This window comes from Melanaphis sacchari, unplaced genomic scaffold (genome assembly GCF_002803265.2).
Source record: "Melanaphis sacchari strain LSU unplaced genomic scaffold, SCAv2.0 Contig0_pilon_pilon, whole genome shotgun sequence".
NCBI lineage: Eukaryota > Metazoa > Arthropoda > Insecta > Hemiptera > Aphididae > Melanaphis > Melanaphis sacchari.
This window is the reverse complement of record NW_020270366.1, coordinates 10,876,444-10,948,532: the sequence shown is the minus strand read 5'-3', so window position 1 is coordinate 10,948,532 and position 72,089 is coordinate 10,876,444. Positions and strand designations below refer to the sequence as shown.

The 72,089-nt window shown below is 25.9% G+C and overlaps 1 protein-coding gene across 1 annotated transcript; it reads right to left on the bottom strand.

The window, feature by feature from the left end:
• Positions 1 to 53,953: 53,953 nt before the first annotated feature.
• Positions 53,954 to 63,863, bottom strand: LOC112598691 (BTB/POZ domain-containing protein KCTD8). Its single transcript, XM_025345235.1, has 2 exons — positions 62,915 to 63,863; positions 53,954 to 54,283 (listed from the first exon to the last, which is right to left on the bottom strand). The coding sequence occupies exons 1-2, from the start codon at positions 63,406 to 63,408 to the stop codon at positions 54,094 to 54,096; spliced, it is 684 nt and encodes a 227-aa protein (XP_025201020.1). The 5' UTR covers positions 63,409 to 63,863; the 3' UTR covers positions 53,954 to 54,093.
• Between the last annotated feature and the right edge of the window lie 8,226 nt (positions 63,864 to 72,089).

Below are 72,089 nucleotides of genomic sequence, written 5' to 3'. Positions count from 1 at the left end.
AACTTAGTTATACAATGTTATCAATAATTGTATGTAATATTCAATAATAAGTTTATTTGATAATCTGGTTATTTCTAAATATAATTGAGTATTATGATTTATCATTTTCAAAGCAGTGTAATAATTTATAAAAAAAAAAAAAACTTCAATTTATATTTAAAAATTGGGCTTGTATCATTGATTTATTCATGACTTATGAGTTATGACGTTATGACTATAAAGCTTATAAGACTGTTTAAAAAACGATTATTCAAAGTATCAGTATCTATAAAAGAGCATGTTTCCGGGATGATATTAATGATCTTTAAATTTTTTTTTTTTATAGCTACTAGCAATTTAATTATAATATACAATGTAGATGCATAAAATACAAAACAAAATTTTAACGGTAACGTTATGAACTGTTTTTAATGAAAAATGCGTTTGAATCTCCCATAGCATGTTCCATATATACAACAAAAGCCATAAGTCAAATTATTGGTAATTAAATAATATATAAAAAAAAAAATTTCACCAAAAATTCACTGTCATAAGTAATTAACTCAGTAAAGTAATAAGCTTTAATTTTTATTTCATACCTTATGAAATAGCATTATACTATCGATTTATTATTTACATCTCATAGTAAATAAATTATTAGGAAAGTAAGTAAAACAATTTAAATTTGAATAGTTACCTGAGCGCAAGGAATATATGATATCAGGGAACAAACTAACGTGAAAAAGTGAATAAATTATAGCTACCCTTTCACCAGATAAAGACATGTCGTTAGAATTTAATAATTAGTAACTATGTGTTCAAAATTTAAATAACCCACAATATCGAATTTCATTATAATTTTAAGTATATGTTATTCTCTTTCTTCTGAGCTTATCGGTCCATTGAAGACCATTGCTGCCTTCAAGAGGTCTCGCCATCTATGTCTATTGTACATCAGCTCAAAAGTTATATTCTGGTACATCTCCTTCAGATCTCTGGTTATCACATCTATCCACCGAGTTCTTGGTCTTCCTGTGGGTCTTGTTTTGTTCATTTTTTCAACAAGTAATTTTTTTATTAGTAGTCCATCTGCTTTTGAAGTGTGTTCAAACCACTCTAGTCGTTTGTTATACATCATAATAATATTTGATAACAATGTTATTGTTCCTAACACTTATTAGGTATCATAAGTATTACTAGTATTAGTGGTGATGTATGAGTCCACAGGAACAAAAATTAGCTAAAATGTCGAAAGTTGTAGTGAGGAACTCAAAGATGTAGGATGTACGAGTACAATAATCGATGGTATTTTCCATCTATAGTAATGATGTTAAAAATTTAAAAAACGGTTAAAGGATAATATTAGGTAGTTATATAAACGAGTGAAACAAAGATTAAAGTTCTTTTAAGACAACTAAGTGCATAATATAACATAATATAGTGGATTAGATAAATTAATAGTGGAATATGTGTACACAGGTCAATTTATTATTTGAATACATGGGCGACTTCCATTGTACATAAATTTGAAGCATTTTATAGCCGTTGGTTACAGTGGAGCTAAATAGTATAAGTATATTCGTGTGATATTGTGATCATTTTTATACGCATGTTATATGCATTACGGAACCAAACAATGGACGATTTGTCGTTTCCTCGCGGGTTCACTGTCCCATGGGAGATGTAAATTTTTAATTTGGTCCATTTTAAAATAAATATGTAAATCGCGAAGTTAATTTTGAATCATTTTTGAGTGTTATTAGCGTCGTGTTTTCGCAATATACAAAAAATTAATTTAAATATCGTTTTTAGTACCGCGTATTATATTCCAGAAAATGGCATTACACTCACTGCGTTTTAGTTGTATACTCGTATACACATGTTATTTTAATTATTATATACAGAAAACGTTCTATGCTGTATACAGCACATATACAGCGCATAATATCATCATCACGCGATAACAATAATAATAATGTCGTTGTGAAATTGAATCTACCGTGTGAAATACTGCAATGGCGTTATTTCGACGTTGGTATATATTTATGATTTCACTATGGTATCTGCGTTGTTTAAACAAAAAGCTACGAGTCAATTGTCGAACAAATAAGATCAGTGTGTTATTATAAAAAATGTCCTGCTTATTTTCGTATTTTATTTTATCATTTTATATATGGGTTAAAAATTATTGAATATTAATACAAATAACATTAATGTAACAGAATAATAGAGTTCCACCCATAACATTGTGTGTTAAATCCATTTTTCAATTATTTTTTTACACGATTTATATACCAATATCTAATTATTTTCAACTAATATCTATTGTTGACTTAAATACTGGCTATATAATTTAACATTATAACATAATATAACACCTTAATATTAATTTTTTTGTATTTTTTTGACTATTTTATCCAATACTTTGTCCATAAAGTTAGATGCTTACCAATGTATTGACAGAAGAACAAGTCTTGTTAAAGTTAATTTTCAGTGTTTTATTATCAAGTAATGTTTTTTAAGCATATTAATGTCATAAAGGAACGCTCTACTGCTATTATAGAAACCGGTAGAGTGGTAAAAATTTCAATAGAAAACTTACCTATGTTTGAGTGAAAATTCACATCACATGCATCTATAATATCTATCATTTCAATGTTTTTTTCTAACTTTTTCCATTTTTCATATAATATAAAATATTTAGACATTATCACTTTTTCAGACACATGGTTTCTGTAAAATATGTTTATATTTTTAAGGTTTGATAAATTTTATTTAAAGCAAATCCTGATAATAGGATTTCAATAGACAAAAAAACACCATTGTTTTGTTTAAAACGATTATTCAGATTTAAAACTAGACTGTCTATTTATGATGAAAATAAAGATGCTCTTTAGTCTATACTTCACTATAGAGTTTATGGTATTTTTCCGGTTATAAATATATTTATTATACAAATATATTAATATTCGAAATTGGATCATTCTACAGTGGTTTATTTTTCAATTACAATACAATACAATATTTTTCAAACATTTTTTAACTCATAGGTATTTAATAATAAATTATTTTAATTTGACTTAAATTATAAAGTATTATGATTTTATATGTCGATACGAATAATATTCGGCTGAATTGGAAATTAATTTCCAGAAAAATTGTTTGTGCGTTCAACCCATTTTTTAAATATTCTATAATCTTTATTAAAAGTCAAATTTTATAATTATGATATAACGTATAAATTAAAATATATGTGCTATTTATAATATTATGTTTTTGGTAAAAATTTAAATGATATCGATTTAATAAACTGAAATCGGGTTATCGTAATTATTATGTATTTTGCTATTTGTTCCCTTTAGTTTTGTTCTTTATCGAGCATACTTTTCTTTTTTGTATTGTGCTTCATAATTTTACATGCATCTCTGACTGTATTTCTAATATTTTGTTAAAAATATTAAAAATATTAGAATGAGGGCTGTAAAAGCGTCGATTTAATCAAAAATTATTTGATTCACAACCGTATGTTATACGTAGGATGGTAACTACAAATTCAGACCAAATACGGGAGAAATATAGCATCAGCTGAGATATTAGTATCTAGTATATAATCGCAAAATAACTTTATTTGTTGAGCATTTGATTGTATGGTCATTCAATATTTTATAAAACATTCATCAACTTTTTAAAGTCTTAGAAATGGCAAACCAAAAAAATAAAATAATAATATTAATTTTTTCTATGTTTAAACTTTTGTTTGAGCTTAATAAACTAAGAACTTGAATGTTTTCCCACAGATCTTTTTCTAAATAGAAATGACACTATTTATTTCAATTTCAGGTCAAATATGCTTTGCAGCCATTTGTATAGCAATCTTGAAGTCTATAAATACTATATTAGGAAAAAATATTAATTATTAACATTGCACACATTTATTTACAATATGTTGAAATAAACGTGCCTATATTTTTGTTTATTTGTTAGGTAATAAAAAATATACAAGCAGATGATGACATTTTCTAACAAAACTATGAATGATAAAAAATTGATAAAAATATTTGGACAACTTCTATAAGTGCCATTGACAATTAATATTGTACTTATGCCGCATAAAACTTCTAGATTACTTTTTGTTGAAAATTCAATGATACTATAATAATTGTTAGGTATCATTAACTAATAAAAATGTTTCATTTTTATTAGTAATTAATATAATTTCTTTTATAACAGCATGCGTTTTTAGTTTTGTTTTTTGGTAAGTTGGGATGAACAGATAAACGCACATTTGTTATATTTAGTTTTATTAAAGAAGTATCATTTAAACTATTTATATCAGAGGTTATTAAGTCTCTGCGAATAAGATTCTTCGATATGGCGACATCGATATCTCTTCAACCGTTTTTCTTTTATAACTTTTTTAATGTCTTGTCTTGTTTGCAAGGTTTATTGTGATTGCGATCATTAAAGTTTCAGTATCAACACTATTATGAATTAAAAAAAAACACACTAGTATTTATTTTTAAAATAGATCTCTGTATTTCATTATTCGACATTTTGTGAAACTTAAACTTATGACTTTTTTAACAATCATACTTTTGTTTTTTTTGCCATCCTATTATTTCTATTTTAAAAAATTTAAGAAAAACATAATAACTGTAAAACTGTATAACTTTATTACAGACGTATATGTACGCGTGTATACGAGCGTATGTACGTATCTTAATTAGGCTAAATTAAAATTACGACGTTACGAAATCTTATTTTTGAAGAAAAGTGGCTACAGCCAGTGTAATAGATCCGTGGTAAGATTAAGTGGCTAAATACACACGCCATTACTGTCATTAATATTTATTTCTAATATTTGTTTATCTATCGATGTGTAGAGTTAATTGGTGTCTGGAATTGTATCGCTATACTCGTACGCTTCTGACCCGAACAGCTTGGTAGGTAAGTAGGTTTATAGTTGGGACTCAACTTACTTCCAACCTTTTTATACCAGGACTCAATATTATGCTTTCAAAACATACAAACAAATTTACGTGGATCTAATTTACCTACACCCAATTTAGAGGAGAACCTATGAATACACACTCACTTCTTTCCAGTCAATAGATATGTGTCTGTCTATATATTATTTATGATAAATTAACTATTAATTAAAAATACAGTTTTTATTGAAATTCTCAAAAATATATTCAGATTTAAAATATGAAATTCAAAATGTAGCTATGTTGTCAAATTACGTATAAATGTATAATTATTTTAACATTCGTTAAATGTTATGAAAATGTATTTTACTTATAGGTAAACCTTATAAAATATCGTAGTATAGAAACACAATTTCTGATTTATTTACTTGTTTGTAACTATTTTATTAAAGAGTTTCTTAGTAGTCAAAAGTACAAACACTACAGTGTTCCACGTTCCATTGATAGTCGTTCCTATCAACACTTTGTGACAAAAATAACGTAACTCTATCCTTTTTCCCATCTTACCCAAACACCGGAGAGGTGTGACTGAGGACCAATCCAATCGTATACACGAAGGGAATGATTGTGCCCTGTGACTTGCCTTGGACGACGACCTACTATTTTGAGTGACAGAGTGTAATTCGTTCTAACAAAGACTAATATCCATTATACGATCAATTTTACATTAGGTGTCAGTATTTTATCCTCATTCTCCACATAGCAGAAATTTTAACTTAACAACAACAGCCAACGACTGAGGTTATCGCAAATCCGTATCGCTATATAAATTCAAACTATCTTATAGGTAGCATACGAGTATATGCATTGTTATTATAGTGTTATCTAAATACTAAGGCGTCCGATAATATTCAAGTCGCACTTGCCTATAATTCAACCAAATTCACATTCTTCTCATTACTAATCTATTACTGTATAATAAATTATACAAAAGTCCGAATAAATATTCTTATATAATACAACATTTAGTACATTATACAAACATAATTACCGTATATAAAAGTTATTTGTTAACAATGGCCTATTATACATAAAATATATTATTTATAAGATAAAAGAAAACAAATAATTAAACTGTCTTTTATTATACTTAAAACTATTCATCATAAGAATTGTGTGTATAATATTAATTTAATACAATTAATTGTGTATTGTTATGAATATATTGTACTTTCAAAATTGTCACATCAAAATAATAACACAGCAGATCCTCAATGCATATGGTTTCTGTACTTAAAACTTAAACCTATGACTTTTTAATTTTTTTCGATTTGTAAAAATATTTAAATTGGCTCATGTTAATTTGTTTTTTAATATATACCCTATGTATTTTTTTTTTGTAAATATACCAAAAAAGGTTTAACAATATTTTATTTAAAACTAATTTACGGCTATGACGTACGATGAATTATTAGTTTATAGAATTTCGTTGTAGTACCTACACGCGGACGGAAACTTGTTCGGAAAGTTATCGGTGAAACATTATCTAATCAAATATATTAAATTAGGACAACCTCAAAATCTGATTGTAGTAAATATAATAGGCCACATTGTTTACGGTAATCGCTGTAATATACGAAACATGAAACAGTCATCCCAACCTTTTTCTTAACGTACGACTCTGTCATCGGATTTTATCGATCATTACACCGTTTGTTTAAAAATAAATAACTTAGTGAAAACATAGATGAAAATGTTATATGTAACAGCATGAGTTAATTTTTATACTGTTATTTAATATTGTCACACGATTGCGTTTGTTAAGATAACGAGTTGATTTGCAGTATTACAATTTCAACAACCGTGCCAGCTATGTGTTTCGTCACTGCAGTCTCTGATTAACTGATCCGTCCCTACTAGAACTATTTGACATATTTCAGCACCTATTTAGCCTATTAAATCTTTCGCTTTGCTTTGTATATCAAGATCCTGAAAATATTATTCTTGGGTTCTCGACTGTGTCAACGTGGAAGAGACACGTCGCTTCTGAATGACAAAATATCTACAGGTAAAAATATAAGGATGATGTTCGACCGAGGCGTATACATATCGTCATTCAGAGCTCAGGCGAAAATTAGAAAATGCAATGAAACTGATTAAAACAGTATTATATCGTATATAATAATATTCTATGAAAAAAATATACATCATGAACGAGAGGTTTGTAATTTATTTATTAATTATTATACTTGTATTAATAATCATTATATTACGTTATTTTTCGAAAAATTACTAGATATAATTTGATCAATAATTGATCCTAAACATTGTATTTTTTCACCATATTTTTAGATTATTTTACAATTACACGGATGTTAGGTTCTACGGTAATTCATTTTCAAATAATAAAATAACAAAATTGATTTCATTAAAAACTAGTTTTGAGTAAAATTGCGCATTGATTTGGTTTTCGTGATTGTCTTAAAAAAGTAGAAAAATACTGAGAATTTTCAGTAGGTAATAAGTTGAGTCAACTTATTCGTAATAACATCGAATATGAAGTTTGAATTAGTCTCTATTATTATTAAGGTATAAGCCATAATTAATAAATAACAAAATTATTAAATATAAAAATATTTAGTATTTAGATGCATATAATATACTTACAAGATATTATAGATAATAATGAATCGCTGTTTAAGAAGGTTTTAAGTATATAGTTATATATGTATAGTGTAAAAAATTAGGTTTGGTTAGTGACACAAATTTTAAGAAATTGTGTTTTAGTACGATGTTAACCTATAGGTTGTACGTATATTTAAATGTTTAACGATTAAAATTAAAATTAATGTTATTTTAGTTATTGACGTTTTATACATTATTTTAAACTCCATATTTGTTATTGCATTATATATTGATCTCAAGAATATAAAAATAAATTAATACTATATCATTTCTTAAAAAAATATTTGGATTACAGTTTTTAAAAAATATACAAATTAACTATATAACAAAATTAAATGTGATAAAAAATTGTAACAAAATAAGATAATTATGCAAAAAGGTAATTTAAGCTAAATTATTATTAAAAAACTGACTAAGAAAATGAGTATAGCCCACTTTCCAAAAATTTGCTCAGATTATATTTACTCAGAGCTATTGGTCATAAATTGAAAATTTCCTCTTTCAACCGCTTTAACCTCGCGCATACGACCTGATGATTGCTAGGTCAATGAGAGAATATTTTCTGAATCAAAGAAATTCTTCAAAGAAAAATGAAATAAAAAGACCAATATAGCGAATAGAACTGATTATATATTTCTATGCAATGACATTCAATAACTTAGTTCGATGGGGAACAAACAGTATAAGGTATCTCATACCGAATGCGAAATGAGGTAACTTTATAAATAATAAAACAAAAACTTTTTCCTACTAAACAAAATGTTTTCGTCTTATGTTTAATATGGAATTTTAATATTTTCTACAAAAAACAATACAATAGTTGAATAATAATAAAATAATAATAACCATATTATAAAAAAAATACCAAAGTTGCTTTAAAAAGAACACTACAATAACAATATTACGTATATAGGTTATATTATATAATTATACGTATAATTATGTATACACTTAAAAATCGATGCGTTTTTACTTCAAATTTTTTATTGGTATAAAATTAAATTATCAAAATATTTTTCATAAAAATAAGAACTCTTTTAATATTTTGAAATAATTTGCATAAACAAATAATAAAAATAGAAACTTTTTTTTTAAACAAAAATTTGCTTTAATAATGTACATTGACTACCAAATATACAAAATTAAAACCGAACGAAAAAATAAATCATACAAAAGAATAATTGAATAATAAAATAATAAAATAATAAAACACAAACTAGATATTCAGCTGAATAGTTGTGAAATACGAAATTTGTTACTTAATTAATATTCTAGAGTAGATTATCGTAGAAAAAAAACGCTATAGTCATTAAAATTACTATGCTATAATACATAATTTATAATAGTTACACCCGTGGTTCTCAACCTTTTTATGCTCACGGTGCATTTCTTAAAAGTTAAAACTATACAGTTTGACGGAACACTGTACTAATAAAATAGTAAGAAGCAAACGAAAAAAGGTATTTTTATTTTAATTATTATATCTTTTATTAATATATTATATAATTAAAAATTAATACCCAATAACACTATACGCATCACAAGTGTGCCGCGGAACACCGGTTGAGAAACACTGAGTTACACACTTAGTAATATCCATCACTCGTTTTTTGAAAATTTGCTATAAAAAATATCTCAGTTCTATAATCTATACCAATATATTATGTATTCTATTTTTCTGCGTAAAATAATGCGTTTAATATTGTGTGCTAAATAATTAGCGACTGACAGGTCACCGGAGCGTATAATACCACGAAATAGTGAAATATCCCGAATAGAGTATATAATCGTTCAGGGATTAAAATAGTAAATGTTAGAATATATATTTTGAAAATTTACTGAAAAATATTTGATAACTAACAATAATGTATCTCACTTACAAAACGACCGAATCAATATGGTCGCATTATTTTCGGAAGGTTTACACTTTTTTTTTTAAATTTATCAACAAATTCAGTTTTTAACCTTTAATTTATTTAAAATTTCAAACTTATTTTTATTTTTAAAGGTGGCCAACTTCACACTATGTCAAAATTACGCAACTATTGGAAGAACAGTTATGTTGCATTCATGCTATTGTTGCATTGCGTACACCGAAAGTATATCGTGGTGAAAATAAATTATCACTTCGGACACATTGGAATTTATAAAATACATAATTATTTTCAACTCCGCGTTGACTGCAGTTATCATGCATGAAAAAATTAATTTATTATGATTTATATCGTTACATTTTATTAAATATTAAGATAATTGATACCTATTAGTATTATTATCGGACGTACCTACTCTTTATTGGGGGAATTCGTCCATAAATTTTCCGCCCATTCAAACTAGGCATATATTATAATATTATGATCATAAATTCTGAGGTTTTTGAAAACCTCAGCGACCTACATGCAACCGTCATGATATTTTTATTTACATAGGTCACGATTACATTATTTTTGTAAAATAACTGACTTATATAATATAGAGTCACCGTTCGTTTGTAGAATATATTTTATCCATTGGTGAACTTTGCGTACCCAAAATGCGAATACCCTCGTATAATTGGATTTCGACTTTGTTGTATTTTTGTTAGCCTCCGATATTGTGAATATATACAGGATGATTCATTAATCATGCTTACTCTCTTTTTCTTCTTCAATTATTTAGTTATTAAAAATCTGATTTTTGGAATTTTTAAATATAATTTAAAACTACATATTATAAAATTCTTGAATTTCTTTGTGATACTGAAAGAGTGTCCTGAGGAGAAACAATCTTTTGTTTTTTAAATGAACTCTCTTTTTTATTTTTTACAAATTATTCCATAGATATTTTTTCTACAAATGTTGACGAATCAAAATGTTAGTAATTATTAGTCTATCAATATTTATAATTAATAAAAATTGCCCAAGTACTAAATACTTTAATTGATATTATATCGAGCATATATTTTTATTTTTTATAATTAAAAACCTACTCATTATAACTTTTAAATAAGTACATTAATAATAAAAAAAAAAAAATCGTTCATTAAATAATTTAAAACAAAAAAAGGGTTGTTATTTGAAAAATTAAAGTCTGTATCATCACAGATTACAGATTACTTTTTAAGTAATACATAAAATCTCAAGATTTGAAAATAAAGCATATTACATAAAAATGAAAAAAAAAACATAATTTGAATTAATTGATTATTAGATGAAAAATAATGGTGAACATGCTTGGTGAATCACACTGTATATATAAATACAAAATACTATTCGGTATTTCGACTGTGTTTTTGACATACTTTTTATAGTCATCTACACTGCAGGTGTTGAGATAATATTTCAAATGACAAAGTGAAAAACTTTAAAAAAAAAATACTATTAAAGTATTAAAATTTAGATCAGTAGGTACTCGATGACCAACTTTTGTGCTAGGGTGTGGCTTCATCTGCAACTTTAGTCTGGCGAATTTGTAGGGAAATTCGATTGACGTCATCTGTCCTTTGTTGACGAAAACTCGTCTCCGCCCGGTACTGATCACAATTTGAATATATTATATATTAGACGATGCTGATTCACGTGAAATCTAAAATCTAAATCTCTTACTAAGAAATTGTGTTATAAGACATTACAGTACTGCACGCTTGAATATTAATTACAATTTACAAGGCAGGAGAACTACCATACTTTATTTTTTCCACTTACAAACTCTCTCACGAAAAAAATTAGATAAAAGAACCATGAAGTAATAATTTATTTGAAAATCTCAACGTTCGATATTTCTGCACCATCAAATATGTTTAGTTTTTAAACATATACAGGATACACACATACGTAAGATATATGAATAATTAATGTAGACATTGTAATATCTTCGAGTAAAGTCAGATTTTAAAGTGTTGTCTTAACGGTCAAGCACAAGATGTTCTTCCTGTAATGTTTATATAGACTTGTTTCTTGAGTTTAATTATTTATAGATGATCGAGACCGATATACACATTTTTTACGGAAATATTGTCAGTTAATATTGTTATTCACCAAATTTTTTTTTTTTTTTTAGTATACACCATATTAACCATTAAAAATAAAAATTTTGTAAAAAGTGAAAAATAAAACATTTAAGATGTACGATTTTGTGTTTTATATACAAAATAAATTTAATGTTTGGTAATATTATTTCATTCAAGTTTATTTTTTTGTGCGTTATTATAATATCATCCATTTACTGATTTTTTTGCAGATAGTTTTACAGTATTGTTTTTCATAAATTGAGATTCTTTTTATATTTTTATCCCAAAAATGTTTAATGTTGATACCTTTAAAATACCTAGTGATTTGACAACGAATATTTTTTTTTTTTTTAATGTATTCATATTTTAACATTTTTATTAATTTGTCAATATTAATCTCAAAATATTATTTATCTAAAAAAATTATCATTATTATATTTATAGGAATAGTATCTCAAATTAAAGAAATATATTTTTTTTAATGACACTTAATTTTATGAAATGTGTTATTATAAGTGATTTTTAAGAGTAGTGTATTTTAATTTATTGTCATCTAATTTAAGGCACAATTCTTAAGAAATGACACTTAGGATATATCATAATAATTTATACCAATGGGAAGATTATGAAATCAAGGATGTTTAGTGATAACTAACTACTAAGGTTACATTACAATGATCAGCAACTAATGAACCGTCGCGTCCTGTTTGCATCTTTGACCACGAACACATTTTTTAGGGACCCTGATGGTCACGTAGTCATAAATTATGTGATATAATTTTTAAATTGCATTTTAAATTTTTATAAGTAAAATGTGTATTTGTTATTATTAATGACTTATTAATTATTTATGTTTGAAAAAAAGTCATTCAAAATTTATTGGATCTCGAAAAGTTAGTTTTAAAACGGACTCCCACAGAAAATAGTTGGCCTCTAGTGTATAAGATATCTATAACTTATATTTTTGAAAAATATAGAAGAAGTTTTTTATATTATTGATTTTATCCAAAAAGATTAATTGACTTTTTTTGAAGATTTTTTTACAATATATTTATAGCAACATACAATTAATTGTATTAAATTAATACTCGTATTATACGCGCAGTTTTTATAATGAATAATTTTAAGTATAATAACGGTTTAATTATTTATTTTCTTTTATCTTGTAAACAATATGTTTTATGTAAAATAGACTATTGTTAACAAATAACTTTATATATATATATATATATATATAAATTACGTGAATTGTGTTTGTATAACATACTAAATGTTGTATTACATAAGAATGTTTATTCGGACTTTTGTATAATTTATTATAGTATATTTGTAAGCCATATAAAATTCATGTTCACTACTGTTTTGTAACGTTGTAAAGATTTAAATATATTGTGAGTTATTATATTAAATTTTCTCTTTGGTATACTTTCCCAATTTTACAATTTTACTTTTAAATATATCGACAATTCGGGTAATAAATCAATGTGTATATGAATGTTTAACCATTTTGTGCTTAAATAACTATTGAAAGTTATAAAAAAAAAAAACGTTAATGTAAATCTGTATGGCTCGTGATACCCAAATAATATATAGGCGGTTGGTCAGGGCGGGGTTGTATGTCTCGCTGTACAAAAAACAAGAATAATAGTGTATAAACTTATAATTTATGATAAACAATGAACGCGCAATCTCAGACTTACGAATATACATCATTTAAAATCTAAAAAAATTGTATTTACATCATTCTAATATTATATAAACACTTTAAATCCAAATGAATGATTTTATATTTATATATTTTGAAAAAAAAAACAAAATTTATTATTCCTTCATTATTTTACTAATTTAGTATAAAAATAAAAGTATATATATTATTTATAAAACTATTGATAAATATTGCCTATTAATGTTTTCATCGATTTAAGATTGTAATGTTATAGCACATTTATGGGGAAATGAAAAAATTGGAGAATATAACTGATTGAAAATCAAATATATGATATAATATAGTACATAATACATTAAAATAGTACAAAACGAACGATTTAGCTTAGGACAAATAACGTAAAAGTTAACTTATGGAGAAAATAAAAATTGAAAAAAGTAGAAAATAAAAGATGAAATATTCTGCGCGTCCTTTATTTGTTTGATAGATTGTAGTATATGTTAAAAGTATTTTTTTTTTACCCGTAAATCAATATTTTCTTTCTTATTATTACATTTATAGTATATTTAAAGATATATATATATATATATATATATATATATATAAATCATAAAGTCTAACACAAATTTTGTTATAATTTATAAAACTAATTCTTTTGACCACACACACATACACACATATATGTATAATGTTTATGTATAAATATTAACATTTAAATCTCAATGCTTCAACTGCAGCAGTTACTTGTGTTCACCTTATGCTCTCTGGCACATATTCATTAACCCATAACTTAGTTAATATTTTTCTCCAATTTTTAAGAATTTATAAAGTATTAAAGCTACATTTTTAATTGTTATTGATCGTTTACATAATACTAGTATTAATAATGTTTTCTAATCTTAAGAAAAATTTGAACTATTTTCTAAGAATATTTATTTTCAGAAAATATTACGAAATATTTTGTAATCTATCGTCCACGATCTATATAATATTTTAAAAAGGTATAAAAATAGTATGATAAATATTTAAGGAGGCTAAATCAGTGACGAACGATCTTTTGGGCTCCGATGATAATGTAAATTTGAAATTCTATAATTGTTTAAGTATTAAGAGTAAATTTATTTTTCAGAGAAAATATATGTACATGATTCATGGTTAAACTAAAATAATAATTATTATAATTAAAAATAACAAAATAACACAATATTAATTATTGAGAAATGATAAAAAAAAAAAAAATCAAATGAAAATAGGTACCTATTTATTTAACAAAAACTATTATATGTTTAAGTAATAAATATTATTTAAATTTGGCATGATTATCAACTATGCATATCTATTTTATATATTTATATACATATAATTTATATTAAATATTCACTATAAATAATAAAACTATTTATAAATATTAATTTTCTTGTAGTTATTAAATTAAAATTACATTATTAGACATTAAATATAAATTATAATATTTTAAATAGAATTATTTAACTAAGTAAATTAACTTGTCTTGCTTCGGAATCAGAAAACTGATTAAGAATTTGTTCTATATCTAAATTATTAACTAATTTTTTTTCAACGTTAAATAAATTTATTTATTTATCTACCGTAAGTATACAAATATTCTTTTATAAAAAAAATAGTAATAATTAAAAATTAAAAAAAACTGTAATCTCATGTTTGCATATTATATGGTCAAAACAAAAATATCAATAACCAGTTAATAATATTTTCAAAATAAAATAAACTCTATGAATATTTGTTTATTTAAATTATTTATTAATCAATTATCCATTTTACATGAAATTTATAAATAACCTTGTAGCCTGTAAAGAGACCGCTTTACATGTAGCTATATAAAGTATAATATATTATACATATATAACTAAAATATATTATTAAAAATGTCACAGATTTCTCTTACATATTATATTTATATAAATACTATATTCTAATATCTAATCTGTGGGCTGTGTTTTTTTGATATTTATTAACAATATTTATCTAAAGCATGGATAATAAGTTATTACTCCCGCATGCCACAAAGCTGTATGATATCATTTTCTATCGAGCTGTTATTCGAAGAATACTTATACAAAATAGTATTTACTATTTACACATACTATTTTAAACTACAAAATATAGTAACAATTGTAGTAGTATACTTAATATTATAGTCTATGATACTTATTACCTATTATATTATTATTACTTCGATATGCGGAGTTCGCAGTGTCACACTGCAATATCATTATCCCATCATGTCATTAGCATCACCATTTACAGTTTTCAAAATTATAAATGATTACAGATTTTATTTGATTCTTTCGCTTTAAAAATACCCTCATAATTATTTACGCCTATGATACACTCCCTTTTATATAGGACCTCCATGTTAAGCCTTCGCCACCCGCTCCGGTTGTTACACTGCTAGTCTAAGTCCCCACAAGCTACTCAAAGCTTTATATTCGTACATTCATTCGCTTCTATAATAATTTTCCGATATAACGATAATTGATATTAAAATGGTTGGTAGGTATATAATAATAATAAAATTAATAATGTATATTATGTGTATACAACTGGGATCGCGTGCGCTGACAACCTAGTTTCCAATAATAAAACGTTGCTTCGTCTCTCTATACATCAATATGTAAATGCATATATTATAACAATAATATAATAACGTGCATCGTGGCTGCATAGCGTATTGTTCGACTCAGCCGTCACGATGCGTTATTAAATTAATACTTTTTTTTTATATATACTTTTAAATCCCGTGAGCTTAACACACATTTTATATAACTATACATTATGTATGTCGAAATTCTTATCGTAATATTTTATTATTATCATTATTACTATTATTATTATTAGCACCGCGTAAAACAAAGACGCTGTGTAATACGACCGTTGTGATAACCGTAATAGGACGGAGGGTAGTCGCTTTATTCTCCCTTTTTTTAAGTTGTATTTATTTATTATTATTATTTTTTGTCTCATATGTACTGCAAATGATGTGTCCTGCAAAGACATAAAAGAATGATCTCGGGGTCGTCGAGTTTTTCGATAGTACGTATACGGAGTGCTCAAAGTTTTACGCTCTATCAAATCTCTGTTGTGCAGCGTTCCCACCGGGACGTCATTAGCGCGAGCAATCGGGAAGGCTCGCGAGACTAAAAACAATGTGTTAGTAGCAGACAGTGTTAACTTGTCATACATTTTTTAAATTATAAAACCGCACATGTATATAACTATTGTTATATTATATTATTTTCGTATACGAAAAAATTGTGTTTTGTTTGTGTGTCACCACTCCTTGACTTTTCTCACATGCAGATAAGTCAACAATACAACTGCAAGATTACAAATAAATAGTAAATACGGGTTAAATCAATTCATTGATAGTGATTCTGTATATCATCAATCGAATCCTTCCGCTGATTATATATTTATAACATTTACCCGGGTTGGATGTTTTTTTAAAAATACGATTCGTGTTTTCCATAATACGTGTGCATTAATTATATACCCACTTCGAAACCAGACGTTCTCTTCTAACACCCTCCATACTAGCTAACTGAAATAACGTCGTTTCCAAAAAATCATATATATATATTTATTACCGTCGAGCACTTTATTTATTTTCTTTAATTACGCCCACAAACCGTCGGATAATAGAGTGGTATACCACAGCTGTAGACTACAGTAAACAGAAATATATGTATAACACAATATAACGATGCATAGAATTTGTTTTTACTTGATGGCTCTATATATTATGATAAATATATTTTAATATACTTGGTAATCTATTAGCATCTTGACATATAATTAAATCATTTTTTATTAAAAATTATAATTATATTTTATTACAAAATTTTGATCATATCAATACTGTAGTTATATTAATAGAAAATATTTTAATTGATGAAAAGTATATGTATATTACAATGACTGCTGATGCTTACATTTGGCCAATTTTATTTGCTTATCTCAACTTTAAAATATGCTTATTTATGAAAACAAACATTTATATGGTATTAATCAACAAAAAAAAAAATATTGTACCTAGTTATAAATATGGATTACCCAGTAGAATTTAATATTATTTCATGTAAAACAGAGCCTGTTTGATAATTAGGTGATAATATATTTCTATATGCATGTGAGAGATATACGTATACGCATGGGTATTAAAATGTCTACTACACACGCTTATAAAATTGCACCAGTGTGTAATAGGTAAACTCACACAAACATAAATATATACGATATACTGCCGACATACTATGCGAGCATGAAATATGCCTTTTGATTTGAATTATCGGTTTGTCACTGAGTTTTTATTAACCTCTAGGTGTCTTATTTTTATTTTTAATTACTTTATATTCCTATATATTACTGTAATACGGTACTCAGTAACTGTATAATTACAGTATTATCACTTATCATGATTAAAAATGATTTAGAAATAGACTTAAAAATCATGCAAATCTATTGATCAGGGACAAAACATTTAATAACTTCCTGGTAAGTCCACCTCATTGCTGCTTGAAAATAAATGGGTAAGAAAACATTTTATATTTATTAAAAATTCAATAAATTAAATCAATCCATATCCTCTAGAGTAGATGTTATCATTGAATAGATAATTTAATATAAATTTGAATTTAATACACATTGTATTAAATAAAAAACTTAGTAATTCAGATATTTTTTAGTTGTAAACTAATCAATATCGATTTAAACTTTAGATTTAATATAGTTTATATTTTATTTTAATTATATGTCATTCTTCATTATTTACTTGTACTAATGACATAACAATCAAGAGAAAACTAAAAAATACAAAAAATAAGGAGACACTACATACAGAATATGTATCTATCAATAATAATCGCAATAATCACATAGATTTAAATTAAATACTTGAAGTTTTAAAAAGTGATGAACCATAAACTTAAAAAATATGATATGGTAAAAATATTATATTATATAACACTAATATACTATTCATTTAATAAATTAAGTAATTAAAGATAAAAGTATCTAATAATATCTAAGAGAGATATTATGTGTTTATCTAATGCGAACATAAAGTCAATATAATATGGAATTTTAGGCAGCGAATACGAATATTCTCCTGTATAATTTTCAATCGGAAAGTCATTATTGGAAATATTTTAGGCTATTCAATGAAATATCTTAAATGCCGGCATTGTAGTGATTATAATTATTGGCGTTGTGTTATTTTATCGATCTGATTAAAGTATATTTCGAAATAGTAGTTCACATTCTCGTTAAATGTCTATAGGCTTGTATATAATATTATATGTATCGCCTATAATTGTAGTCTATTATGCAACTTTTACTTATATAATAGATGCGACCCCCAGCTATAGTTTTTTTTATCATTCATTTCCAGCAGTCATTCATTGCACAAAACTGGTGAGTATTTTAATTAAATTTTATATTTAAAGTCAAGAGCACATTAAATTTGATTAAAAGAGATTGTAATAGAGAATGGTGAATGCAAGACGTTGACTGATAGAACTGATATTTTACAAACTAAAAACTAAAATCAATTATTAATTGAATGATATATCTTATTAAAAATTTAAGTTTTACATAAAAATGAAAGTATTATTTCTTTCGAATTTCTTGGTATTCTTTCTGATATTTTTTTTTATTTTGATTAAGTCAAAGAAGTTTTCTTAACTTAAATAATAGTTTTTATAACATATTATCTCATATATATATATACAGTATATATTTTAATGTATTATATGCGTTCTATTTAACCGATTTATAGCTTCAATTTAGGTATATATGTATGATATATATATATATATATATATACATATATTATTAACGCATTATACGAGTCCACGATTTTTCTGTAAAAATTGCAATTTAAAATATTTAATGTATTATTTTGTGAAATTCTGTACATAAAATAAATATTATATTTTATAAATGGCAAAAATTCTATAAAAAATGTATTTTATTTTTATTATTTAGGTATATTATGTAATATTATATCTATTTTACGAATATTGTTATTTGAGTAGAACAGTTAAATTTATTTCCCATATTATTATATTATTTTTAGATGTTTATTGCTTGTTCAGCACTAAAATGTTAAAAGTGCACGTTTTCAAACGATACAGTCACTAAAGCTATATTTTATTAACATAACTTACATTATGGAAGTTGAATATTACATTGTAGTAGTGTGGAATTTTATTTGCTATAGAATGATAATTTTTTTAATTTCTATATAATGAATAAAAATACATGTTTATTAAGATATTGTTCTACCGTAATTACATATCTGATAGTTTTATTTAAATAGACTTGAATTAATTTTTTTAATAGTCATATATTGAAATGGTAAATTGGAAAATATTTATATCACCGTTTTTGTATTATGAAATATTATCTTCAATGCTTGTACTTGAAACATTTTCAAAACATCAAATAATACAAAAATATTTAGGTGTGTTGAGTAAGAGTATATTTGAATGTTAATGAAATGAGTCAAAGGCATATGTAGTTTTTTCACTTGATATTATATTGCATGACGTTCGAACAAATTGAGGAAAAGTTGTATTTTCATCATGTGACAATTTTATGTGCCAATAAGATAAACACTATATCAATTTACTCAACTTTATACTCATAAAATAATTTGTAAAGCAATTGCCAACATTATGGTTTAAGTAATGATAGCCCAAAACTCTATCTTAATCATCGTCCAATTTCACTCAGATCATTCTTAACTCACTAAATAAGACTACATTTTTAATTTTTTCTCAACATGCTTGATATATATAAAAAATGATAACCACGTAAAATTATAGAAGGACAACATCAATTTAGCATTATGTATAATTATCTAAAAATAAACTAAACCTTTTAGAACTTTTTCATAGACAATATTTTCTTTATTTGGTAAAAGAAAAAAACTAATGAAATAAAATGCTTTTGGCTTACTGTAACAAATTAAAAATTACAAAATTTTCTATTTTACCATTTTTCCATTTTTAGAAATTTGCATGAAAATTTAAATTTTTTTATAAAAATTAGTTCTTTACCACTTTCACTCAAATTAAATCACTTCCATTATTATATTATACTAAATTTATATTTTAAACGATTAATTTATCACAAAATATAATTACACGAATAACGAAACGATACTGGTAATTTGAAAACAAGTCGTGTAACTTCATATTTTAGTTTTTAGATAATATTCTTATTTTTGTTGATGGATATTTCGTTGTGACGACTAATTTATAATTTTACTACATGAAAAAAAAAAACGTTTGTGTACAAATAATATATGAAGTAGAACATATAACAATATCGATTTATTTTTCAATTTTTCAACTTAATTCAATTACAACATTTTTGAAGGTAGATACATCAATATCAATTATCGTCTAAAGTAATTCATGTATTACCTTTGCGAATTTCATAATTTTTGCTTACTTGCGATTTTTTGTGAAAATTACATTATATGTCAATACTCAATATATATATATATATATACATTATGTATATTTTATGAATATTATTATACCTTTACATTTTTCTACTCGTTTCTTTTATCAAAATATGACGGCTCCGTGTATAGGCAATATAACTACGTTATTTTATTAACGGTTATATGTAATATATCAATATTGCCATTAGACTAACGGACGAACCGAATAAATAATTATCATTATATCCAAGTTATCTCAGTCGTATATATAGACAGGGAGAAGTTATGATATGTCTTAATATAAAATAATATATTGTGTTCACGGGTATAATTTAAATATTATACGCTTACAATTTCACTCGTACAAATAATAGATTTTTTTTGAAATATAATATTATTCATCATAGTACAGAGATTATAGTTGCTTGTAAAATCGTTTATTTATGAATTCATATTAAATCGAGTGTATTTTAAGGTCTCGAGTCTAGAGTTATTATGTACATACTATTACTTGCATAACTACACAATAATAAGTTCCGAAATCACCATCTGGTGCTGTCTCAAGTATCGCATTTATACATACGTATAGGTATAAAGAAAAGATAGTAAATAGAATGGAATTGATTTGCCAAAACTCTTGTACGAGTATATATGCATTTCGCTGTAAAAATTAATATACAATCAGACTTTGCAACACGGCGTATGTTATTCATTATTCATCTACGCTCAGAAATAAGATTTTTGATACAAGTAAATGCAGATTGATCAAGAATATACAAAACAAGCCCCTTTTATTTTGTAACATCATTTACATAATAATTATCCAGTCGATGAAGTACTATATAATACAATAACATGTAGGCACTCAATGAGCCAACATATTTTATCATATGATAGGACATCATTTTATATACGAGAGTACGGAATAACAAGACTTAGCACATTTAATATAACTACACGAATTGCTAACGTATGGACGTATTTTTCATGTGCATGTTTTTTTTTTCTTCAAGAATATTATGTCGTCCAAAGTCCTAGTGTATAATATATTATAGTTTTATAAGCTACCAACTATAAGTAGACCACATCTAAAAAAAAAAGCCAAATCGTCAAAATCCATTCAATAGGTCCAATCCACTTGCGGAAATTCGTGATCTAGGTAATCCCTAGACTGCAGTCTGACTGTTAACTGCGTGATATATGCGCTCAGGCATCGTATCATAAGAATACATTACATTTTTTCTTTGTTTAAAAATGTGTGCGACTTTTATTTCATTTTATATCACGAGTTACTATTGTAATAACCAAAAAGCGTATTTTTGAAACTATTCATAATGTTTTACCACAAATATAATAAACAAATAATACTGTGTTAGATACATGTTTTTTTTTTATTATTATTATTATTATTATTATTACAGTGAGGCCATTGGATATGACACTGAGTACCTATAGAAAAAAATGTACGTTGGTAAAATATATTAAGTAGTTTAGACGTTCGATAAATTTAATTAAAACCATTGATTAATGTACTAAACCTTTAAGGGTCGTGACCGGTAAACTAATCAACTAAAAATAAACGGTTTGACTACCAAAAGTTTTTGGAAAAAACCATCTTAATCTATTTTTGAAGATAGTCACCTGTACTTGAATAACGTTAAATTTTTGCACGTGTTCACTGTCTATCTTACTGTATTATGTTTAGAATATTCATTAAACATGTATAAAAGTTATATATAAATAAAGAAATTGAAATGCCTTTTTCATTATTTTGACATTTTTGTTATTATTGTTATTATTATTATTATTATTATTGATAATTATCAACAAACCATGTAATTTTCATATTGCAATATAACAATAAAAGATAAAGATAATGTAGATTTATATTTTGTTGTTATTAAAATTACAATTATTTAGACATTTTAAAATAATTAAAATGTCTAATTTAAAATTGTATTTGAAATAATTGTACCAGAGGAAAATCATCGGCTATTGTCATATGATAGAACGTATACCGTTAGCCTTGAAAAAATTCATCTCTTTACTGTGAAGGTCTAACTTTTGTATTTTTTTAATTATAGGAAATTAACTTTTTTCAAAAAAATTAATCTATTGCTTATTTGTTATTAAATAAAAAAAAATTAAAATATAGCAACACAATATAAACTATAATTATGGTATTCTAAATCATATACCATTAGTACATCACAATTAACAACGGTATGAAAAAATGTTATTCTGTTTGACGCTATATATAAACTGATGAACGATTCTCAGAATCTTAAGTTAACCACGCTTATCCGTGTATTGCTTTGAAATAATGGAGGATATAAAAACAAAACTTTTAAGGTATTCCAAGTATTTTTCACTAGAATAATTAAATAAGAATAAGAACTGTAGAAAATACGGCATTATTATATAGTTATACTAGATTTACTTTCAACAATGCTAATTTTTGACAATTTTTTCACTTATTTTTTTAATTCAATTAAAATTATTTGTAAATTTCTGATTTGATAGAATATGTAAAAAGATAGCACGATAAAATAGTTTTAAAATTAAAAAAATTATTAAAATAAAAATTTGAACATTTTTGAATATATATATATCAGCAAATATGCAATAGATTTAGTTGAAAAAAAAATAGAATTACTAAAACTAAAAAAATTGAAAGACTTAGACTCTCCCTCTCTCTTAAAAGAACAATTTTTTTTTAAATTTCAGGTATACTATCAAATGACAATATTTTGACCGGAACACACGTATAAATGAAAATCGCATTATTCTGATTATTAGAAATAAATTTAACTTTATTACTATGATTTTTCCTCTAAAATATCTTTTATTAATGATTTCTGTATAATTATACAGTTGTTCAACTTATTTCCATAACTTAATAATTGTATTAGTTAACTATATTATTAATAGAAGTAAAAGAAAACATTGTAATATATCTAATAAATGAAGATGAACGATAACATATTTGTCGAAATACTTAAATTTTATTCAATCAAAATATTACTGTAATATTTCAGTTGTATTTACAATTTAAGGAAAAACAATTGTTTGTCAATAATACATTGAAAAAATACATCAGTTAAATAAAAATATCAGTCGGTAAATGTGAAACATGTTCTTTAAAATTGTATTATCCCACTACATAGTTACAAGTTACGAAGTTTAAAATTAAAAAAAAAAACTTTTAAAGAAGAAATTTGTGAAGAGGTGTTTAAGACTGAACAAATAAAAAATGATATTTATTTATTTCAAGAAAAATATTTTTGTATGGTATAACATCATAATATACCATTCTAATTTTTAGTATTTTTATACTTTTAAGCTTAAATCAAATAAATTTCTTGATTCTGATTTTTTTATGGCAATTGTAAAGAATGTTTTAAGATTTATATGATTACAAATCCCAAGCCTTATGATAATACAAACATTTAAAATATAATGGTAGGTACTTAATAATATTATATAATTTACACTTTTATTACCAAAATAATACATACACATACAATTTATATTATATCCATATAAAAAGTTTGAATAGACTTTATGAGTTTATTTTATATATTGTTTAGATAATTTACGTGTATAGTATATATACTTAACAAACTAAATAGGTCATTATTGATTGATTTATTTCGATATCTTGAATGATCGACAAGGGCATAAAAATATATAATATTGTAATGTTTACAATATTTTGAGATTTTGGTTATTTATAAATAAATAAACGTTTTATTATATCGTATATTACTAAAAAAAAAATACACAACACATCTAGAAAAATCTCTCACCGATAATTTTAAACTAAAATAATTAATAATAATAATCATTTCATTTCATTTCATTAACCGTATTAACGAGACAATTTCGTCAATGTAGTGGATTTTTAATTTTTTTTTTTTCAATGATAAAATTCCACTTTTAAATGAAAAACTACTCACAAAGGTTCGTTAAATCTGGTAAACTCTCAATATTCTCGTAACAGTGGTTTACCTTACGGTACTTCTACCGAACTTATATTAAATATTATATTATGTATTACACTTCTATTATGATTTCGAATTAGTAATCATCACGGGTGGTTTTATGGCACGCAGGCTTTTTGAATGTTCACACCTATATGTATTAAATATATGCTTACGTACGTATAATGTATATAATGTCATTATAATTTATGTACACTTATATCACTCTAAAGTCTAAATGCACTGTTCCTTGGTTTTCCGATCTTTGTCACCAACATCGCGTTTCTATAGTATCATAATATAATATTATAATTTATATATATATGTATATACAGCGGTCTGTCACTGTCTACATGCATATATAGTCATTAGTCAGGTATAATGTTATTATTGTTATCGCACTTCTACCACAACTGATGAGGAGGATACAAATATTGTTTTGCACGTGCAAATGTCACAGCCTAGCCGTCGATGTTATAATTTAAATCTTATATACCTACTGGCGATGGTGTTATAAACACAATTTGTAATGACAATACGCGCGTTAGATGATTAATGTGAGAATGCCACTATCGATGCAGTAGATTATTAATGACTACAGTTGCGTGTATCTTTATACAATATATATTTTATTTTATTTTTTTATATAAAATACTGATATTTTAGAGAAAAATTACAATATTTAATTTGTTGGACTGATTACAGTCTAAGCCCTCATAATATAAAATATAGGGTATGGTATAGATATAATTTGTAAAATATCTAATATTATCGAAGATGATTTAAGGTTATTTTACTACTTTAAATAGTGACCTTGATTTTAAATTTTATATTTTCCATTTCCATCAATATATTTCAATATGTGTAAATTAAATAGTTATCATTAAATAATCTGCTAAAAAAAAAATAATAAAAAAATAATCATAGCAATAAAAATATTAATAATTACAAAAACAACTGATAGAGAAAATTACTAGCGAAAAAAAATATTTTGAATATTTGATGTGTAGATTATGTTGTGTTACCCATTTCCCATTTTTAAAATAACAGCGTTTAATTAAATGATTAAGTACGTGTATTTTAATGTATTCGAACAACAGAAAAAAAAATTGTTCCGTTTTACTAGACCAAATGTTAATAGTTTATATAGTTTATAGTAGACCCTAGATCTTATCATAATTGTTATTAACATATAATTACTTGCAATCTTTCTAGTACAAACCAGCTACATTATATATTATAAGGAATACTAGTATATACGATATTATAATATCATGCTATATTCTATATATTATTCTATATAGTTAATAGAACTCCAACCCCCGTTGTTATTTTAATGAAATCGTAAATCAGAAGAAAATCACGACATTTAACCATATATTAATGTCAATATATATATATGATCATATACTATCATATACTCGATACTCGAGTAAGTTAAATATTGAGATCATGCAATTATACGACAATCTCAATAGATCGATGGGATTCAGAGTCGGGTAATGTCTGAGAACGATCTGACCATTTATATAATATTATTACACGATATTATTATTATTTAACCTCGCTAAATCAGCATTATTTGGTCTGAAACGAAATAAACGCCTGCTAATGCTTTATAACATTATCTCTTCTATATTTTACAAGTATAGAAGTCATTACTCGTAAACATGACCGTCGTATATACGATGTTATAATAACATTATACTCGGGATTTCGGTTTTAATCGAAAACCACAGGTACCGACATAATATATTATTATAATATTCGATGCACATGCGGCGAAGAAACCAAACTGTTTAATTCGTCTCACACTCGCGAGTATATATCTATATAATATAGTACTGCAGCTCCTCCACCTACGCATTCTGCACGCATATAATATATATTTATATATATATATATATATATATATATATATATAAGGGAGATTTAAGGATCCTATGAGAATTCCTGTCGGGAAAACGTATTTACGCGGCGGCGTTTTAGGGGTGCAGTTTGATCGCAAATTACCGTCGACGAACGCGCGAATTCCGGTGGCAAAAAGCGCTCCCGGTTAATGTCCCAGAATCGGATCGAATCGATATTATTCGTCGTGGTACGCGGCCGCTCGTATAATATATATTATATATATAAAAATCGCTACGGGTCCATTGTTCTTTGTTCCAATCCATCTACGCACACTACGCACGCAAAGAGTAGTGATTAGTGATTACGGCCAGATTTTTTTAAAGTCGAATTTATTAATTTTATATTATACTATAATTTCGTAGTCAGTTATTATTTTTATTTTACCAATTAATTTATCTAGCTATTTTGGTTTTTATTATATTGATTTTTCCTTTTTTTTCTACGTTTTATTTAATATTCTAGTACAATTAGTATATACATATCTAAGTTTAAGTATTTCATACTAATACTCAAATACAATTCTATCGATAAGAGGTTTTGCTCAGTGAAGGGTATGGCTTATACAAAATTATGTTAAGTTGAAAAAGAACAACAAGTGTAATCTTTTCTCGAGATAAATCATATAACATATACTTTTATACGCATCAAACTGTATGCGAATATACTTTTTCAATAGTTCACGGAGATGTATCATTATTGTTAAGCGAACGACCGCCATTTAAGACTGTAGTGTTATACTTAGAGTTTTCCACCGTGGTTCGAAATGATATTTGCGCTTTGCATATTGCAGTGTCCTCGAATCGTACCTATGCACTTCAAAAATCGAAACCATGTCGGATTTCGGTTTTAAGATTTAAAATCTCTACTCGGGGTTATGCTGTAATTGTAAAATTATGCGTCATGTCTGTAGAATTATAAACTAAAATAATGCATACAAATATATAATAAACAAATCTTTAAATATATTTAATAAATTCAGTTGTATGTCAAGCTATCGTAATAATATACTGTAGGGTACAAAATCATCGTAGGTCTCAACGGTGGATTGCATTAGTGGCGTAAGATTATATTCATGTGTTCGACGTAAACATAAAATTTGTTCAAATTAACGGACTATCATTATCGATATTAATAATGTGTACTATTAAGTCACACACCGACGCGTATAATGAACGAAAAACAAATACATTGGTATGTAGATACCTACATAAGTATATCTTTAGCAGTTCAGTGTGTAAAACGAAGTAAGTAAATATTATCAATAATAAATGCAGGGTAGGTTATTATGCATTCTTTATTATGCATACTATACGTATTTGTATTACTATAAATTGTATAATACAAATTAAAAACACAACGATTCAAATTCAAGTGAAAAATAACATTAATAATAAATTATGTGACATAGTATCGATTGTAACGTTCAATTTTATGAAACCATTTAATTTAATGCGTCATAATATGCGTTATTGTTTTATCCTCTTGCTCAAAATGTCCATGCAAATAGTGCTATCGACCATTAATCGTCGAATATTTACTATGTTGTGCACTATATTTGCGGTAGACATACGGGTCACTGTAAATTGTGTCCCATTTTTAATTTTTTGTGTAAATTGCGGCCCGGGTATATTTTATACATACATGAATTGCGGCTAGGGTATATTTTGTATATATGTCAACTGCGGCCGAGATATAATTGTATAAAATCAATTTATTTATTAAAGTTAATATTTTCTTTCCCATTTTTCAGACTTAGGACTGACAATATAATTATTATGGTATTGGTATGGTTAAAAATATTCGTTTTGCTGTTTTTTGTTTATAATTAAAAAATGTATTATTAACAATCACTAATAGAGTATTAGATAAAAATGGGTATCATTAAAAAATAGATTATTAAAAAAAAATTGTAATTAAGAAACTGGTAAAAATGTGCAAGATAATTTTCGTACTTAGTCTAACCAAGTAATTTTTTTTTTTTGCTTGCAATTCATACATTTTTTTATGTATAAATGTTTCTTTTCAGTCAATTTTTTGCTTTTTGTCCTCTGACTTCTCAATCTGATATCTACATCGTAGATTATTAGTTATTACAAATCTTTAAATTATACAGCCGATCGGAAATCGGTATATCCCAGGCCGAAATTTACGTATATCATAAAAATACACGGGACGCAATTTGCGTATGTTTTTAAAGTACATGGGCTGCAATTTACATAGTATATGGTTATGACCTTTTTTTTGGAAAACAATTTACGCACTCCGAGGCATACTTACATGGTCTCATAATGTGGATAACTCTTATTATTTAGAAAGAACACTGTGTTGTATCTATTACCTGAATAATTCGTTTTGTATACTCACATAAATCCAAAAACTGCACATATCTATTTATACAATATTGGGGCAATATTTTTTCAGCTAAAATGTACAATCCCTTTTTTACTAATACAATTTTCTTTAAAATTTAAAATTGTAACAATTTCACTTGACAATTTTTATATTTAACTCAGTATGATTATATCGGTAAATATAATTTCTAATTATCAAAATTATTCCATACAACTGAGTGAAAAAATATATCTTCATGAATATGTTAATTATTAAGAATACATTTTATTTTTAATAATTATACAGTATTTTTTAAACAAACTTATGTATAAAGGATTCAAATTAAAAAATAATCTGGATTTGACAAATTTTACTATTTTTTTTATTTTTATTATTTTTTTTATTATAGTCTTTAATGTAAGTTAATTTCGTTTTGAGTTGTTTTTTTAAATAAAGATAAAATAGATTTGTAATTTGTTTGATAAAACATCAAATTAATATTAAATATAAATATTGTCATGTCCAGTTGTTATATATTCGTAATTTTAAATTTTATAGAAAACTTACAGTTTTGGCCAAAAATGGAAGGGTACATTTTGGCCGAAAAGGGAGACGCCTCTTTATCAAATTATTATAAATAATTATGACATAATTTTTATATTTTGCTGATATGTACCTACTTCTCTTTGTAATTAAATTGTGTAAGCCACTATCACGAAAACACTCTAATTATATTTTTTAAATGTTTGTAAAATTAATATAATGGTATAAATGATAAAATATTAGCAGAACTATGTTATTAATATACAAATATACTCGAGCTATTTAGATATTAAAGTTTTAAAACAATTCACATAAAGAAACAATAGACAATTGTTTATCTATCTTAATGATTAAAATATATAGACTATAATATGTATACCAGACACCTGTAAAATGACATCAGTAGTTACTTATATGATATAATGGACCTATTCTTGTTCTAAGATGAGTTTTTATGTATAATATAACATAACTATTATCTTTCTATATCATTACAGATAGTATATAGGTTGATAAATGTGTAAACTGTCGTAATAAAAATTCCTGATTAAATTTCATTCTGTAACCAAAATAAAGATGAAAAATTGAACTCAAATGTTATATAAGTGAAAAAATTGTTAAAAGTATTCATAAATGTATGGTAATTAAAATTTAAGATGATTTTATTAATAAATTATTTATGTATCATTACATTCATATAAACTTTAACGATTGTCCATTTGGGTGTAAGATTGAGATAGTAATTATAGACATGACTTTTTTAAGATATTATGATATATATAATATATATATTTAAAATTATAATATGATATCTGAATATATATTAAAAATATTTATAAATAGTATAGTATTATGATATGAATTCGTCCGATTAATGATGGTAATTACCAAACACCGATTTTATGCTGTTGCGGCCGGTAAAGACAATTTATCAAAATAAAAATTTAATAGTAGTATTAATTTATAGAAACGAAAAATGCCAAAAAAACAAACAAATTACATTATAATATAATTTAATTGTGTAACATTAACTGATGCTTTTTGGCCGCACTATTGCTCCGGCCCAACGACGTCTCCTCCGGTGATAAATCATCGGACGGGAGCGCGAGAACTCTGCATAAACACCCTTAATTACTATTCTCTCACTTATTTACTTTTTTTCTTTACTTCACCATGGTTCTATATAAACATTGAGTATATACGATTTTAAATAAATTTATGTAAAATAAAAGAAAAAAAACTGTACAACAGAAAACCAATTAAACGCATTACTTGTATAACCTTATCGTCTAAGTCGTTTGCAAATCAGATTGTTCATTCACCACAATACAGATGCTATTTGGTCTGGTGGAACTTATGTACGTTCTACATTTTTACACTGTTAGTAATACAATATTCTTATGACATAAAAGTATAAGGTTAAATACACAGCCAATTTTTACGAATGACTTAGCTAAATATTATAGAATCGTTACAGTCCTGTTATACTTAAATTATCGATATGTTCGATACAATAATAAAGTTTTAAGTCTTAGGTACTAAAAAATCCTTTAACCTTTACATTTAAAGTATTAATATACATATATATACTAAGATACCATATTTGAATATGTTTATATATATAAGTGTATCAAATATATATTAAATTGAGGGTTTGCAGAACATACAGCAAACATGGTCTCTGTTGAAACTCATGTAATGCATTTTCACCAGAAACAATTAATATATAAAATAAAAATATATTGAATTTCATTGAAGATTAATGAACAAAATAAAAATTAATCGTGTATTTAATATATTAATAATGTTTAAAAGTTAATAGAAAACTTATAAGGAACGTTGTGTGTTATAATCTTTTTGGCTTATAAATAAAAATTCTATTAACATAAATCGAAAACACTTAGAAAAGTCAAAAACTTTAAGTATGTTTTAATGCATAAATAGAAAATAATATTTTTAAAATAATATAACGTTAAAAAATGATAATATAAATATTTAGTGAAAATTTCAAGTTTCGAAAGTTATTCATTTTTGAACAATAATTAAAAACAATATTAATTTTTACTAAGTATAATAAATGTTTTTCTGTGTTTATTTTTAATTTTTGTGATTGTTTAAAAAATTTAATTTTACTTTTAGCCATCAAAAATTAACAACTTCTTCTAATTTTTTATTACAAAAAATATTTAAGTTCTAAGCATTTTTATTGTTTTAAAATTGTGATGACTGACATAAAAAAAAAAATTACTTATCATTGTAAAATTAATACATTCTTTCGCTCAAAATCTAAAAATTCGATATTAAAGCACGTGTAATGACATTATAAGCTATTTATCGATTTAATAATATAACAAATCGTGCAAAGTTGTACCTAGAGAGGAAGATATAAGTTGAACCCTCCTCCTCTCTAATAATTTGTTTTGGGTACGGCTTTAGTATTAGTGTATTACGTATAGAAATAATATGAATAAAATAAATCTGATGTGTCATTTGGAAGAGACAATAAAATATTTTAACAATATTATATGGTACCTAATTTAAAATTGGGTTAACTATATATGTGTATTTTTTCTGCAATGGATAATGTAAAAATATCACAGTCATGGCTAGTAAGTGAATGTACTACCTATTGTACCATCTGTTATTTATTACAGTAGTAATTTGTAACAAGGTAAACACGTCAAAATCTAAAAGGCTTGCATTTTGCAAAGCATTACCTTTACATAAAATTTGGCCATAGCCTTAGGAATTAGAAATCATCTATATATTTTATAACAAACCAAAATATACGATCTTCATTAAATAATTAAACATTGTTATTTATATTCTCTCTCTCTTCTATATATTTATAAATAGAAATAATTATATCAACGAAATAAAATTAAAAAAGAACTACATAATAACCCTGAGATTAATATATTTATCACTCCTTGTCTAAAATATAGAATGTTATTTCATTAGCGAAAACAGTGAAAATTTAATACAGCGAAAAAATATTAAACTACAGGTTACAATCGAAATAATCTTAAAAGTGAAAAATTATATTTTTAAACAAACTTAAAAAAGTTGAGAATCAACCAAAAAAATATAAGTGCTTAGGTAACATTGATATATTAAAAAAACAACCACTTTAAACTATTATAATAAATTAAAATACTTAATCGACTAAAATTGTAAAGCTACAATATTTAAAAAAGATTCTAAACATGGCCAATCTCTCTCCTTAAATCTCTTCAATGAAAATTAAATCAAATCAAGTAAAAAAGAAAAGGCAATAATTTAACGGAAAAACTGTAAAAAATAATAAGTATCAAGCAAAATATTTATTTGAAAATCAACAATGAAAATATAGCAAATATACGACAAAATAAATTTAGAGCAAGATTGAAATTTACACCAAAATGACTCATCAAGAAACTCAAGGAGCTCGAATAAAATTGAAGAATTTTTATTAATAAATAATTTTGAGAATAATATAACAGCATTTTCAATAACAATTAACTATGAAAAAGCTCCAGATGCAACTTTTTCACTATTTGTTTGGACGCCGTGATATATGAAGTTAAAATACTAAAAATGTCTGTTTCTAACTTAACCTCATTTCACTCAGCGTTAAAAATTTTTTTACTCGATACATCTAAATATTTTTGTTTTTTTTTTTTTTTAAGTTTTGAAACATATTTAATTTTACATACATTCAAATTAATAATATTCAATAAGAAAATAAGATACAAAATAATCAATATAAAAAAAAGCATTAAAGATAATATTTCAAAGTATAAAAACGGCACTATCAATATGTTCTAATTTACGAAGTCAGTAAGTTATCATTATAATAAATAATAAAAAATATGAAATCATAAATATTATATAAGCTATTTTTTTTATTTTTTTTTCATAATTTATTACGATTTTATTTATTTACTATTTATTATACAGATATATTTTACATTATTTATACATTTTCACTTTTTATACCGCATTAAAATGAAATATCTAAAAATATTATATTGAATATTTTTTTATAATATTATCCAGGGTAATTGATGTACACCTTTTTAGCTTTTGATAAATTTACCAGTGCCAAAGATGTATATAGTTCAAGTAAAATAAAAAAAAATTAGCAATTGACGAACACTGATTTGAAAGTGGTTATTTTAAATAATAACTGATTTAGTACATTATATGATATGTGTTCACAAATAAATATTAAACATCATATAAAGGTATGTATATACCCCTGTACGTCACAATATTGTATAAACGAATAAATTGATTTTTCCTAGAACGTGAATATAAATATAATTTAAATAATAATAACACAAAAAATAATAAAAAAAGTTTTTCAATATCAACTTAGTGACAATACAAACTCTATATTATACTATCATATGACTACGGCGTTTTTCCAGTCACTAACTCTCTTCGCCGATAGTCATTAGTCTCCATTCACATCATTGATTTATTTCGTCCTGTTTTTTTTTTTTTTTTTTTTATTATTATTACTATATTTTTATTCGTTGTCATCGTCGTTTTTTTTGCTCTCTTAATAGTGGTTAGTAATAATCAATGAGTAGCTATATTATTAACTTTCAGCAGGTTTATCATTTTTACGACAATGACGAAAGTTACTCGTGAAAATAGACTATTTCCCGAGAAAATCTCTAACATCCAATATAAATACATATTACGGAATAAACCAATGTAGAATTGCACAGTGGTAAAATATAATGTATTCTTTTTTTCGATAATCAAATTCAAGTAAATTTATACGAAAGTAATAGACCAATAATATTGATTATGATGATTGCTCGTGATTGAAGTGATGGATACCATAATTTGACACGCTTTAAGACTCTATATAAGCGAATTATGGATGGTATTTCAGTTTTACTGCAATGATATGTTTTATTATATCCGTGATCGTTTTTGTGGTAATAATGATTCGATCAACTCATGATTTTAACTATTTTCAGTAGAAAATTGAACATATAGATTGTATACGTGAAAGGAATCATTTTTTGTTTTGCTCAAGTTTTGTTAAGGAAAACTCGCTAGAAAATCACAAAAACACTCCAATTTACGACACGTTTATTTTTAATAAAATCCATTTTTTTTTTTTATGTTATAATTTAAAATATATTTGATGCTTGTGACATCAAACTCCCGCCGATTATTTATAATAGCGATACTATATTAGGGTTAAATTTTGATTGAGCGTATTTGAGTGCTTACGTATATTTTGCAAAATTTGAATAAAAAAATATTTTTACCGTTATTATTATATAAAATATACTTAAAAACTTGCTAGATTTATAAAATAAATATAGTGTATACATATATAGGTTAGCAGTTACCACGTAGTATAGAGAGTTTTAGTAGATGTGTATTTATTCCAAACTTCGAACTTAACTGGAAAGGAAAATTTGTTTGGTTTTTAATTTTTTCAGTACATTGGAATTACTGGAAGTTGGTATCTGGTTATACAGATAGATTTAAACCATATAACGAAGCAATTACTATTTTTTTTTTGAGATCACATTGATGAGTTTTATTTTGATATATTTTTAACAGTTTAAATAATTATGGGTATAGTTAGCGCTCAACGCTAAAGACGTGTCAATTCATAATAAATTCACTTAATTACGATATCTATATACCGGTATAACTAAATGGACTGTAGTTATAAATATTATTATATAGGTACTATATTAATGTGTATATTATTTATAAAAATAGTGCATGACTTATTGGTAGGATTTCGTGTTCATCGGTAATTTATTAATAAACTGTATTTAAGCGAACGTGAAATACGCTTGGTTTCATGACAACTATTTTTTCTGATAACTAAAATTTTATTTGAAAAGTAATTAGATAATGGAATAAAATTAACAGCTGATCAATAAATTTTTTTAATAAGCTATGATTGTTAAGATTTAATGTATTCATTGGTGCAAGTTTCATAAACCATAACAACAATATCGATAATACAGCTGTAGAGAAATTTGACTGAACTAATAATTTTTTCTTTTAATTTACCATTTTTTTCATAGATTTTCAAATATTTTCAAAGTTTTAATATGCATGTAAAATTTAATTTTAAATTTCAAATAACGAAAATTATTTTAATTTAATAATGGAATAGAATATATTTCCAGAAAACATATTATAGAGACAATAGTGAACATAAAATATGTAATATCAGAAAAGAGGTTTATCGATTACAGCAATATTAAACTCTGCAGACAAATTGAACTGTGATGAGCAGACGTTTCTTGTCTCAATTTGCTATTAAATCCACTCTACTCCTATATAATATATGAACTTTGAAATATTTATAGCTTTTAAACCAATCGTACGATATAAGATTTTTAATGTGCACATACATTTACCATTTTAACACAATTATACCATATATCTGATAAGTATATAAAAACTATGAAATCGACAAAAAATAAACTAAGGGATATTAACAGTAGCGATATATATATATACTCTCAAAAAATTAATGCGATTGATATCGAATTCGAGTTAATACGGATATGCTCAAAATTCGTAAAATAGATGAAAAATGATGGACTATTGACCGTACATGAAACGCATTCATAATTATAAACAATAATATATCTTATTGTAGACATTTGAATACAAGTTATTTAAAAAAAAAAATTTAGAATTATTCTGCACGCCATGTATTATACATTTGCGATAGAATATGTCGGGAGTAAAAATTAAAGTTTATCAGAGTTTACCAAGATAGTCATATTATATTTAAATTATACAATAATTATAATTTAAGTTACACTAATCAACACTCATTAGTTAATAAAGGTAAATAACCATAGGTATTCATATTAATAATAAGTATAAATTAACAATAATTAAATAGCGAATGCAAGTATAGTAGTAATATTGTAGCCCAAAAATTAAGACACAAAGAAGTTATTGATTATTTAAAGTATAATCTTTAAAGGAAATTAATTAAACTAATTATAAATAAAAGCACATTAAATTTATTTTAATCGGCATAAAGGTTAAAACAATTTTTTTTAAAAATTTAAAATTTGCACAATCTTTAAATATTTTTTTCTTACAATAAACACAATTATGTTTAAATTGTAATAAGTTAAAATTAAATAAATTAGCTACATTTTAGAAACCAAGGACTTAAATGAAAACCCATTCAACGATAAAACTTTGTGACGAAGCGGAGGCTTAAAAAACGATTCAAAATTTATTTTTATATAACGGTACAGGGATTTTTTCAAAGTAAAATTTCATTTTTAAAAATACTGAATTAATATATTTAATAACAATTTAAGCTACTTACAACATAAATATCTTTAAAAAAAATGCTTGAAAACACCATCATTGAAACATAGTTCTATTTTCACTTTAAATCTTTACCATACATGTTATATAATAATAAATAAGTAGTATATATCAGTTAATTTTTTTTTTCAACATATTTAAAAATCAATTTGAATTAATTGCTTATTGATCGTATATAAAAAAAAAAAAAAAAAAAAAAAAAAAGAAGAAAAAAAAAAATAAATACCTTTTATACACTGTACATGCTCTAACGTTATATATTACTTGTTAGGAATTTTTGTGCAACCATATTCGTATCTAAACTTATCGATGTTATTTTGCAATTATCGAAGAATCCTAAATATTTCGTATCAATTAAATTTCTTTTCGGAATACATTTACGATAGTAATATTGTTCATTAAATTAGAATGGATTCCTATATACGTAGTTGGTTTAGCTTCTTGATAGTAAACGAACACAAATCGAATCATAAAAGACAATTCTCGAGCGCCAAACTCGATTCCTTTGTATTTCCATGTGCATTGTTGTGTATTCCATTTTATTATACTATGACAATAATTATATTAACTACGCTCTGTGAACCTTTAAGCCGATAGTACACAAATATAGTGAATATAATAATTTTGATTTGCGTTTAAGGGCGGTCGCAAAGATTGAAAGAAAAAAAACAATATGTATCTTATTTAAAATTCAAATATCACGCTGTTTAAGCTTATCAACCATGAATTTATTAAAATGTAACAAAATTTATTTTCAAAAAAATATACGGTGTATTTACGTATATGGTATTATATTTTACTATATTATAATTGTACATGCTATACATAGTGTATAAGCCATAGGATTTGAGTAAGTCGGGAGGGAAAACATATATTAAAAAATAAAAATGTGAAAATTGTATGCAATAAATATCCACAGACTGGCACCAAGAGATACCAAAATACTCAATTAGGCAGTGAAACTTTAAATTTGATTTCAACAATACCATGTCAAACATTTTTGACGTTTATCATATTAATCTACAACACACAACGTGCAAAACAATAATACATTGATATTAATGTATATCTTCATTTAATCGTTCAACTAGGTATTTTATAATCACTAATCTAACGAAAAAATAATCCACAGTTAATGAGAACCAACAGATCATTATGCTATTATGTACTGTATTCTACCAGATTCGCAAATTATTAGCTAAATATATTATATAACTCTATACTAATTATCAACTCAAATTCGTACTAAATATGATTTTCACCTAGATTTATGGTACTTTAATATAGAGTAATATATGTTACATATTCTTAATTAAATTAAACACACAAACATTATTTTGTTATAAATTATAATATTTAATTAACGATGTGTGAATTTATAACCGTATGAGATGGTTTTGATTAATTGTTATTTGTGAATTTCAATCATTGTAATCGTGTACAGTATCCACATACCTTTAGACATATCGTCACAGATTATAATAAATAGTATATGTTGAAAATGTCTTTTTAATTTTTGTTTTACAGTAATAAATGCAAAAACACATAGTGAGTAATAAATAATAATATTCATGTCGACGTTTATATTATACTGGTTTTCGTTTTTCAGACTCTCATTATTAAATAATAATACACGACTCTTATATAATATTGTATTAAATAACTTCGCTCGGCAAACAAAACCTAAAGCACATGTATATTATCGTGAGCAATAAATTACCTGTTTTGGAATTCGAAGTTTGGTATTGAGAGCACGCCTAGTCGAAATATTTCCGATACGAAACAGTCATCCACAACTTACACGTGCATATGTTACTCGTAATTAACGGTTAACAGTACAACAATGGCACGAAGTTACCTATATTTAATAAACGGCATAGAGCGGTACCTATAGTGTAATAATACTAAAACATTACGTACTTAAATTAAATTATGACGACAGCAGGCGACTGTGGAAGTGTTCTTCTCGCACATCACGTTTTTCAGTACCTAGTAAAATCTACAACGAATTCCGAGGTAACTTGTGTCTGTATATATTTCATAAACAATATTGCTATACTGTAATAATTTAAGTTTCGCGTAATAGTGATTACTCGTTATATTTTATTTTATATGATCCAATATATGTAATTTATAATGTTCGAAAATAATATCGTACACGTGAAACGCGATACAATATTACACACCTAGGTAGCCAACTACAATAATATACAATACAGTTATAAACTTTCGTCTCAATTTAGTCAAATGTAAAATAATCGATGACTTACAATGACAGTTTGAAAAAATGAATTTCTGAGATAAAGCCATTAGATTTTTCTTTATTCTTTTTTTAACGGACTGTTATTATGAGTTATGATCTGCAACAAAATATCACATTAAAATGTCATTTGTCTGTATGATGATACATCAAAAATTCGAATTCACTCAAATTCGTTTAGTTTAAATTGAATTATTTAAAATATGTAACATTAATAATATTAAATACATCCACTACTGTTTGAAAAAAATGTAATAACTTTCGAGAATGAACTCCGTATATTATATTAATATGATACAGCATTTTTATTTATATAATATAGGAAATGGTGAAACCGGAAAGGACAAAAGTCTATTTATTTTTTTACGGAAATTAATTTTTAAACAGATAAGTATTATGATGTATTATACGTTATTTACTTTTGATGTTTAGACCTATTGCTACACGTTCTGTATAATAACTGCGAGGGAGCATAAAGGAGGAACTTTTTTTTAACGGTCACTTTAACGTGTTACATGTTCTGTAATAACTACACAATTTTTATGCATTTTTTTTTAATCCTATTTTACTCGGAATTATAGAGCATATGACTCATCTGAAAAAAATATAATAAAATGACAGACATTCGTTTAATTTAATTTTTAAGAACTTTGCTTAAACTAGTGCATATAATAACGTAATATAATTTTTTTTTTTTTTGCTTATTAGATTTATTTCGAGATGATAACTTAAAGATTATATCCATTTCATAACTTTTCAAATGAAATATCAAAAATATTTAATGCTTAATTTATCATTTTTAGTTATTAATATTATAATTGATAATAATAATAATATGCAAGTACGTAAAAAAATGCTTTATTTTTCATCAAGAATAACGGTATTGATTTGAAATTTTAATCTTATAACCATAACATAAATGTATTGCTAATAATATTAAAACTTTGAAACCAATATTATATTTTAATACTACGCAAGTCGTAAATATCGTAAATTCATTGTAAATATGAAAAATAGAGAATCAAATTAGTATTTCATATAGTTTTAAATGCACCTCATTACTTAAAACTAACTGTGTAAAAGCATGTAAATTCAATAATTTAAAACACATAAAGAATAAAAAGCCAATTTTTTTTTTTTAAAACAGATATTTTTTTTAAAATTTAAGTTCATAAAATACACACATGATTCATTGTTAGATAATTTAAGCTCGATTTCTTATCTTGAAAGTGTATTGATAATTTTTATCATACATAGAATACCAAAGTCAACAATCAATTATTATCATTACTCTCGTAATGTTGGACGATTATAAATTAATAATAATCGATACTTGACATAATATGCACAGTATATTTCATATAATTTTTCTCGCTAGACGTATTAAAACTATCAAAATTAAATACTTTTATTTCTGCATAATTATTATCTTTCCACAGAACACAATTTTAAATAGAATGGCGCTCGGTTCATTTCAATCATCGGCTATGAGGCATAGATTACAAATACATTCTAAACTCCAACGTTATATAAAGAGTTTATATAATGTAAATCTAAAATATACATTGTATGATATGGTATAATATTATTTATTATTAAATAAAACTTACAAAAGCATGGGATATTGAAATTTTAATTGTATTGAAAAAATTGTCTTAAATTCTAATACCATATAGTAATGTATCATATATGTGTGTGTTTTATTTTGTTTCAAATAAATTTGAGGGTTGACATAAGCTGTCGTGTGACTGGAATGCTGTTGACTCGAAAACAAAATTAAAAAAAAAAAACAATAAAAACTTCATCGTAACATTCGAAATCGAAATACATTGCGGAAAATATGTTATATATTTTACAAACAAAATTTGCGATTAAATATCCAAATAGTCCAAAAAATACTAATAATTTGACAAAAAATTTTTTAAATTTTTATAGTTGTTTAGTATCAGTTTAATTATTTTACATTCTAAGTGAAGCAATGTGCACTTATTTTACAATCCTGTGATTTTTTTTTTTTTTTGCATGATAAGTTATGAATAAAATGCTTCGATTTTCAAATATGGGTTTTTTCTAATATTGAATTGGATCTAATATGTATTTTAAAGAGATCAACCTTAGAAATTCTCAATATTTATTTTTATAATTAGAAAAAACAAATAAAAATTTAATTCGCGTCTTTGAGATTAAAAAAAAAAATTAATAATTAATTTTACCTTAAGTTAACTATATTAGTGTTTTTAATTAAATTATTAACAAATACTCATTGCGACTTAGTTTAAAATGTTCACGAGTTTCATTTAGAGATGTTGAATCAATAGATTGTGGTTTTTTAATCATTTTATCTTTTTCCTCTATCCAGCTGATCCGTTTGTTTCAGATTTTATGTCGGGATTATGCTTTATAAATTGCTGTGAGTTAAAAGAATAACGAAAATACTAAACAAAAATAACAAAATATACTTACGATGTCAAACCACAAAAATAAATAAGATATAGACAACAATTTATTTTATTTTTATTTTTTAGTATTAAATGTATAAATTACAAAATAACTTAGTTACCATCGAAATATATTTTCTAGTATAAAATTAATAGATCTACTTTTTTTTTATCGAACATTTTTATTAAATTTTTATCCTATTATATAATATTTTTTAAATTCAGCATTATTTATTTTTAAAGTACAAATAATAATTCTAATAATGCAAATATTAATTACTTAAAATTATTTTTATTCGGGTATTCGATTTTTGATTTATATTTCAACTATTAAACTATCTATATTAAATATCTAGGAATTTTACTAGGCTGATCAATTTTATTCAAATTTTGTTGTTACTAATGAAAAAAAGTGAATAATTTTTGACAAAATCGATTTTATTTGTTAATAATATAACTCGAAAACGAATAACCGTAGATATTTAAAATGATCATCAATTGTATGTAATATTGTTTCATTTTTACGATGACATTTCAAGCTATTTAACGGCATAAGAAATTTTAAAATTTTAATTTTTTTTTATAGATCTTGTCTAAAAACTATTTTTTGGGTATAAATGCTTGACAATTTAATAAAAAACTTCCTATGAGTTGTTAATTTTTCAGTTGAAAAATATCGATTATCTACAGTCATAATATTTTTTTTTACTATTAAAGTTAAAACTTTGACAAAATTGATAAAAATCGTGAAAATTAATAAATTATTTTACAATTAAAAATTCATCAACATTTTTTTTTATACTTACAATTTAAAAATTGAATGCAAGGTTTATTATAAGATTTTTTTAAGCCAAATTAACTTTTTCTGAGCATTTCAAGTACAAACGTCTATGACATTATAACATTTGATACTCACCCGAAAAATAATATTTGCTTCCCAAATAATTCTTGATATTTTATTTCATTAAAAAAAAAAAAAAAAATAGTTGGTACTTAATATTTTCACCAAATAAATTATCGTTTTAAACACACATTTTCAACATTTTAGAGTTATTTATAGGCATTATAAATTTTCTATTTTTTTTTTTTTTTTTAGTTTTTTACTATAAAAGGCGGTATCCTGTCAAAATAACAAAAATAAAATAACGAAAAAAAAAACGTGAAAATAGCGAAAGCTGTTTGGACGAATCTAGATAAAAGCGAATGACAATAATATCGACAATAATTTCTTCAGACACAAATAAATTATCAGTTTAGTAGCATAATTAAAGATATTTTTATTCTTTAATCGTAGTTTAGTAGTAATCGAGTATTCCAGTGATTAGTGTAATTCATGTTACTTAATAAATTATGTGTATGATTCTTCGTTAAGCGCAAATAATATTGTATAAATATGGAATACGTACTCAGTAATAAAAATAAAAAATTGAAAATTATTGATGAATATACATTTAGAGTGGAAAAAAGCTATTGAAAACACAATGTATTTAAGGTGTACAGAACACCGTTGTAAAAGCCAAATACTAGTCAAAAGCGAATCTATCACTAAAGAGCCTTCAGATCATTCACACGTAGCTGATGTAAGTAAACTTCATGCAAGGATCGTAGTAGCAAATATGAAAAACGAAGCTATTCACACACAATTACCACAACAAATAATAAGTGCTACACAAATACCAACTGAAGTGATGGGAGCAATGCCATCAACAAGTTCAATTAAAAATACACTTCGTCGAATTCGCAAAAGGAACGATGGCGAACCTAGTCTCTACGGATCCAAAATCACTTTTTGATCTTGATATTCCTGAACAATTTAGAAAAACAAAAAATAACTCACAATCTTATTTCTGTTGCATAATAGCGGTCCTTCAAATAATCAAATAATTATATTTTCTACACATGATAATTTAGACATGATGGCCCATTATAATGATTAGTTTTCTGATGGTACATTTAAAACATCGCCTTTAATATTTTCACAAGTTTATATAATACATTTATTAGTTTACAAAAATATCATTGTACCTATTATTTATGCTTTACTGCTGAACAAAACTGAAGAAACGTATATTCGTCTGTAAAAAACTTTAAAAGAAATTATGTCTAATTTAAATTTAAAATCAATCATAGCAGACCTTGTACGTAATGCTTTTAACACATTCATATATGTATTTCCAAATAAAAAATAAAATGGTTGCCATTTTCATTTCTTATAATCAATATGGAGGCACATTCAAAAAATTCAAGGTTTATCAACAAAGTATAAATTAGATTCAAATTTTGGTTTACATATAAGAATAATATCGGCTCTTTCTTTTGTGCCACCAAACAAAGTTATACTCGCGTTTGAAGGATTGTTGGATTCTACATTTTTTGTGAAAACGAAGAATTTTTTAAGCCTCTAACTATTATTTCGAGAACACGTGAATTAGACGTCGAGGAAAAAGAAAAAATGTTTGGAAATTCCTGTATTTTGATCTAATGTTATGGAACTGCTATGAAATTTCCAAACGCCAGGGGGTCAAAAGCAATAGTTCTATTGAGAATTGGTATTGAGGTTTCAGCTTATTGTTAGGTATATTTTGTTTGTTGATAAATTTAATTAATTAATTAATTAATTGAATATATTTTAATCTTTAGCATCATATCATTCATCAATCTGGAAATTTATTGAATGCCTTCAAAGACAACAGAATTTAGAGGAAATCAAATACGAGCAGTATCAATTTGGAATAAATAGCATAAGGAAAAAAAATAAGTACAAAGTTTCAGCTGAACGGATTCAAAAATCAGTAAATATGTACGACGAAAATTATAATTTAAATTTTTTTAAAGGGATAGCCTATAATGTTCACGTTAGTTTATTAATATTTTATTATTTTTTTCATAGTTACCTATAAAATATTAATAAAAATAAACAATGTATAGATACGACAAAAATAATAATTAATTGTTGTCATAGTTTTAATTTTTTTTTTATATTTTCCATTATTTTTTTATTCGCTATTTTTGAAGTGAATAATAAAAGACAATAAAAAATGTATTCGCTGGGTCAAAATTCTTGAAAATTTAAATCTTTTATAAAATCTTATATCCACAGATGTTATTCTTATATCTATGTAAAAGTATTAAAAATACATAAACAAAAGTTATACTTATATGTGCATAACTTGTTGTTTATGTGTATTTAAAGTTAAACATTTGACAAAAATCGCAAATAAATAAAAACTATTTTATGGGTAAAACTCATAAAAACTTATGTTTTTGTAATTAACTTTTAAAAATTTAATTCAAAATTCTTTATATGTATAAAGTAATTCATACTGAAACTACAAAATCTCAAAAATATTATATGACTATTACTTTTTATAAACATTTTATATTCCAATTGAGACAAAATTACTTATTTTAACGATAAATAAAGATATAATTATTATTTTGCTATGATTTAAAAACGTTATTCATGGAAACTTAAACTTTTATGTATTTTATATTATTATAAATTTTACTATACGTAATAACACTCTTGATTTATTTTAAAATATTATATATTTATATTTTATAGGTACTATTAATCTCGTTTTACTGTAGTATGTTATTTGCAAGAACAAAAAGATGATTTTTAAGTTATATAAGTTGATAATATAATAATGTATAAATATTAAATATATTATTAAAATAATTAAATACTAATTATATAATAAATGCAATATTTTTGGAAAAAATTTAATCAATCTTCTAGAATACTAAAAGTAAAATAAATAACTTTAATAGGTATATAAAAATATATATATATATTGGTGATAATATAGTCTGATAGACCGCTTCCTCTCAAAATAATTGTTTTACGTATATAATAATATGTTATTGAATTAAAATTTAATACATCTGCAATATTAACCCACTCATCACCTAATGTATAGTAGAGCCGTGGTACCTCTCAACAAGTAATAAGGCCTTACAATTTAAGTTCTATAATATATATGAATTATGGGCCCGTATTTTAACTGATGTTACTAGTATAAAAATGTGATTTTTTCTAAAATATATCGTAAAAAATAAATTATGTTTCAGTATAAAAAAAAAAAAACAATAAAATGTAAAATATTTTAAATTTACGTTTTATTTATTTAAAATTGACTACAAAAATACGAGCAATAAATAAAAATTGCAGTTTTCTTGTAAATAAATATAAGAAATTAGATCTAAGGAAATATATAACAATATTCTAGTAATTATAAAACAATAATTAATATATAATATGAATTTTTGATATAATTAAAAACCATTATTACACAAGCTATAGTTTATTTTTACATTTTGTTAATTTGAAAATAAACACGATAAACTGATATCTGTAATTTATCATAATTATAAAGATGGAACTATTATATGTTAACTATTTTACAAAATATTAATCACGAGTCATTCTAAAACAATAAAATTACAGTCCACTTGCCCACTGAAACAACGTTGTTATTTATTTATTTTTTTAATTAAAATCATGTCATTTAATAAAGGTTCTTTTGATAAATTTATTCTATCCAGCACAAATCTCAAATAAAAAATAATAGTAATAGTAATGTTTTCGTATATAGTTATATAGTTAGGTACTATTAAATATTAAATGTAAAAAATTAATTTAAATAATTTGAATTACGAAAACATCCATAGTTTAAAGATAACACAAAAATAAAACATGAACATAATGATAATTAAAGTAAAATATTATTTAATTAAATAAAAAAATATAAATTATTAAATTATTAAAACAATAAACGGTTAAGTAGAAACTAGTCGTTGTAGTATACTTTTTTTTTAACACAACTAAGCACTAAGTCTGAATTTTACTTTATTAATTATTTTCTATTATACAAAATAAGTGGATCATAAATCATAATCTTAAATTCATTTTTATTATTAACGACTGTATTATTGAAAATATTAGTATATTCTAACGATGGTTGACGACGAAAAGAAAAATTGTCAGAAATGGTTAGGTTATTCGTATGTTATTATAATATATAAAGTGTACACGTCTAGAGAAGGACAGAATTAAGAAGAATCCAAAAATATTGTACGCACGCTTTGAAATTCAGGTCCGCGCACGTCTATGATCAGAGCACTCACCTACTTTTTTTAAATTTTGTTAGACAATTAAAATAGATGTTTACAAGATTAAAAGTAATTTATAAATTTAATTTATATAATATATGTGATTAAAATACTATATTTTTTTTTTGTGGAGATGAAAATATTTTTTTGATATTGAAGAGAATGTTGGAGGATTTAAAAAGGGATAATAAGTGGACTCGCTGTAGTAGTAATTTGTGGCTAGTGATAATTATATTACGTTTGTTTTTTCGCATTTATAGGATAGTGTTGATAACTGAGTCTCGTTCTATATTTAATATTGTTATATAATATTTTATTAGAATAAAAAAACTTATGATTAATTGTATTCGTTCATGTTACTACTACATTATTATCATACTTCCACAAAAACTAACTAAAATCATTAGAATAAATATACTACAAATAGACCTGATAAAGTGTTAATTTATGGTGTAAATAAAAAAAAATCTACAATTTACCAAAGGTAGTTTTTAATTTTTTCAAATCAATTGTGTTGATTTGTGACTGTAATGATAAAAAAAAAGAAACTTACAAACGTATTAAATATATTTATAGTACTCAATACTCATTGTATGATAATAACATTGTAATGTTACAAGAATTTAACTGCGCAATGTTTGTAAATATTCTTATTATCAAGTCTTTATAATGTATTTAAAAATTGATATTTTTAATTATTTACTTAAAATGAGATAATGATAAAAACATGTGACTATTTATAATTTAATTTATCAAAATTTAAAAAAAAAATATCGACACAAATTTAACTTTAATTTTATTAGATAAATCTAAAAAAAAAACTAAATTATATCAAATTCGAAGAAAATTTGAAGAATCATAAGTCATTTAATTTAAATTTATTAAGTATGAACTCGTGTTAAATAATATATTATAATATAGAGTAATTATTTACGTCACGCGTGTTGTCACATTTTTGGAATTTGCGTAAAAACTTGATGTGATTTTTGGTGACTTACACGAAAGCTTCTATACAACATAACATATTATATTATGAAACTTAACATATATTGAAAGTTTGGCAAGGTGTCAGAATAAACTTCTACAAACTTCAGTATTCGATGGCGTAATTTTGTTCCGAGCAAATATGAAGGCTTAGAGTAGAGTTTGGATTCACCATCGGACAAAATCGTTCAAAAACTGCTATGCAGTTATTAATGATCAAATATTAAAAAGCGTGATTCACAAAGCATGTTCATCTCGCTTTTTTATAATGATTAAATTATTTAAAATCTCAATTTAGAATTTTAAAGTATAATTTAAGATTATATTTTAAAATTCTTGAGATTCTTTTTTACTATTTAAGGAGTTTAGTATGGAAATATAAGCTTTTGTTTTCCAAACAAGAGTCCCCCTTTTCTTCTGTAAATTATTTAGTAGATATTCTTTCTGAAAATGTTGACGTATTAACGTTAAAACGTTAAAAAGTATTATTTAACTTTGTACATCAAGAATAATAGGTTGAAAAATATATGGACTATGGATTGAATTATATTAATTAAAATCAATTTATCAAAGTTAACAGTTTATAAAAATAGTTTAAGCATAATAAAACTAGATCTAATATTAAATTTATTTTATATTTTTGTGTGTTAATTTTTAAAAACTATTATTCCTAGCAAAAACATTTTATAACTAAAAAATTTAATAATTCATCCAAACTTTAAATAAGATACATCAACAATTTAAAAAAAAATTATCCATTATAAAATTTACAGAAAAGGGGAGGTTCTAATTATAAAAATAGAAGTTTTCCCACAGGATACTTCTTGAGTAATTTAAAAATTCAAAATATGTCAAGAAATTTAAAATATGGTATTTAAGTGTATTTAAAAATTACAATAATCAGAATAAATTCAGTAATAATCAATAAATAAAATTTGAATATAAATTTAAATTTTAAAATAATAATAGTTTATTATTAGATGAAAAAAATAAATATGAACATGTTCTATGAATAATCTTGTATAATAAATTGATATTTGCGTCTGACCTGTGAGAAATGTGTGTATTGTGTGTTTCATTAAAAAATCATAACAATCATCCTAGGCGTGAACAATTTTGTTAAAAAAGTATGTACACCGTAAAACAATATTACTAAGTCCACGATGTGCAGGAACGATTTTATTTCTAATTCATTTGTCCATCGGAAATCTACATCGTTAAAATATTAGTATAAGAGTATAAAACAAATCATGCGTAATAATAATATTAAACACAATAAACTTCCTTTGTTATTCCAAGTCTTATACCCGGAACAATAATAATAATAATATAATAAAACCATTCGATCGAATCATGGTAAACGTAAGCATAATACAGTGAAGGTGTGAATGGAGTTCGTCGTGGATGGACGGTATCCACAGCGAATTTCGCGTTTGACCGAATTCGCGGTCGCGCGTCATAAACCGAATGGTATAGTTCTGAAGTGCACTATAACAGGCGAAGACGGAATATATTCTTTTTCGTGTTCGGCATGTTTAATATATAATCGCACGGCGAAATACTGCGTAGGCGCAACGTAATATGAAAAACGTATAGGTAGCTGTAAAGCTTTGCGTCGACCGTATTCAATGCGGTCACGAGGAGACGAAGGGTTATAGGTGGACGTGTGATGAGAGGATTGGTAGGTAAACGGTTCATGAGATACCTAGTGTAACCCAGCCGTTAAAGAGGTTTTTATTTTTGTTTTTTTAGCCAAGAGTGCTGTATATACGACGTGTATAATATATAGTTTATGTTTCCTTTTTATACGCTGACTTTTACCATTCGCAGTTCGGAGAAGACGACGAGTGAATAAGTGAAAGAAAAAATGTATACCAATAACAGAGAAATTTAATATTATACGCTCGTTCTGTCTCTTCAGTGGTGGCAGCAACGATGACGCAGAACAAAAAACCTAAAACGGCTGTTAGACGATAAACAAAATATTATAATAATACAGACTATTTTAATATTATGGTATAATTTATTATAACGTAAAAGCTATTATATTTTAATGTGTACGTATATGTTTTACATTCGGTGTTGATGTTTTTAGTTTTATAGTGTAAAAAAATATTCAGATTTTAATTTTATGTTATCCGGAATAATAGAAAAACTACGTTCTTAATAATACCGGTTAACAAATATCGGAAACAGAGGATTTTATCTTTTACAGAAAACATGCAATTTTAAGTTCAAACAAAAGCGGATTAATATCACCGGTCTGAAAGATACTTACCCTTATATTATTTAAGCTTGAAATGCTTATTTAATACTTATTATTTATAAGGAATAAACTGATTAGATTTTTCGGTATTTTATACTTTTAGAAGTAAAACAAAAATTTAGAAAAATATCCCGAGTATAAATTAAAAACGTAGTCAATACGTTGCATCAGGGTTGAACAACAATCTTTTTTAAAAGTTTTTGTTTTTATTTAAGTTGGTCTAGCCTAGATTTAAAAAAAAATTTTTTTTCCTAAAATCTTAAGTTTTTTGAATGGCAAATACATATGTAACGAATTTAATTTTTTTATGAAAATGTTATCACGTTTTAAATTATAACCTATACCTAGTTATAATAGAAAATATTTATTAAAAGTTAAAACTCTCTGAAATCAAAGTCTTAATAATTCTTTATATTGAAATTTGTATGTGGAATTTTAAAAATGATTTGTATTAAATGTTTAAAAATGATTTTTTTTTCAGATTTCATTATTTCAATAACAATGTTATGATATAATATTATGTTTGTTCAAAAATTATCTGAATAAAAAAAAATGTTTACTGAAGACGAATTTATTAATGATTTTATTATTCCATTCGAAATGACAATTACTTACCAGGTTATACATCGTAATAATCATGATGGTACTTATAGTTATGTAGATGGGTTTTATGGTAATACATTTTTTTTTAGGATTCGCCCCTTTTTTTCATAAAAGACGAAGAAAAATATGAATATGACTGGTTTAAATTAAGTTGGATTATCCAGCTCTAAGCGTAATTTTAGACTGACAAAACTATTATCAGATATTTTTATTATTAAATTATTATAATTATTGATTGTACGTTATAGATTTCCAAGAAAATTACTCTTTATCCATTGTATGTATGCTGTATAATATGTAATAATATGTGTAATATATAATATACATATTATACGCTATATAATACGACTATCATAACATAATGAACATTTTATTTAACTAAGTTCCATGGATAACAAAAAAAATCCTATTAAAGAGAAATAAATATATTTCTCCCTCCCTCGCCAACAACGATGTGGTGAAAAGTATAAAACTCATCAATTCAACTAATGTATATATTATGTAATATATCATATATACGTAGAATGTATACGATGTATATTATACATACATACATATATACATATATATACATACATAATATATATTATACACAACAGTTAACACACACACACACACACACTATTTAGGGTTTAAAAACATGTAGTTTTTGGCACATTCTCTGTCCTCTGAACAATTACCACTTTAATGTGCCGCCGACGTTAATTTGTTTGGCAGGTGAATAAGTGTCGACTACCGCGCGAATGGTATACACGGCTTAACGTAAATGAGTTTTCCGAATGACCGAGTGTGAAAAATAGTGACAGTTAGTGAACGTTTGTTTTTACTGTGACACATAAAAATAGACTGCCGGCGAGAGCGTGCAGCGACAATATATTTTAAAAATGTCTCGCTATAACTATAGTAGGTATACGATTTAATACTATACAGTGTATAATACTTGTTGATAATAATTATAATAATTTATAACAAAATAGCTCTGATAGGATGTTATTTTATAATTTTTCGTGTAAATATAATTATTGTATTTGAGTGTTTACCCCAATACATTATTATAGATCTATATTACAACATTGTATATTCTATATCACTGGTCACTCTAGCCGTCGACTTCAGTATTATATATTTATATAATACCTAAAATACCTTATACTAACTACAGAACATGTATATTGTCATATGTTTGGTTTTAATAAATCAATTTGTAGTAGATAAATATTAAAAAAAAATCAAAGAAATTTTAACTTTTAGAGGCTAAAATATTGATATTTTCGAAAAATACATAGCAATATGCAATTTTTTTTACCACAACCTTATTAACATATATTATAATAGTATACACAAAGGGAGTTCAAAACTTTTCTGTAATATCAGTAAACCATTACGGTTGATAACTAATAATTAATATTAACAATATTTTAATTTATGAACGTTAAAATAAAATATCGAATTACATTATATTATTATCAAGAATTTATGATTATTTGAAATATGTTTAAAGGTTTTCACTTGCTTAAGGATGTTTTATTTGGCATCGCTGCACAAAAATAATATGCATTAATAAAGAATACACATAAACAAAAACAAAATATAATATTACTAATCACGTTTATATTGTTATCATTTTCGGCGTATATTAAGATGAAACTTGTTCAAACTATAAGATTTTTTTCTAGAAAAACTCAACATAATAATATTTTTCCGCCTATTGTTTTTAGAATTGAAGTCTGCTTTCAATGTAATAATAATAATTTAAGATTACAAAAAACTTTTCTTACATTTCATTGCCGCGTCCTCTTTACGGTGGTGGTTTCATTAAAAAAAAAAAAATCCAAGACGGTTTTACGTGACCAAAATATTATTAACATAAGGGATAAAAGTTCCGATTTTTTTTTTCTGGTACTGCGTTTGAAGCAATAACTTTTTTTAAACAACCCTTACAAACAAACAACTTACTGAAATGCAATGAAGGTTTAATTATAACAATAAAATTCCGAGTAGTTTTGTTTTTTGTTTTACTCAATTATCACTAACCACGTAATTATTCAATAAAAATATTACAACTATACTGACTGTAGTCATGCGTGTATATTATGTTATATTTATTATAGTAGAAATATTGTTCCGAAATCCAAACTTAAAATTATATATTATGAATTATAGTAGTCTGTGTTTGTATAACGATACGCGATTAGGATTAAATGGGTTTAATAATAAGTATATAAAGAATATTATTTTGTATATACTGACGCTTTGGATAGTAAAGGTTTTACGCAAAATACTGTAAATACTTACGTGTTGTACATAATTACCGTATTATAAAATATGATATTATATAATATTTTAATTATAATGTATGCCAATTACCTGCATTGGCTTTAAGGTTATTAACGTTTTGTATATCGTAGTATATCGTTAGCGTTTAACGATAATGAAGAACATTATGTTTATAATATCAACGGAAGTTTTGGTTACTGAAAATCATTACTGAAATATTTCACACACACAGTATCAATGAAGATCAGATACCAACGCGATTGCTTGTTTAAAATGTACAGTGGAACACTTAAGACGTATGAGTTTTATTATTTTTTTTTTTTTTTTATCATTATTATTATTATTATTACTATTAATAATAATAAATTAAATATTAATTTTACATAGCATTGTTTAATATCGACGTATATTATAGTATATTATTATATTATATATTGATCATATGATAATAATTTAATAACGAATATACCTTATATGTGTATAATATATAATGTTTTAGAACAACTATATATATTATATTATAATAATATATAAATATAATGAAATTTACAACACCATATCATTTCGTAACACGATTAATATATTTAATGTATATCTATTTAAATGACTACCATCTTCTAGAAAAAAAAAAAAACAATACAAATATATATTTTATTATAATTGTTTAACCACGAAACCGATTTATTATTCGGCACAAAATAGGGATATAATCAAATTTGGTCCTAAAATATAATAGTAATATTATGATTTATATCATTATTTAAAAGGTATTACGTACGATTAATAAAATTAGGCCAAAATTTAAAATTTTATAAAATAATGGTGTTTTGATGATAAGTCGGTTTGTTGGTGGTGTGGGAAAGAGGGGAGATGGATAGGTTTATTTATTATTATATGAATATATATACACATATATTTATATTTATATATATTCATATATATATTATATTATTATAAATTATTCGAACGTAATATTTCTATTTCTAGACCCTAGTAATATTTTAATAATAATAACATTAAAAATAATAATGATATATATTAAATGGTATAATCACTAATTACCATTATAATTTATATATATATATAAACGTTACGTATATTATTAATAATTAAAGGAATGGGAAAAAATATATAGAAACGTAAACGGAAAACGAAAATAGAATAATAATAATATTATCTACAAAATATTATTATAATAATAATGATAATAATAATATGTTTGGTCTGAGATGTCATAAATTATGAATGATTTGACGAAGGGCGCGCGTTACCCTCGTCATCTCGTCATGGTGACGGTGTCGGTGGTCGAAATTCATGAATCCCTGACGAATACGAACTCATTGTAATGATTCCAACGGCATTCCTCCGAGTCCACGCCAGGTTTGAGTTCGGCAGCGGATGTGCCACCAGCCGTGCCCGATCCACAACTGCCGGCCATATAGAACCCTTGTTCCTGGAGCATGTCGAACGCCTGTTCGATAGACGTGTGTTTCAGAAAGAACCTGCGCAATAATTACCACTACGTTAGTGTCAATATTTAAATTGTTATTATTTATTTTATTTTACCGAAATGAAAAAAATAATTATTTTCAAAATGTTTTAATAGAACTTTATTAACCAAAAACGATTTCCGATTTAACACGACCATAATATTATATAATACCATTATAATTTGTCACACTTATAACTTATAATTTATTAATACAATATTATGTTGTTGTGATGGTGTGTAAATTATTACGTAAATTTTTTATATTTTTTTCTGCATGCCGACGACATTTTTTTCTAAATTACAATTATAATTGAAATTCAACCAAGATAATACGAAACGAATAGGTAGTAGGAGTCTGCTAACGTCTGATACGAATTCATATAGACGCTTGTTACCTCTATACGAAGAAAGCAAAAGCAACTTTTGATTTTGCAGTAGACAGTAGATTATTGTGTTTTTTTAATAATAACAATTATTAAAGGTAGAATTAATTAATTCATGTATTTTTAAAACTATATTGCCTACTTCTTTGTTATTTATAGAAATAAGAAATTCAAAAAAAAAAAGTTTTGTCTGTGATAATCATTATACGTAATAATATTATACTAGTGCGTCAAAACAAATATAATAGACGCTCGAAGTTAACCACAAAAAAATATATATCTATTGTTTATTAAAAAACCATCTCGTATATTATTATATTTGTGTATAAAATAAAATTATCTCTATGATTACTGCTCGATTACGTTTTCGAAATTACCTTTTGGCGAGTTCGTAGTATTACAAAAAAAACAAAATGTATAGTTTGAAAAGCGAACCAATTTATGTAAAGGGGTAGGCCGCCAAAAAATAGTATACAATTTTGATTAATCGCCGTTTCCTTCAAGATGAGGTAAAAAACGCTGTCACGTATCTATACTAATATGTATATAGTACGCACACTAGATTTAAAAGAGCACTACACCCTGTCCTATGTACTATTTATATATACTTATGTATTTTATTTCATACAGTTTTTAAGCAAAATAAAATGTTGCTCTCGCTATAAAAATACACATAACCATTACCTATAACAATATATAAGCCTGACTTGTGACATGCGATTATTTGGTATATATTGTGTGGAGGAGGGTGGTTTCGAAAACATAATATGGTGGCCAGTTGACTTTACCAACGCACAGATTTAAGGGCTTGGGACTATACCGACACAAGTTTGGCAGTAAGTAGTAACCATTGCAGATAATAAAAAAATGTTTAGATTATCAACTCAAATGCATTGTTCATGAATGATAAAAATCGTGTTGATTAATTTCATCTTTCAAGATATAAAATGTTGTAAATATAGGTATGCCAGGTTTAGATTTTAGGGGTTTACCATGGTTAAAACGATAAATCAGTATTAATAATTTTAAAACAGCTATTTTATTAATCGTTCATTATTTAAATCAGTATATTAAGGAAATCATACAAACTGTGTAGATTAAAATGATACAATTATTTAATATTTATTAACAATGGTGATATCGTTATATTATGTACTGTTGCTGGTGCCATTGGTGATGTACACACCGACAAGCGACAGCTACTGTAAATTTACGTTTATATAGATGTATTATTAGTATAATAATATTAATACTAAAATCGTTGTATGCCAGGTATTTAAAATAGTACGTGATTGTTTGGTGGGACTGTGGGAGTTATTTATTGATTCTAAAACTATTCCCAACATTTTTTTTCACACAAAATTTAGAATACCTGACAAATACTATCGTTTAACACTCGAAACACACACACACACACACACATATATATATATATACTGACATATTGTATATTTTTTAATATAACCGCAAACAGACGTCAAGCTAAACATATTTATTTTCATTAAAACACGTTTTTCAAATTTATCGTTAATTTAGTTGGAGTAAATGTCTCACAGTAATATCAGCTTGTGTCCTCGCATAATCAATATAAATTAATGGTTACACAGTCACAATCTACAAATTAAAAAAAATATGCTTGTGTGCAACGAAGGAAAAGAAATCAAACTCGATGGAAAACTCGAGGGAACCATATATATATTATATAATTATTATTTATACATATATATTGCTATCATCATGATAAACTAACACGTAACAGTGACGACTACGGTGATAGCAACGGTGGTGATACCGAAGACACAGAGTCTAGTAAAGGCTTATAGTACAATTAGCGTACAGAACCCTTTCCTGTTGTTTGGATAGACAATCGCTCGAACGAGAACAATGGCGGATATTTGTGAACAAAGGGAACACTTTACGGACATTTTTAAGCTCATTAAGGACGCGCGTATCCGCAAAGGGAACTTTTACAGAGTCAAAATTAAACAAAATAATGGTAAAACAAAACATTTGGACGAAAACAAACTTTTTTTAAATAACAATTGCCATTTGTTTTTTAGATGATTTTGTCGTACATTCTCGAACAAAATAACATTCTATAACAAAGCAGTAGTGAAAATAATTGTAAAAACTAATTATGCATATTTTCTCATATTGGTTTATGTAGATTTCATTCAATTTACTTAAAAAATGTTTAAATTCATTTTTTCCCACATCCATTAACCTTAATTTGATTTAATTACCTGTCAATACCAATAAAGCTATAATTATATCTATAAATATGTTTTTGTTTTTATTTATTTTCAATTATTCTCGTATTTTATAAACGAAAACTTCATCATAATTTAATGGGATGCCTTTATATTATATTATTTATATACCCTTTGGGCTTCGACTATATCGGTTAATAATTAATATATTATATTATTTACAAATAATATTATTTTATATAGTTTAATTTTATATTACATAATTGGTATTTACTATTTTGGTCTAAAAAAACTGTGAATTTAATTGATTTACGTATACACAGAATGTAATAACGAAATATTTAAGTCATTTGTATATATATAGATTTTATGTTATATTCTTATGCACGTAAGAAATTTATTTAATTAAAATATTTATTATATAGATTGCCTTATTCAATTCATTATATTATACAATAAATTATGTATGATAAATAACAATCGATATATTTTGATTTCACATCATATAATATTATATAATTAAGTAAGCTAAGTATTATAATAAAATTAGATGATCTTCAAAGTAGATAAGTAGACTTAATTTTACAATATTATACATTTTTTTTAAGTGAAATATCATAAAAAATGAAACGCTACAGTGTTATAGGTACATAGAAAATGTTTTCTGTATCTTTTGGGTAAATAATTTATACATGTAAACTATACTTCCGGTTATTGCAACACGTGTTTAACGTCAGTGCTCCCCTATTTTGGGCGCTAAAGTAGGTTATTAATAGGTGAATTCATACATTGCCCGTTGAAAATATTTATTTTTTATGAACAATAAAACAAGTTAACAACGAAATAGTATGTATAATATAGACATAAAGATATACACATTGTCATGTTTAAATGTGTAATACAGTTTATTTATAATAAGAAACATTTATAGATTTAAAAATGCCTAAAATAATAATATATATTTATTTAAAATATCGAGCAAGTAAAAAATATTACAAATAACTTCATGTCATTTTATAATTATTTTACACCATTGTCGTTGTCGTATATCATCGAACTGAGAAGAAAGGAATTCATTTCCAAATTCGGGGACGCATGAAGGATTCAATGGTTGCGAGGTTCAAGAACGAAAGGGGTTTGGAGTACAGGAATTTATAACGTCATACCCGCGTCATATATATTATATACATGTATACGTCACAATGTGTAATCGCACTTATAAATTTCAGTCCGAAATACTCTCGCTACGTTCACATAGTAGCATATGACGTGTCAAGAAAAGATTATAAACGGTCCATTCTTGTGGAGACATGCACATTATAATATATAAATATATATACGTATAATATGCAAATATGTGTTTGTACAGAAAATTTTCGGAAAATAAGATCAACAAAATAAACATATATAGCAAAATCTCTAAATACCGGACACTTTCGATCGCTAAAATGTTATCTGCTAATCAGGGTATTAAGTTTGTAGGAAGTTTTTAGTTTATTCGCAAAATAACGATCGCTATTTGGAGTTATTCAATATTTAGAGATATCTGTACTCCCGTACACAGGGCTAAATTAAACCATCCGTAGGCATCTCGAGAACTTAGGATTCATTCTTATCGATATAATATAAAGATTTCATAAGTAAAATAAAAAAAAAATATTAGTCGTACATTAGTAACTATGGTCTTAAGTCATAAGCTTTGTTTTAACCAAAAGCCCTGAAGGTACTTTAGCTCATCGTTGATACTGATACCGTTCTAATGACGGGCGTCATATGTAATAGAAAATATACCAACTTTGATATATTTCATAGTTCTTATTATGTGAAATATATACCAATAAACGATTTTTTTTCATATTTAACTGTACCTATATTATAGTAATCGTTAGAAAAAAACTAATGTTTCTGTGATTAAATAAAATACAAAAAAAAATCAAAAGATAGGTGTGTATAAAAAAAATAATATTTTTTTTTATTTACAATAAAGTTATATGAGTTAAATGATCATATGGGATGTAAGTTTTTAAAATCAAATAGCATTAATCATCCGTGGCAAGACTTCGGTCGTCAAATGACTCGTGACCAGAACGGAATCTTAAATAGCATGGAACAAATCGGAATACCTTTAAAGTTCTTGGGCAACTCGATATTAACAGTGACAGTAAGTGGATAGGAATCGGATAGAGTTCTAAGGATATAAATATGACAGTAACTTTACATACTACATATTATAACATTATAATTTAGTATAATATGCAAAAATTCGATTCTGATGCGGTTGTGGTTTGCTGTGTTATATCAACGACAGAAGCTATTTTCCCTATCACGAATGGTGTACATTTTTCTATATATTGGTTTAGAAATTTAGCATAAAAATATTCCAATGTCATTTTTTCACAGATTATAACTGGATAAACATGTCAATTAATAAAAACTAATAAATATTTTTAGAAAAAATTAAGAAACTTTACAGGGTTTTCATTTTAACAAAAGGTAAAAAATATTTATTTACATAAAAAAAATATCTGGTTTTACCTTTCTTGCACAGAAAAAAAATGCAAATTAACATTTTTGAATAAAATATAACAAAAGTAAATAATACATGAGTTCGTCAAAAAAATATTTTATATGTAGGTAGTTGAAAAAAGGTCATATATAGTTATTGTAAGAATAGTTTGTTTTGTAGGTTTGAACAAGTAAATTATACGAATATTGCGTCACAAATTTTATAAGAAGTTATTAGAAACACATGTTGTTTTTAAACATACCTATGACAATATTCGCCAGTATGAAGGAAGCTAAGAGGACTTGGCCACTAAATATTATGTCAAGTATTACTTTAATTATTCCAAATATATAATTACTAAGTAAATACCATTTATTTAAATTTATAAAATCAGTTTCAATAAAAATAATTTTATTTTATTTTATTTGTATGGTATACAAACGACGAGAATAGTTGTTTTTCCGTAAACAATGTGGTATAAGAATAATATGACCCGGACTATATGATATTTTACCATAGATGTGTATGTCTATCAACTATAATACTCCATTCGCGTTTAATAGATATAATTGTAAAATAAATATTAAATGTAAATCATGTACGAGTACTTAGTTTATGTAAATTATAATTTTTATTTCTATATCGATAACTACAGTTGGAGAAACGCCCCACGTAGATAAGGTTGTTTGCATTTATGTCTACGAATATTATTATGTATATTACATGTATTCAATAGAATAAATCATCAAAAGTATTGGCTTTGTAGTTAGTACGGTATTACATGCATATATTTGAATTGGCATTTTCGACAAGCATAATATTAGCATTATCAATGAAAAATACTTAATATTTTCATAAAAGATGAAACACTCAAACAGCCAGTTTCATCTTGAAATTTAAAATATTTTTATTCGATCGCTTTTTCAAAATAAAATACTATTAATAGTAACTAATATAAATATATACTATTGCATAGAATACGCATTTAGCTTGTTATTTTATTATTTTGCCTTGACTCTCGACGAAAATAAATATGTTATGTGTACATTGTACATATTTGGCGAAAAAGAAACTATACATCAAATATAATTTTGTATTATTCTCTAAAAGGTATTTTATCAAACGCTCTGAAAGTCTGAAATAATCTTATTTCAGTGTTTTCGTTGATCACGCACACGCGTATACGGCATATTATATGCTATTTCTTGTAAGATGTTCTCTAAAGAATAAGAGGCTCAGAATAATGACCACGGCCTATTGTGTTAAATTTAACAAAAGTTTGTTTGGCGTAGGTATTAACACAATAATATTCGTTTTCTTTTAAATTTAATAATAAATTTACTTTATAGACTTACATGGAAATCATAAGAAATTCACGTCTACTATATTTTTATTTGATCAAAACCCAATAATTGATACATATTATGCATATTATACTAGGAAAATAGTCTATCTTAAATTGTAACACCTAATATTTTTCCGTTTTTATTTTTAAGCAATTTATTATTTATTAGGCATGTGAAACTATAATTAAATTAGATAAAGTATTAAAAAAGCTACAATAATCGTTAAATTATTAATCATACTGAGAAACTAAATCCATAGATTAACTTTTAGAATTTTTAAACAAATCAATTTTCAACCCTAGTTTTTAAAAGTTTCAAACACATAAATTAAATAGTTATAATATTAAAAACAATAATACTAGTAAAACCTATGACCTATAAAATATTTATTATGAAGAGGTAGTTATTTAACTTTTCTTGTGTCTCTAACTTCTACTCATTTTTATATTTTAATCGATAAACTTGTATTTTACAAAATTATTAATTATACCCTTTTATTTTCCTTTATCTTATTCACTTATGATTATAATTTTACTTTTTTCGGTTTATTATTATTATAAATAATATTGTTTCATGATATAATTTTCTTTCCTCTTAAATATAATAAAATAATAAGTGATTATTATTATTATTTTTAATTTATAATAAATAATAATATATTATATTTAACTGTAATAACACAAATTCAATGAATCATCACAGTTACTTAGTTTCATATGTATTTATAGTTTAATCAAGTTTTTTGTGTTTTCATTTTATTTTTAAAACATTTCAAAACGACTTTAATTATTATTGAATGTAGTTCCTTGACAGATTCAATAAAGTTTATATCGTTATTCGCTGTTTACTAAATTAAATTTCAAGTAATTTCATTAGTGGTCGATGGACGACAGCTGTTAGTTATATGTAGCTTTGTTTGTTTTTTTCTTTTGTTTTGTAAAGATATCGTAATTAGACGGTTTTTGGTCCGTCCATGGAAGAATATATAACGTTTATTGCATATAGGTACCTATATAGTTAGTAATTGTCGTTTACAAAAAATCGATTTTTACTAAACTTTTAATGCCGTCATTATTATAGAACTACGACAAAACCTACATCAAATAAGCGCAAAAAAAGCAAATTTTAACGGAGCGCAAATAAATAACACATCGACAAAATAATGACGACAAAAAAATATACCCAGGAAGTCTTATGAAAGGATCATTTTGTAATGTTTAATGTTTGTCCTGGAGTCCTTAAGCAAAAAAATAAAAACAAAATAGAGCTTTTACGACCAATTTTATTTTTGCGTGTATATACGAACATATAAACGTATAAATAATTATTACCGTACGCATTTCTAAATGAGACATGTCAAACACATGTTGCTTTGAAACCTATTAAAATATTCATTTCATAGGCGTTTTCGCTTAAAAGCAGCTTTTATAAACTATAGGTGGTCAATTTATAATAATAATAATAATATAATGTAATGCCTACAGGTATTATGTCCAACAGTATACCTTATGCATAAATATAATACCCTAGTGTACTCGAAATCATAACGTTTACCAATAGTATATACCAATAAAGTATTTATTTAAACACACGCATTAAACTTGCAAACCAAATAGACATATACCTACTCAATTTCGACCGCGATTATTGGTAAGGTTGGGATTCAGCGGTGGTATTTCCTTGTGTTTACGTGAACACAACGCTAAAACGGTACTGGCTCAAGGTTGGTAACGGTCCACGTCAGATTATAGGAGAAACATGTTAATAAGGTCAGTTACCCAATTTTTACACATAAATATATGACAGTGTTGCTTATATATCTACAACCAAACATTTTTTTTTTCAAATAAAGTTTCCTAGCGCGTGTGTGCTGGAGTAATCAGTGGTATAATTTCAATAAAAAAACTGAAGTCTCCTATTTTTTTTTTAGCGAGTCCGCAAATCGAATATAATGTGGGTGTTAATTTCAAAAGTGGGGGTGCTAATCATTCACCGAACACCCCCTCTTCTAAATTGTACCTATAGGGGTAAAACGTTAAATATAATATTATAATATACTCGAGTAATAATTATAACAAGTACGACGACGATGATGATAATGATGATGATGATGATGATGATAAATAATAATGATGATAATATTATGATATCGTCACGACGATTTCGGTGACAAAAAAACATATAGTGAACACCCACCTGGCCGTGTACCGATCCGTGTCGCCGTGGTCCGGGTCCCTGCTCTCGTTGAGCGAGTCGCCGAACACGTCGCGACACAGTTGCACGCGGCCGCATATCAGTATCCGGGGTATCTTGCGGAAGTTGACGTCGGACAGCCCGTCCCGGCCGAATGCGAACGTGCCGCGATAACCGACGGTGATGTAGCCGGGCCTCTGTTCGCGGAGCCGCTCGGTGAGACCGTCCAGCCGGTAGTAGGCCGCTTCAAGCCGGAGCCGCTCCTTTTCCCGAAAGCTCTCGGGAAGCGACAGCTTGCCGTCCCGCAGGAAGTCCAACACGTACCGGAACAGCACGCCGTCCCGGTCGATGAAGTACCGGCCCTTGCTGTCCTTGGGTAGCGGGTCGAGCCGGCCGCTGAACCGGTCGGCCAACAGCGACGGTTGCGCTTGCACCAGCGTGGACGCGGCCGTGGTGTAGAACACGCCACCGACGTTCAGGTCGACCACCTGGTCCATCGCCGCGCGATATCTGTAGTTCTCTCAGTGACGACGACCTAGACGAATATTATTCTCAGTCACGAGTACACGGAGTCTCCGCTTGGATTGTGCTCTAGAGACACGCGAGCTCGCAGACACGCACCGCGTAAATATTGTCGCGACAATTGTTAAAAAAACAAAATTGTCAATGTGGCGTGTGCAGTGATGGCCACCACTAGTGTCGCGATGCCGTAACGGTCGTATGTTTTACAATCGATTGTATTGTCGACGTAAACGCGACGATTACCTATGCGACACGGCGGGCGATAATAAAATGATGGCAATAATAACAATTATTTTATACGCTCGTCCGCGATGACGACACACCAACTGCAACCACCGCCGCCGCCGAAGCCGCCGCTACCACCGGTGGTATACGCTGACTGACCGGAACGCGAAGCGCACGCCGCTGCCGTCTCACTACTCTCGCGCCGCGGCGGTATATAAGTCTAACCGCCTCGCTCCACTCGCCCGACTCTCGCCCGGTGGCGCGCGCGGGTGACCGCGCTCGTCGCGCGTAATCAATATACACCGCCGCCCCGTCACATGCAGTGTCCCGTCGCCGCCCCGCGATCACGACGCTTGCGCCGCAGTCGCGCTCGTCGCATCCGTTGCCGCCACGGCCGACCGACGTGATCGGCGCAAGCGACGCATCTTCGCCCGACCGAGCGCCGGCACACGCGTGCGACACGCTTAAATTTAATTAAAAAGAACTACCGCGAGATACGAGACTGCCTGTTCCGCGGCACGACGATAGTATTAGGAAGGCTATGTGCGGACCACACGAGCCGCCGCCACTGATTTTCCTACCGATGAGGAAAACAACGCGGTAATATTTCATAACAATGTCGCAGTCGTCGTCGTTATTATCGTTACAACTGTCGGCCACCGCAGTCGCGTCCCCAGGCGATGTGCAGGGTCGATGAGTGGTCCCGCTGAGTTCCCTGGACACATTGTTATCGCCCTGTTATATTCCGTAGTCGGAACTGGTACGTTTCCGAACGTGATCAGATCGTGTTAATGATGTGTGCTCGGAGCTGACGATCTGATGCTAATAGTCGCGGCTTTTTATCACAATATATTGTCGTACGAGACAGCCATTACAAGCCGTGTCATAAGTCATAACACCTATTAAAAATACGCCGACCGCCTCTTCCACACTCCCTCTCACCATTTACCGGTCGACCCGTAGTTTGGTTCTGTTGCTTCTAAATCCGACAACGGTGACAAGAGTCGACCGATAATCGTAAAACCAAACATCGTTATTGAAATTTATTTACCGTCTTGAATTTAACTTTTGTTAATTAACCCACTTTTTACCGTTGTTATTGCATGTACTTAAAAAAAATGTTTCCCGAGACCTATAATACTGTCTCTATAATGATTATAAGTAACAGTTGGGATACGTTATTACTGTATTATTTGTACAAGTACGTTTTATCCCTAACCTACTTTGATGCTCTAATTATATTATATATTTAATCACTTTGCAACAGTAATTAACAAAGAATGAATAATTACTTGTACATAATTATTGATCCAAAAGCTTACTTTTAAATTGAATTACAATATATCGGTAGATATATCTTCGCAACTTTGAAACTTTCATCTCAGGTTAATGATCCATGTCAAAATGTCTAAATTAACTAATTTAGGTACTAATGGCGTATTATATTGTATAGATAGTAAATGTTTTTAAATAAAGCGCGATATATATTAAATAAGTCAATATAGTATGTCTCGATAGACTTTGGTGTAGTTAGGTACATTGTAATAGATATTACAGTAACGAGCATTATTTAGTAGTTTATGAAGTCCGGTATGCCATCGCATAACTGTATATCGCAAGTCCGCCGATGATTATACATTTATACGTCACATTTACCACAATAATAATTATTATTAGATTATCCCAATCGTTTGAGCGGAGAAACAGCGATGAGATTCGTATAACATAGTACTCTTTATATCATTGCAATATAGTTGTAACAATATACACAGATCGATTTCTGATCTCGATGACAAAATAGTCATTTAATTCCACTCGACGTAAACGTTGTGTGTCACGTAACGAAAAAAGATGAAAGCCATTGAATTTTCAATATTAAACGACCTATTCACCATCGTCAAAGACTTAAGTTTCACCGCACACTATATAGGTACATAAATATACTAACACTTTGCTATATATTTATTAGTTGTTATTTACCTTTGCCTATATACAATATACATACTAGAACGATTTACATGTTACTGACGCGTCATTTATGCCGCACTCTGCGATTTTTGCTTAGGTCAGAAGAACACGGGAACGTAGAGTACGAGTATATACAAACCATTGATATAGCTAATCAGTCGAGTTTTGTTTGTAAAATAGAGACAACAGTCATCTCTATATTTTTAAATAACATATTTAATTTAATTTACTATAGGTATAATAACCTATCTTATAGATGAATCATAATATATTTAATCACTTCAACTCGTACTCCGCTACACCTGTGATCTTCAAAATACTACTCTCAAGAACAGGCAGGCACAGCGCCAATGAGGGGCAAGGTGAGGCTCTAGCCCCCCTCCCCCAAAAACAATTCAGCTCCTTCGCCAGCCCCGCCCTACTAAAATATATGTACGATATAATAAATTCATAAAACATTATTTTTAAAAAAGCTACATCAGAGAATTTATAAAATATACTTTTTTTAAATTAGTAATACATATTAAGTAAATACTTTCGTATTTTCGAAGATATATGTTTTAAGTTTTTGCTGTTATAAAAAACGATTTAATAATATTAATATTTTGTACACAAAAACCGAAGAATATTATTAACTTAATTTAATGTTTGTTGTATACAGGTAAAAATATTTTTAGTTTACTTATTATTTTTAATATGTTCAATCAATACACTAATATTGTAAGAAGTTACTTAATAATTAATAAAAAGAAAGGATTTCTTTAAGTGTCTACGTTTTATTATATATCCATGAACTATTTTAACCTTCAAAATCCAACAAAAAATATAAAGTAGATTCTTTAATACATAATATACTATGCAAATACCAATTTAAAAATGTATTGAACTAAAAACTTAAAATTTACTAGTTAAATATTGGGTAGGACGGGTAGGTAATCACAAATTTTTATTTAAAAAAATATTATTCCTACTGGTATTGATGCAATTTTATACATTTTTATTAACTATTTTAACGTTTTAAGATTTTCAATCATTTAGTGTTTGGTGTATAAACAGATATTGTATAAAATATCAATATTTAGTTTATTTAATATATTTGTCACTACTAAATAAATTGAATTTAGTATAGATTATAATAATTTAATTAATGAAGTTTGAACAAATAACATCTTCAGTCTTTTTACGGTGGATTAACCTACTAATACTATCTAATAAGGAAAAAATCTACTACAGTTTTAATAAAATATGTTTTAAAATTTGTAAAATAAGAAAAAAATTATTTATTTATTTATTTATTATTACCTACCTTTATTGAGTACCAATCACTGGATGAAAATAAACAAAAGTATCTCAAATCATTGCATTAAAAGTTGAGTAAAACAAATTCATCTGTTCATAACTAAACTCAATTACTTTAATTTATATTTATGAATTGTCAGTAAAAGAAACATAATCATTCATTCACAAAGGTATGTAATAAAGAAATTATCATTTTTGTACATCATTATTAATATAGTTGTTGAAGATCTGTGATCTAACATTTTCATACATAAGGTACACAAAAAAAAATTATATTTTATTTAAATAACCTCAGTATTTGTTGAAAAAACCTTAGCCCATGTAAAAAAAATATTTGCCCCGTTCTGCCCCCCCTGAAAAAAATTCTAGTGCCGTGCTTGAGAACAGGGTTACTCAGATAATAGTGTACTATATAATTATATTAATATTTAGTCATATGAATAAACCTTGTAATATGTTACTATAAAATCGTTTCTATTATGTAAATTTATGAGCGCAGATCATAAGTTTTTAGGACTTGTAAAATATAACTTAGAAAACTTTATTTGTATTAATTCAAGAACCCGGTCCTTAAGATCGGTTCATTTAGTGGAAATAGCTAACCAACTACTCCTTAACTAGATAAAATTAGTTATAAATATCGACAGCCACTTGGTTTTAATAAACAGATAGGTGTATTGCAATACTACACTTCTTTATTTTTTATATAGTTGTGATACTATATAAAGAAAATACAAATATAGACATACATTTCCGGCTGTGTTTCTTTCGTTATACTACATTTCCTCAAATCCTCACGTCGGGTGTGTACAGTAAAGTTTAATATTTCAGGTCATGCCTCGCAAGCAGTCATTTTGAAATATAATTATAGTGGTATTCTATTCACCTCGGCTTTCAAAGACAGTTTTTCACAGCGACAGTGGAACTTCTTCTTCCTAGTCATTCTGACGAAACGTCATATATATTATATAGTGTGTGATTCTTTTGTCATATGAACTTTTAGGTACGAAATTTCGAGAAGTAATTAGTCAAAAAACGTTTAAATAGTTTTAAAATAGTTTTCAACATTTAAGAACATAATGTTTTACATTTCGATTATTAATTATTCTCGGAATTCGAAGAAAAAATCCAAAAATGCCTTATATTTTGTATTGACAAAACATTCGTGATGAATTTATGCCATGTAATATACAACTCCCCTCCCTTCAACTTGTTTTCTGGAAACCGTAGAAAACAAAATTATTTTTATACTCGTTGAGATCAATTTATTCGTATTTATGCGAATGTACAATACGATATTATAAAAACGTATTTAATATACAATATTATAACATAATGATTTGTGTTAGAAAAAAAGAATTTTTCAAGTTAGTTTATCACAATAGAAAAAAAATGTGAAGGATTTGGTTAAATTTCATATTTTTGAATTATATATAATCTATTGCTTTACATAACTATTTTAATATGAAATCAAGATTTTAATTAGATTTATGACATTTTTACTGTGACTGATCGATTCTACTTATTCCATTTTACATAATATACAAGTTTTTAAAATATAAATCGATGTCGTAATAAATACGATAATTGATATAAGTACCTATGATTATTCGTTAATGTTTCGATTGTACAAAAAGCTCTAATTTTTTAAATTTTTAAAACCTTATTTTAAATTATAAAATTATCTTTTTCAAACTAGAATCAACCGTTAGAACTGTACTTTATCAAGCAGATAATTTTTTGAAAATTTCAATGTATTTAAATAACATTTTAAACGATTAGTATTTTACTTAGGTATTTTATTTTGTGTACCTAAGGATAATATGTCCATAATAATTTGTTTGAAATATGTGGGAACTAAATGGATTTAAAAATTAAAGTATATAAATAATATTTATCTTTAAAAATTTTAATATTAGGTACTTAAAAACATTTTCTGAGTAGATACTTATAACAAATGCTAGATAATAGATATACTAATATTTACTTAATTGTACACATTATATAACATTAAGGATTAGTACCTGTAAAACATAAATAATTACTTGTTCGAATTTAAAATTCATTGCGTTGGTATTTGGTATATTTACAAAATTTACGGTAGTAAAAGTTTGAAAAAAGATAACTTTGTGTTGCCGAGGCCCGAGGGGTACCTACCCCTTAAGTTATGGTGTAAGAAATTTGATGAATATTTGAAAATATTTGAAAAATCAGAATTTAAACAATCGCTAGGATGAAATAGGGAGGAGCACCATGCTCTGTGATCACTCTGTTTATAATATTGTATGTCACATTGCAATAAATCGTGTTTCGCGTCACAAAAGCATAGCGGATTACGCGCATAAGCTATCATTGATCGATCTCTGTCAAATTTGTATCGCTCTAAACAATCACAATTATTCCACTGCAATTTTATCGAAAAATATAGTATGTTTTTCAATGTATTATTTATACCCGATCGCACTTATATATTGTACATGTACCTACACATAATATGAATGACGGGCGAATCCTCGCATCTCATTTACATCCGTTTGAATTTCGTTTCTGATCACCATTGACGTTGGCAAATCTATCTCGTGCAAGCACTTCAAACGAAATATATTGAAAATGATTCTCTTTCACTATCAATACATAAATTACGCTTTCCGTGCTCTACACATAAGACTTTTTCGCTTCCGTAGAGTTGCAGAAACGATTTGGTCCGTAAACGTTCAAAGACAGCTGACGTTCATTACACGCCGATTTAAAATTTAAATAACATTTATTTTGAATTCTTTCAGAACGCATTCATGTTTTGCGATGCAATAACCACTTGTTTGTTTTTGTAATTCAACACTGTTCAATACGTGTTAAAGTTTTTGTATAAATATACATTACATATATGCGTATAATGTATTTATGTATCACTATAACATTATAATAGTATCATAATATTATGTATTATTATACAAACATGGTGGTAATTTCACAAAATGGGTTACAATTTAAAATGGATAGTGGAATTTGTATTTTTATACTACACAAACATTGAATGATTAAAAACTCGACTCAAATAGCCTACACTATTAGACTAACATCATAATAATGTGTATTATAATAATATTTTATTAGAAATTGAATTAAAAAAGAATATTCATAATAAACCGAACTTGGTCTATCCACGTTCACTTCACATCGCAATGTTCAATTTACGAATTGTACGCGTTATATCATATTATGTGAATTAAATATATTATTGTCTACGCAACTTGAATAATTATAAACTGACGTTCACTCGCTTTATACTTCACTATATTATACTACCATTTATACATTCGTAAAATAAATTCAAACAGTCTACCACTTGCTAATATATTGATCACATCATCCACTTCTAACAACTTTTCTTCGCAAGCAACTTTTTCTTTGCGTACAGCAGCGAACTATGCCAGTAAGATATCGGAACTTTTCTCAATATCCTGGTAATGACCTGTTCAAAAAAATAATAATTAGAAATAATTATGGCTATAAAGGAACGTATATTAAATTATGTCTAAATTGAAAACAACGTTAACATTGTAAAATTTAAGATAAAAAAATATGTAATTTTTTTAAAATTTATTATCACCTATAATCTGTTTTATTTTTTTTATTTTGTAATTTGTATAATAATTATTAGAGTAATTAGGTACCTCCATTAGGAGCTCTCCTACATTGAGCGTCTATCATGCTATGTAAACCACCTATATCATTAATACTTGTGCAAAATTTTGTATAGTTGTATATTTCTTATCAAATAAAAAAAAAAAAAAAATTATTTAAGATCAACATGTATTATATAATTTTAAAACAATCATGTATTTTTACCCCAAAAAAAATCATGTTCCACTTACAAGAAATAACTTAACCCCCATTAATTTACTTTATCTAGGTACTTCGAAAACATTGTATTAATTTTATACTTTCACTCACGAATTACATATTCAGCAACCACATAATCATTACTCCTTTGATATCTATTTTATAATTTATAGCTTTACCTGGACTGGACTCGTTCAATGACAAACAAACAGTATAAACATAATTCATAAATACATTCAGTACGTATCTAATTATTATTAACATTGCCCATTTCATACGACTATTAACATTATTCATTAGAAAATAATGTTCACATTTATAAGCAAATAATGTTAAAGAGTGAATAATGTTTTTTTTTTTCCCCCGATAAAAGGCAATTTAGCGTAAAATATACTCATATAAAAATATTACACATTACATAAACTAATGCAACATAAAAATAACGAATATTAAAAACGTAAATATGAATAATTGTCATCGTTGAAAAAAAATACAAATTGATGTAATAATCATACAGAAATCAAATGATATTACACTGTTATGATGCTATACATAACATATATACTATTGTTACAACACAAAAAATATATGTTCTTGAAATTACTAAAATTTAAGTTATAGCGTTTAAACTCGAAAGTATAGTTATATTTCCTCGATTGTCCGAATAACAATACATAAAAGAGCAACATATATAAATAGTAACAAAAAGTTTATAATTGAAAAAATGCATCAATCATTTTTAAAATTGGACTTTTTTTATGCTATTATCGTTATGCGTGGTAACTGCGTGAAATATCGTTTTTAAAGTTATTTTGTTGTTGTTTTTATAACAGACTTTTAGATGATACGCGCTCTTAATAAAAACAATGAACATAATTTTTTTTTATTCATATCAAAGTAAAATATTATTCTAATGTATAGCTTAGAATTTTTTCAAGCATTTTTGTTCTTAATGCATTTCGAGAATACTATCGTAATAATACTGTCTCTTTCATTATTATTTTGTTGACTCACATTTAGAGTTTTATTTCACTCTTTGAAATAAAAATAATAAAAAAAAAATAAAAATAATACAAGAAATATTCTGAATTGTTTATTAGTAGGTAATATTTCAATTACACAAATTTACTCTCTGAGTGAAGTCAACTATAAAAATATGGTATAGTGAAATTGAAGAGTGGAGACTACCATCTAGCGGATTTTCTATTCCAATAAAGTTTAAAAAAATAAATTATTATTTTGATATTACTAGGGGTTCAATGAAAAAGCATAAAAAGTGAATTAACTTGAGTAAAACATAAGTTTTTTTATGAAGGACAAA

What these genes read in the sequence shown, in the direction of transcription:
- LOC112598691 (XM_025345235.1), bottom strand. Translation starts at nt 63,408, where the DNA reads ATGGACCAGGTGGTCGACCTGAACGTCGGTGGCGTGTTCTACACCACG. An exon ending in ACGGATCGGTACACGGCCAG is followed by an intron (nt 54,284 to 62,914) that starts GTGGGTGTTCAC and finishes ATTATTGCGCAG; the next exon opens with GTTCTTTCTGAAACACACGT.